The sequence below is a fragment of the Notamacropus eugenii genome, chromosome 6, assembly GCF_028372415.1.
Source record: "Notamacropus eugenii isolate mMacEug1 chromosome 6, mMacEug1.pri_v2, whole genome shotgun sequence".
NCBI classification, from domain to species: domain Eukaryota; kingdom Metazoa; phylum Chordata; class Mammalia; order Diprotodontia; family Macropodidae; genus Notamacropus; species Notamacropus eugenii.
Window position 1 is genome coordinate 269776522 of NC_092877.1, and position 72089 is coordinate 269848610.

Consider the following 72089-nt stretch of genomic DNA (forward strand, 5'->3'; position numbering starts at 1 on the left):
TTATATTGCCTACAGTTATTTTAAATGGAATTTCTCTTCCTACCTCTTGCTGTTGGGCTTTGTTGGTTGTAATGGTAAGGGAATTTGAAGATCTTCCCTGCCCCTTAATAGGCCCATGTGACCTGCTTTGAGCTCTGATCCAGTCCACAGCTTGAGCCACAAGGAGCCTGAGTCACATGGCATGGTGGGAGGAGCTTGCTTAATGCACAAAGCAGGAAGGAAGGAGCAGGAAGAGTGAGATGGAATTGAGAGAGGAGGTAGAGAGCAGTCAGGCAGAGCACAGCAGAACAGCTAGCATGAGTAACAGAGGAAGTGACTTTGCCTAAGGGAGCTTGTTTGTGGGGAGGCCTGACAGAGGGAAGGCTTGGGAATGGTCATGCTCCCTTTATTGGTCATGTTTGCAAACTTTGTTGTTAGCCTGGTAGAACTGGCTTTCTTGTATCTGAATAAATATCTTGGTTTTGTCTTTCAGGGAGAGTCTATATTTTGTGAATTCACCCTGGAAATACACTTGCATATCAATAGCAGCTGCTTTGGGTATCACATTGATACTACATTGATAATACAAAGAAATTATTTATGTGGATTTATTTTATAATCCTGCAACTTTGCTAAAGTTTTTTAGCTACTATATTAAGTGATTTTTTTCCCCTTTCTATCCAGCCACTTTTATTTTTAAGTGGTTTTCTTCAGTCACTTTTTTGTGCTTCTTTTTTTCAAGCTTTTTTCATGATTCTCCCATATAACTTATTTCTTTTCCCAGCTTTTCTTCTACTTCTCGTATTTGATTTTAAAGATCCTTTTTTGAGATCTACCTAGACGACTTTTTGGGCTTGAGACCAATTCATATTCTTTGAGCCTTTATATATTGGGATATTGACAATGTTTTATTCTTCTGAGTTTGTGTTTTAATCTTCCCTATAATCATAGCAGTTTTCTGTGGTGAGGGGACTCATCTGTTTCTTACTCATTTTTCAACCTATTTCATGACTTTTAAATTTCAGCTCTGCTCCTAGAGCACAGGGGGAGGTATCCCAAGTTTCTTATGCTGGGGTCAAGGGCCTTGTCACTAGCTTTCCACAGTGGGGCCTCAGGTGCTTGTGGTTGGCCCACTGTGCTGAGGGTGACCTGGACTAGAAACACCTGTTGTGTTCAACAACCTCTGGGGCTCAAAATTTGCCTTCTGCACTGAGGCTGGAGGCCTCCCTGCTGGCTTGCTGAGCCTGGACCAACGGGGCTCTGTTGCTGATCTGTGTTTTGTTGAAGAGCCTCTTGCTGGCTTGCCCAGACACCATCTGCACTGGGCTGTACCCACCTTTTACCTAAAAGAGACAGGACTTTCCTGAAATCCTTCTAAGATATGTCAAGTTGGAAAAAAAAATTTCACTCCATCTTTTTTGAATTCTTTGGGAATCTGTTTAGAGGGCTGATTTAATGTTGTTTCCTAGAGAATCTCAGGAAAAGTCAGACAACTTCCTGTTTTCTTTAGACCATCTTGGCTCCACCCCCCTACAATTATTTTAAATGTAATTTCTCCTTCTCTCTCTTGTTGGTGGACTTTGTTGGCCATATATATAGAAATGCAGATGATTTCCATGGACTTATTTTATATCCTGCAACTTTGCTAAAGTTCTTAATAACTTCAAGTAGTTTTTTTAACTGGTTCTCTAGTATTTTCTAAATATAACATTGTATCATATGCAAGGAGAGATCATTTTGTTTCCTTATTACCTGTTTTGGTTGCTTAAATTTATTCTTCTTCTCTTATTGCCTTAACTAAAATTTCTAGCATAATAATAAATAATAGGGCTGATAATGGGCATCTTTGCTTCACCCCTGTTTGAAGTCACCCACTAATATAGTTTTATTATCTACTTTCTCCTGTAACTCACTCAGTTTCCCCTTCAAAAATTTAGATTCTATACCACTTGGTGCATATATATTTATATTGATATGGCCTCATTGTCTATAATACCTTTCAGCAAGATATAGTTTCCTTCTTTGTCTCTTCCTGACATCATGATTGTGACCTCTGCTTTCCTTACTTTAGCTGAAACATGATAGATTGTGTATTATTAGCCCCTTCTCTTTTCCCTGTATGTATCTACTTCAAATGTGTTTCTTGTAAACAAGATATTGTAGGATTCTGTTTTTCAATCCATTCTGTTGTCTGTTTCCATTTTATGGGTGAGTTCATCTCATTCACAATTATAGCTATAACTAACAGTATATATCCCTCTATCCTATTTTCCCCTTCTTTACCCCTCTGATTCTCAAACCCCACCCTCGACCTACTCACAAGATTTTTACTTCTGACCACTTTCTTTCTCAAAATACCCTCCCCTTTATCAGCCTCCCTGTTCTCTCTATTATCCCTATTCTTTTTTACTTCCTTGTTATATATCCAGATTTCTGTATCCAATTGAGTATGTATGTTATTTTCTCTTTGAGTGAATTTTGATCAGAGTAAGTTTTAAGCTTTGCTCACCCCATACCCATATTCCCCTATACTATATTATTAAAATAGCTCTTTTTTGCCTTTATTATGTGGGATAATTTATCCCATAATATCTTTCCCCTTCTTCCTGAAGTGCAATTTTCTTTCTCATCCCTTTATTTTAGAGGATATTGCCCCATCAAAATCATCTTATATCCACATCCTCTTTCTACATACAATTCTTCCAACTATTCTTATGTTAATAAAATTAGAGTTACAAATATTATCTTGCCATATAGAAATATGAACAATTTACTGTTATTGAATTTCTTATGCTTTCTCTAGTCTGCTTTTTACCTTGTTGTACTTCCCTTGAGTCTTGTATCTGGATGTCAAATTTTATTTTTTTTCAGCTCTTGTATTTTCATTAGAAATGCATGAAAGTCCTCTATTTCATTAAATATTCCTTTTTTTCTCCTGAAAAGTGATATTCAATTTTTCAGGGTACATGACTTTTGGTTGCAATCCTAATTCCTTTGCCTTCCAACATATCATATGGCAAGCCCTCCAGGATTTTGAATGTGAAAGTTGCCAAATCATATGTAATTCTGACTGTAATTCTACAATATGTGAATGGTTTCTTTTTGGTTGTTTGCAATACTTTCTGTGACCTCCGGAATTTGGCTGTGATTTTTCCTGGGAACTTTCATATCCAGATCTCTTTCAGGATGTGACTGGTGGATTCTTTCAATTTCTATTTTGCCCTATGGTTCTAATATATCAGGGCAGTTTTCTTTGATAATTTCATGAAAGACATCCAGGCTGTTTTTGTTGTTGTTGCTGGTCATGGCTTTCAAGTAGTAGAATAATTCTTATATTATCTCTCCTGGTTCTATTTTCTAGGTCAATTGTTCTTTCCACTGAGGAATTTACCATTTTCATATACATACATACATATATACATATAGTTTTATCATATCTTGACTTCTCATAGAATCATTAGTTTCCACTTGTTGAATTCTAATTTTTAAGGAATTATTTTTTCAGTGATCTTTTGTATTTCCTTTTCTTTTTGGCCTATTCTACCTTTTAGAGAATTATTTTCCTCAGTATATTTTTATGTATCTTTTCTCATGCTAGTGACTTTTTTATGATTCTCTTGGATTATTCTCATTTCTTTTCCCAATTTTTCTTTTTCCTCTTTAATTTGCTTTTTAAAGTCTTTTTAAACTCTTCCAGGAATTCTTTTTTTGAGCCTAAGACAAAATTGCATTTTTCTGAGGTTTCACATGAAGCCATTTTTGCACTATTATCCCCTTCCAACTTTAAGCCTTCATTCCCCCTATCACCATAGTAACTTTCTGTAGTTTAGCTCTTTCTTTGTTTGTTTATTTTGCTCATTTATTTTGTGCCTTTTTTGAGACTTAGCTTTCAGATGATTTCTTCTTCACTACAACATCTTGGCACAGGAAGTATATTTCTTCAGCTTAAAAACATGAATTACAATACCTGTACTACTTACCTCACAGAGGTGTAAGGATATGGTAATGTCATGTGTGTTAAAAACGCTCAAAATCTTAATGTATAAATATTAGTTTTGGTTGTTAGTAATTGATGGAATCTCACCACAACTCGTGGTCTTCTGAATTCTAGTCTACTGTTCTTTTTATTATAATTCCATAATCTGTGCAGATATGATATGTGTCTATGTGGATAATATACAAATATAATTTTAGTATCTATCTATAGATAGATGTATACATAGATATCTGTTTGTAAGTATATGTAGCTATCTATTATCTAATCTATCTAAAATTGACATAAAAACTTTACAACTAAAAAAGTTGGATTAGGAATACCTAAAAAAATAAAAATTTTGAATCAAAATGCAAATGACTTGGCCAATCTGAAGATGATGACAGCATGATAAACAGGTGACACAGAGGGAGATATTAGATTTGTAGGCAGGTAATTTGGGTTTGAATCTTGGCTTTACCACTTTTCCTCTTTATGACTTTGAGCAAATTGCTTGATCTATCCTGATCTCAATCTGTAAAACTGGAGAACTGAATCAATCTGGATTTTCTGTCTATGATCTCAGATACTTTTCAGGAAAATATAAGAAGTTATAATTTTTTTTCACTCATTCATTTCCTTCATTTAATCATAGAATAAAAATAGAGAAATTAAAATTTAATTAAGAAATTAAACTTTAGGAGATAAGAAATAAATTGTAAAGGTAGACTCATTCTGTATTTACAGAACAGACTATTGGAAAGAGATTATCTTTAATCAACTCGATGAGCTAATCAGTTTGTTTAATTGACAGACAAACCTTCTAGTACACATTACAGGAAAAAATAACAGGAAGCATCTAAAAGTAAAGAAGAAAGAAGGCAGCAAAGAACCCTAAAATTATATCTCACAAGTACAGAGTACATGTAGTTACCGTAGTAACACAGAGCCAATTTGTGACCAAGTTGTAGGGGATAAGGTTAGGAAATAAATATAGGTAAAAAAGATAAATGAGAAGGGAAATGAGAGTTGGATAAAAAGAAGAGAGAGAAAACATAATGGGAAAAACCTCTCCATATTACCAGTAATTCATGAAAATTGACCTGTAACTGGGTTTAATGATTCAGGTCTGGAACTGATTGTCAAATGTGCCTATTGTTGTAGAATTGTTTTTTCCATAGAGACCCAGCTGCAGTGGCCTCAGACAACTGCCACACAGAAACTAAGAACTCAGACTTGGATTTTAAATATATTACGTTCTTTTCCTACTTTTATGATGATCAATTTTGAACAAAGTTAGGGTAAAGGTGAGAAAATATGTGTTAAAGACTGATGAAAAAGAGCTGCTTCTTTTTCTCCATGTATATGCATGTGTGCATAGTTACTAAGTAATAACTGCAGTAACATTGTAACTTTACAGGTAGACTCGCCCTTTCATTTCATACCTCTTTTTGTTTTACAAAGTCTGAGACTCAGAAACTTTAATGGCTTTTCTAAAATCATGCACCAGGTCAGTGGTGGAGCAATAGCTAGACTCTGCTTTTTAAATTGTGGGGTTGAGAAAATCCCGGCAATAGTAAAGGGTTTCTGAACACGCAATGACCAAAGTTGATTCCACATCAAACATGTCAATGAATCCAAGGTGTTTCTGGCAGCACTTGCACATGTTGCATCTCACAAATTCACTGTAGCCTTGGTTCTTAACACAATGTCAGGAACTCTGCTAAAATGGCAAAAAGGGATGATGAGTGGAAAAAGTTTAAGAAGTGCTCAGCTGGAACACAGCTGGTCCTGTTCAAGAACGAAGGACAACCACCAACCAAGCCTGGAAAGGTGGTTTGGAATAAGAATGTCAGAGGTTTCCAGTGCCAAACAATGAAATATGTATTTTATCATAGAGATAATAAAGAGTCACTAAAACTTTTTGAACGGTGAAATAAGATGTAAAATTTCTGCTGTATGAATGAATACATCGAAATTTCTTAGAGGATGGACTCTAAAGTGAAAAAAATGGATGTAAGGTCAATTCCAACTACTCGGATTACTACAGTTATTGAATTGTAAGTTATACTTGCATTACTTGTAATATTACAGTACTTTCTGATTCCCTAGCCTAGCCTTTAATTCACTCCCTTTCTAAACTGCTTAGTTCCATATATGTGTTTGAGTGCATACACACATAGATAGATACATAGAAATCATTTCCTCACTAGAATGGAAACTTCTTGAGCACAGATGTTATTTTACTTGTGATTTTTTTAACCTGGCAGTTAGAATAGTGTCTGGCACATGGTAAAGACATTTATCAATACTTGTTGAATGTTGGAAAAATCTGCCATATTTGTATGTCATATCAAAGAGGTGAAGCAGTACTGAATAAAGGTGATGGATAGAAGGGAAAACCTTTAAGAGAAAAGTGGAGAAAAGGGAAAGCAGTGTGCAATTTGGTGGAGATAGATTAATATAACTTATCAATTGATTGAATATGGAGAGAAAGCCAGTGAGAGCAAAAAATCAAGGATGATTTCAAGAATGTGAACCAAGTGTACTGGAAGGACAATGGTGGCCTTGATACAAATACAGAGTGTAGGCAAGAGAGAGGTTTTGAGGGGGACATCACAGTATCATAGACTTAGAACTGGCAAGGACCTTAGACGCCATCTAATTTAACATCTTTACCTAGCTCATCCTCTCCCTTCTGTCCCACTCTCCCCTTCCTTTGAAATCTACTGGCTAAATGTCCTTCCTTCCTTCCTTCCTTCCTTCCTTCCTTCCTTCCTTCCTTCCTTCCTTCCTTCCTTCCTTCCTTCCTTTCTTCTTTCTTTCTTTCCATTCCTGCTGTTCCCAAAACCTTAAACATAGTGTACTCTGAAGGTCATAGGTTGAACAACAATGTCCCCTGCCCAAGCTCCACTTAATGGCTGACTTAGAGTGAATTATCAATAGTAACAGTTTCTCTTTTCCTTCCAGAGTGATTTAGTTTTCTTTTTCATTTGCTCATTAAAAGGGCCATGCCCTGACAACTTCTTAAAGCAACCTATTCACTCAATGGATGTTACCTTCCTCTAAGTGAGTATCTGAAAAGGTCAAGGTTTCCCATTGAACCCTAGGCCAAATCCAGTCATCCTGATGAATATCTGGTCACTGGATACAGATGGCTCAGGAGGAGTATGTGAGGCTGGTGACCTTGCATATACCTCCCTCACTCAAACCAAGTCAAGTGCAAGTCTTATTATCATTTCTCTGATATCATGGTCTTCTTTGGAAATGAAGGATGAACGTAACAGATAAGAAAATTGAATAATGAAGAGATTGAGTCAGTTGCCTAAGTTGTACAAGTAAGGAATTCTAATTTCTATATATTGAGTTTCAGGTGCCTCTGGGACATCTGGGTAGATATGTATACTGGCACTTGGCAGTAAGGTAAAGAGATCATAGAATTAGAGCATTTAGAAATGGAAGGGACTAACTAATATAACCTAGAACTGAAGGAATCCCTTTTTTTATCATATCCAAGATGAGATTGGAAATGTAGGTTTGAGAGTCACCTGCAGAAATGTTAATAAAACCCGTGAGAGCTGAGAACATCACCAGGAGAGGAAGAAGAAGAAGAAAAAAGAGGCCCTGGTATACACTCATTAATAGAGGGTCAACGTGCATGAGGAACTGGCAAGGGAGACACAGAAAAAAATATCTGACAGGAGGACAGCAAGGGCAAAAACTAGGCCAGAAAAAACAACATAAAAGAGTATCTGAGAGGAAGGTGAAAGCAGTAGTCTCAAACCTCTGTAGAGATGTTAATCAACTAATGAAGTTTAATTGTCTAAAATTTCACCTTTATCCTGGATTGTCCAACAAGATTTTAATTATATATTTCATCATCAAGGCATGTTAGATGAAAGGATGTAAGCCTCAAAGCTGAAATTTGAAATAAGAGAACCTAACTCACTGGGTTTACAAAATAAGTTATCATGCTAAGCACTTTTCAAACTTTAAAAATGCTTTATCAATTTAGATATTGGTAGCTATATATTATAATAAGACAAGTTACTCTAAAACCAAAATTTATACTGATGCTGATCCTACACTACTATTAACATGATTCTCCACCTTCACCACTGTGCTGTTTTCTCTTTCTTTCTAATTGGAGATATTTATACAGTTAATTATGGTACATTATCTTATTTTATCCAGACTATATCCCCCTGAAGCATTTAGTACAAATAAAAACTAAATTTAATTATCCTACCCCTTATTTTTTAAAGATGAAGAGATTGGATCTTCTAACTGCCAAGTGACTTGCTCAAGGTTACATAATGACACAAATCTGACTAGAATATACATCTTCTGAAACTAAATCCAAAGATCTTCTCTCTTTGCCATAGCTAATTCTAATGGAAAGTCCATCTTTTACTTTGGAAACAGCCTTGATTTCTTTTTTGTCCTACCTCCAACCATGGTTACCATGGCAACTCTTGGAGAGTCTGTCTAGAATGGAATCCACATTCAGGGCACTTGAAGTACCTTACTCTTCTGCACATATGTCCCATGTTCTCTCCATGAATTTCTGAGAATATCAAACCTGAGCATGAACCAGAGTGTCATTCTGGCTTCCTATTTTATATCCCACTTCTAGGCTGCTGAGGGTAGAAGCAGGGGTTGAGTTTGTAGTTTGTACTCGGTCCTGTTTTAACTTTTCTTTTCCTACTAGTCAAATTGTTATGTCCATGAATTTGCCGTAGATGCCCCTACAGACTTCAGTTGTACTGGAGTACTTTCATACTACATAGTTTTCCTTTCCACCCCTAATTATCTGACTTTTAGAATACTTTTTTTTTTCTGTGATATAGATTTAAGATGCCTTTATTTATTTATTTTCAGATATGTAGTTGCAGTCTCCCATCACAGAACAATTGTTTCTTGAGGGCAGAACAGTTTAATTTTTGTATCTCAAGTGTGTAGCCACAGTAGATACTTGTAAGTGGTTGTTGATTGGTACTGGAATGGTCTCTGTAATCTGATATAACATATATTTAAACCAATACAATAAATTAAAACTCAGGGCAATTCATGGAAATTGAATTATATTATTAAAATGAGAATTTAAAAATTGTATGCTTTTGAAAAAATTAGAATATATATATATATATATAGCATATTCATGCGCATATGTATGTGTATGTCTGTATATATAGGTGTGTGTCTTTAATATTTAAGTGTATACATGGTGTAGTGAAGTATGGGCCATCTCCAGTCATCCTGAGGAGTATCAGGTCACTGGATACAGATAGCTCAGGGGGAGAAAGTGAGGTGGGTGGTGACTTTGCCCAGCCCTCCCTCACTCAAATCAAAGTCAACAGCAAGTCATGTCATCATTTCCCTGATGTCATGGTCCTCTTCAAGAACAAAGGAAAACCACACCACCAGCACCAGCAATAATGGTGTATTGAAGTTCACATTGAATTCAAATGAGGCAGACATGACTTCAAATCCTTTCTCAAACATTTAACAACTGTGTAACCCTAGGAAGTTACTTAACTGAGCTCAGTATGTTTCCTCATTTGTAAGAAATGGTTATTAAGAGCACCTAACTGTTTCACAGATAATACACAGGAGGCACTGGAGTTTCAGTACCACAGTCTCTAACAGGTTCACTGTTGATCTGGTCAGACAGGCAGACAGCTTCAGAGGGGTTAATAATCAGCTTTATTCTACTCTAGTTTTCTCAGAAGAGTTTGTTGATAATGGGAGCAGAACTCCTACAGCATACTAACCACCCTTCTCACAGGGGCTGGCAAGGAGCGGGGGGGTAACTACCCCAACATCTAAGGGTCAATTGATACAGGCATAGCTTGTGCACTCCCCTAAATTCCCTCAAGCCTCAATGGGGGCCAGTTGAGGCATTACCTATATTACTCTATGCATTACCTGTGGTTTCCCCATTAGATTCCCCTATAGATTCCCCATGGTCCCTCACTTACTGCCGAGTAACCACTTGCTTTAAAAGTCAACAGAGAAAGAAGGTGTCTTGCCAACATAAAGCTCACAAGGTTAAGTTTAGCAGTATTGTCATTCTGCATAAGCATAGCAAACATCGCATTATGTCACCCTCATCTCATGGAGCAGCCTCAGTAGGAGTGTCTGTCACTATGGTTCTGGAAATTGTAATCTAGAATCCTTGGAATTATTCTGCGAGTTACTATCTAACACTTGGAAAATAGACATTGCCATGGCCATGCATCCTGAGAAATGAAACTCTAAAAGGATAGCAAAATCCTTCATATATACATTAACTCACTGGGTCTATGAAGTAATCTATCAGCCTAAGCACTTTTAAAGTTTAAAATGTTTTCTCATTTTAGATATTGCTAACTATGCATTACAATAAGATGGGTTGCTCTACAGCCATAATTTGTACTGATATTTATCTCACACCACTAGTAACATGATCCCCTACCTCAGCTCCTGTGCTGTTTTCTCTTCCTTTCTAATCTATTTTCAGGCTGGTCCAAATAGCCTGAGTAAGAGATCATAATGAACAGAGTAGCACTAAGATATTGGGGGAATACAAATCCCTGCTGAAATCTCTCTGCTAGCCTTCAGCTCTCTTTGCTTCTCATGGAGATATGGCATTAAAAGAAACATACAAGAAGGCAAACAACAATAGTAAAGACTTCTGAGGTGGGTGACATGATTTTTTGCAGCAAAACTATGTTTTCTCACTCTCAAATTTTGTTGAGAGAGGCCTAGCAAGATTTGAAAGCTGCAGTAAGACTTACTTATGTGAGTCTACATCTCACTCTTTCCTTGCTGGTCCTAGTGCATTCAACTATTTTCTAGAGTTATTATTTTTTTAATGACTGCCTGAGTATTTGAATACTTTAATGATTGGTCATTTTAGTATAGTAGGTACACTATCCACCAACAGAGGTCATAATTTCCTGCTCTGATTTAAAAACAAAATTAAAAAAAAAAAAAGCAAACAGTACACAAACACACTCAGAGACACATCACCAGGCGAGCTTTTCTCTGTAATCACTGCCAACTTCGGCTGAGTACTATATAACAAATATGCAATTACATTGCCAGAACCACACTGGAAGCAACTACAGCTTCTGCAACTTCTACAAATAAAATTTGTCTTTGTCAGGGAGAACAGCACTTTTGTTGTCTAATCTTCCTTTGGAAGTTCAAGACTACCAGTGCTATGAGGCATCAGAGGAGAACCTCAGAGGAGTTCATTGCATCTGGCACTAAATGTATTAAATTTAGTAATTATTATATTAACCTGAATAGTGGCTGGACTCAAAAGAGAGAATTTAGCAAATATATTATAGAGACATATTCCTGTCTAGAAGATAGTAAAGACTTTAAGTTATTATTATCATTTTTTCTACCCTGGGTGCAAGGGAAAAGAATAAGATTCCCCCAAAAAGAGCTGAACTCATATTAATCCAATGTATAATTTGGGCCTGGAAGATCATGTGATAAAAGACCTCTCAGATGGAGGACAATGGGGACCGTCATACTTGGTTGTTCTGTTGATTGATTTTTATTTGTTACAAGGAAATTTTAATGAAATACGGGGAAATCTGAAAATAAGTACTACATAAACAAAAGAAAATGCATCTATAAAACACTGAAGAACAAGAGAATAAAAGGAAAACATGTCAGGAGGGTAGCGCCAAGATGGCATGACAAAAAAAGCAGAGACTTGCTTGAGCTCTCCCCCAAATCCCAGCCAAATACCTACAAAAATGACTCTAACCAAATTCTGGAGCTGCAGAACCCAAAGAATAGCCAAGTGAGGCACATCTCCAGCCCAAGACATCTTGAAATGTCAACAAGAAGAGTTTGTCATACCAGCATGGGAGCAGAGAGCAGACCAGTGTGGGCTGTGCCAACACAGATGGGGACAGAACAGGCCTCAGGGGACTGAATCACTGGCAGCTATGGTGGTTTCCAGATTTTTCAAACCCAAAATGCCAAGGACAAGTTGAAAAGTCAGTGGGAAAGGTCTGCTGGACCTGTGTGAGAGAGTAGTATGGTCTGGTCCCAACCCTGGGGCCATTGAAAGGGTGGCAGAGCCCACAGTAGTTTCAGCAACTACTGTTTCTGGAGTTCTAGGCCCACAGACAATGGGGTATCAAGTGGCTGATCAAGGAGGATAGCCGGGATCAATTTGGCAGCATTGAGGCAGGATTCTCTTGCTTTGCCCTGCTTGGATCTGGGTTGTAGCCCTGGGTGGTGGTTCTAGGGTGAGGAGGAGCACTTGTGTGGTAGAGCTTGTGGCAGTGGTGGTGAGAGAATACTTCTTATGGTTCTAAGGCAGAAAAGAGTGCTTGATGTCACTCACAGACCAGAGTACAGATCAGGAGAGGAGTAAACAGCTCTCCTTTGATCATACAACCTTGGTAGAGCTGAAAATTTGCAGGTCCCTATAAGTATTTCTGAAAAAACCTGCACAAAACTCTTGAAGCTTGGGACAGAACACTCCCTCCCTCCCCCCCACACATATACACAACTCAAAGCAGTGAACTACCTTGACAAACAGCTCAAAAGTCAAGTCACTGGCTGGGGAAATGGGCAAAAACAGGAAAAAATAAATCAGACTATAGGATCTTACTTTGGTGACAAGGAAGATCAAAAACATAACAACCTGAAGAAGACGATAAAGCTCTGACATCCGAAGCCTCTAATAAAAAACATGAATTGGTCTCAGGCCATGGAAGAGCTCAAAAAAGATTTTGAAAATCAAGTGAAAGAAGTAGAGGAAAAATTGGGGAAAAAATGAGAGTGATGCAAGAAAATCATGAAAAATGAGTCAATGGCTTCCTAAGGGGATCCAAAAAATGCTGAAGACAATAATACCTTAAAAACAGACTTACCCAAATAGCAAAAGAGGTCCAAAAAGCCAATGAGAAGGAGAATGCCTTTTAAAAAAATAATCAACTTGTTTTCAGTTTTCTACAATCACTTCCATAAATCTTAGATTTTCTCCCCCTCCCACCTGCTTCCTTACCCCCTTCTTCCCCCCTCCCTCCCTGAGATGGTGTGCAATCTTACATGGGTTCTACACATACATTCTTACTAAATATATTAGAAGAATGCCTTAAAAAGCAGAATGGGCCAAATGGAAAAAGAGGTCCAAAAGCTCACTGTAGAAAACAATTCCTTAAAGATTAGAATGGAGCGAAGGACTTATATGACCTGATGCTGAGTGAAAGGAGCAGAACCAGGAGAACTTTATGCACAGCAACAACCACAGTGTGTGAGAGTTTTTTCTGGTAGACTTAGATTTTTGTAATAACACAAGAACTTCTGAAAAAAAAAAAAATCCCAATGGTGGACCTCAAGGCAAAATGCCTTCCACACTCAGAGAGAGAAATATGGAAGTCACTCACATATTGTAGCAGATCATGTTTGTGTATGTGTATCTGTTTGTGTATCATGTTCTGATTTGTTATACGGATTCTTTCATTTATCTTAGTCTGACTACGTAGCATGACTATAGTGAAAATATACTCAATAGGAAAGTATATGTAGAATCTATACAGAATTGTATGCAGTTGTGGGGAGGGAGGGAGGTAGTGGGGGGTGGGTGGGGAGGGATAAAATCGCAATTGTATGGCAATGATTGTTAAACATTAAAAAAATAAAAAAAATTAATATAAAAAAAAAAAACTGGCTCTCAGGAAAGATGCCTTAGTCTGAATTTAAGTTTGCATGTTAGTTTCCCTAGCCTATTTTTGTTTTGTCATCCCTAAATGTGCATTAAAAAAAAGAAAAGAAAAGAAAAAAAAAAAAGATTAGAATGGAGCAAATGGAAGTTAATGACTTTATGAGAAATCACGAAATCATAAAACAAAACAAAACAAAAGAGTGAAAATATCAAAGATGATGTGAAATATCTAATTGGAAAAGAAAAACTGATCTGGAAAATAGATCCAGGAGAGACAATTTAAAATTATTGGACTCACTGAAAGCCATGATCAACAAAAGAGTCTAGACATCATCTTTGAAGAAATGATAAAGGAAAACTGCCCTGATGTTCTAGAACCAGAGTGTAAAACAGATATTGATAGAATTTTCTGATTGCTTCCTGAAAGGGATTCCAAAAGGAAAACTCCTAGGAATATTGTAGCCAACTTCCAGAGTTCCCAGGTCAAGAAGAAAATATTGCAAGCAGCCAGACAGAAACAATTGGAGTATTGTGGAAACACAATCAGAATAACATAAGATCTAGCAGCTTCTACAGTAAGGGATCACAGAGCTTGGAATAGGATATTCCAAAGGTCAAATGAGATAGGATGAAAACCAAGAATCACCTATCCAGCAAAACTGAGTATAATCTTTCAGGAGAAAAGTTGGACATTCAATGAAATAGATACCTTTCAAGCATTCTTGATGAAAAGACCAGAGTTGAAGATACAAGAATCAAGAGAAGTGTGAAAAAGTAAACAGGAAAGAGGGTCATACAGAATTTACTACAATTGAACTATTTACAGTCCTATATGGAAAGATTTATATCCCTTGATAATTTTCTCAGTATTAGGATAGTTGGAGAAAATATATGTAGACAGAGGGCACAGGGTTAGTTGAATATGAAGGGATGATAATTAAAAAATAACATTTAGGACTGAGAGAGGAATATATTGGGAGAAGGAGAAAGGGAGAAATGGAATGGGGTATATTATCTCACTTAAGAGAGGCAAGAAAAAGCATCTACAATGGGAGGGGATGTGAGGAAGTGAGAGAGAATGAGTGAACCTTACTCTCATCAGATTTGACTTAGGGAGAGAATAGCATGCACACTCAATTGTGTATGAAAATCTATCTTACCCTACAGGAAAGTAGGGGGGAAGAGGATAAGAGGGGGACATGATCAAAGGGAGGGCAAATGGGAGGAGGGGAAATCAGAAGTAAACACTTTTGAGGAGGGACAGGATAAAAAGAGAGAAGAGAATATATGAAGGACAGGATAGAATGGAGATAAATATAATTAGTCTTTCCCAACATGACTGTTATGAAGGTGTTTTGCATGACTACAAATGTATAACCTATATCAAATTGCTTGCCTTCTCAATGAGGGTAGGTCAGGAGGGAGGAAGGGAGAGAATTTAGAACTCAAAAGTTTTAAAAATGTATCGTAAAAATTATTTTTACATGCAACTGGGAAATGACATAGGTAATGGGTTATAGAAATCTATCTTGCTCTACAAGAAAATAGAAGGGAAAGGGATGAGAGAAAGGGGGGTGTGATAGAAGGGAGGGAAGTGGGAGAAGGGGTAATCACAATGCATTCTGTCTTTGGGTGGGAGAGGGGAGAGATAGGGAGAAAATTTGGAACTCAAAGTCTTGTGGAAGTGAATGTTGAAAACTAAAAGTTAATTTTAAAATTAAAAAAAAAGAATTAGAAAAAGAAAAAGAAAGGAAAACAAGTCATATGTTATGCCTCTCTGTGGATGGTTCTCTAAGATTCCAAGTTATAGAAAAAATGCTGATCCAAGTTGTTTCAGTAAGCTTCTTCATTATGATTTCTCTACCCTGGTAAAATCATATTTCTGTATGTATATGTATAATACACTAGCATGTATAAATGTATATCCATGTGTGTGCATATTATATTTATATATATATATACACTCAAACACATACACTTTGATATCTATCTGTCTATCTGTCTATCTATCTATCTATCTATCTATCTATCTATCTATCTATCTTGGTGATAGCAGAATGAAATTGTGAGGAGGTTAAAAGAATGCTTATGGGACTGGTTTAAAAAAACATATATTGTTAAGACAAATGTCCAGAAAAAGACCACAACTTTTAACAGGCAAGCATGAATGGCCAGTCACTCATTTTATTAGATAATGATATCTATTATCACCCACACACTCCAGATTAATTAAAAGTCTAAATGCACAAAAATGAAATGTCAGAGGGAAAATAGATTTATAGTTAACATGACAAAGTTTATCAAGTACAATGAACTTGTAGAAAATGAAAAGACTGTTACATATTGCCAAGAGACTAAGGCTAAAGTTTAAAGCTACTACCTATTCTGTTTGCATTGGCAGAATAACATTTCAGAACCATCCAGTATGAGATATCCAATAATGTGAAAGGTTATGCATAGCAAACGTAATCAGGAAAGGCCCAAACAAATATTTGTTCATGAATGGGTTTTAAAAAAAGCAATCATATTTTTACTCCTAACTTAACCAAGTGGAATAAACGATTCCAGGTTTGGTATGATAAAAATGTCTAGGACCCTAAACACTTTAATCTTAAAACACTAAATTTTGGTTTCGAATTTATGTTATTGGCACAAATCTCAGGACCTACCCCTACCCTACATTGGTAAACTGTAATGACCTCAAGGAAATTTTTGCTGTCTTATAGGCAAACAATTTTTATATTCATCATGAAATTCATCAAAGTGTATATTGTTGTATAACTAATACAGTCTTCTAAAAGTCATCAAATTAAGGTTTTGTTTCTGTTATTTCTCTGACAGTGAAAACAAATGTAACCTCTACATTCTTCTAGTCTATCTTCTCCTAGTAACACCCTAAAGGGAAAAATCCCAACTATCTAAAAATAAATTTCACCTTTTCTACGGTCAATGTATCGTGTCCTTTTTAAAAAATGTTGTTTCTGGGGTAGAATTAAGTAGTATATTCACACTTTTTATGAACAACGTATGTTCAAATTCCTGCAACATAATTCCTCTTTAATTCCTTAATATTTTGTAGTAATAGTTACACAGAAGTCTATTGCAAAATTTTGACCAATAGAATTCATTCTTTATTCACAATGAGAACCTGGCATAGGTAGACTTAGCTTATACATCTAATCCCTACAGATAACATTCAATTACATTTTTTCCTTTCTTTACACCTGGAAATTAGCCCTCCAGTAAATCCAATAAATCTGGGAGACTTTAGTTAGCTTGCAGATTCAATATTTCCAAATCATTAGTGTTTTGCCTATTTTTTTTAATAAATGAAAGTCTACAACATAGTAATTTTTTTTAAAAAAATACCATTAATTTAGTCATTTCTTATTGATCATGCTATTCTGTAAGGTGCGTGGTTATGTGCTGATTAATTGCCAAGTTCTCATAGATGTTTCAGAGAGCAAAACCATTTCATCCCAAGGACATACAGGCACTATGCATAGCAATCCATCAATCCTCCTGCTGGAGTTGTGGTGGATAAAATAACCCCTAAAGGCTGAACTGTGAAAAAAAAAGTTCAGTAAATAGTTATCCATAACAATTTGGTCCAATTCATAACCTCCTCTATTTTTCAACTCCCTGGACAGAGATTTGTTACACAATCATAGCAGTTCTACTTGGGTACAACAAAGTAAGGTGGGGAAAGAGGTAGAAGGGAGAGAAAAATACAATACAGTTTCCATAAAGATAGACTAAATTTCCAGTCTTAAAAAGTCACTGCTGCAGGTCCTCACTTCAGATACAGGGAATTTGTTTTCTCATAATTATTTATAAAGAGTTTTGCAAAAAATGAAACATTATGCATGTGTGTGATATATAACTACATACTTGTCATCTTATTTTTCCTAATCTTTTACAATAGAATTCACATGCCAATCTTTAGGTCCTTTCCTCCAATGTTTTAAAGACAAATCATAGCAAAAGTGTAACATCTGTTTGATTTTGAAATGTTTTCATTTTCCCTGTCAAGAATTCAAGAATAATATATTCACTCGTAATGTTTGCAAAATTGTCAACAAGCATGTATTAATTGTTTGCTATGTGCTAGACGCTGTGTTAAGAACTGGTAGTACAATCAGAAATCCATTCCCTTCCTAATCCAATTTAATCCAATAAATATTTATCAGGTACTTACTCTTGTGTCAGACACTGTGGTAAGCACGGGGTATACAGTGGATTAAAAAAAAAAAGACAGATAAAAAGAAATACATTCCCTGCCCTCAAGGAGCTTACAATCTAACGGGAGAAAACAGGTAAAATGATTAGGATGGAATGAAGGCACACAGAACCAAGCTAAGATAGATAATGTGATGGAAAGACAGTAGGAAATATAGGAAGCAGAGAAATGAAGACACACTTTTCCAGCTTCTCTCCTTAAAATACAGGTTACTCTCTGAAGTCTAGGGCTAACATGAGCTTTGGGAAGCATCACAAAGAAGTGTAATGTAAGAGTGAAGATCAAAGTCTGCAAAGAATGACTATGCGGCAGATATGGACTGTCTCCTTAAAAAGAGAAGTTCTGGGAAGAATTAGCCAATGACATTGGTGCCATAAAATTCAAAAAGTTTTTTTAATTCCATTGTATTACTACTTCCTTTCAAAAATAATGCAAGGAAGTGGGGGGTGGGTAGAGCCACGACCACAGAAGAGAAAGACAAGGATTTACCTGAGCTCTCCCAAATTCCCTTCCAGACAACTTAAAAAAAAATCTCAAAACAAATTCTGGAGTAGTAGACTCCACAAAAGGACAGGGTGAAACAAATTTGCAGCCCAATATAGCTTAGAAGGTTGAGGAATTATCTATCACATTGGTGAAGAAAGTAGAGCACATTCCAGCATGGGCTGAACATGAGAAATCAGCAGCAGGCCTTGGGGGTGACTGAATCAATGGCTGCTTCCAGAGCTCTCAGTCCACAGATGATAAGGGTGTCAGATAAGTGTTCAGAAGGAGATTATAGGGGCCCTTTGCTGGCACTGGGTGCAGGTCTCTGCTGCATTACCCATTCTCAGATCTGGGTTGCAAACCCAGAGCAAAGAGGAGCACTAGCACATTAGGGCTTGTGGCTGCAGAAGAGCAGAGACACAGTTCCAGGGCAGAAAAGAGTGTTTGTGGTCACTGACAGACCAGAGCACAGGCCAAAAGAGTAATAAACATCCTTTGATCTACCACCTTACACAGCTCCAGAACTAGCTCTGAAAACAGTTGCACAAAACCTCTGAAGTTTCTAATGGTCCCCAGGAGTTAAAATCAATAAATAAAGCTAAAATCAAGAAATAGACTGAAAAAATAAACAAACAATGAGCACAACTTAACCATAGAAAGTTACTCTGGTGACAGGGAAGATGAAAACACAAACTCAGCGCACAATAATATCTTCTCCCTCTTTACTACTTTGGGAAAGTGGGAAAGAGAGGAGGGTATCACTTTATTCTCTACCTTGTTTCAGTGTCTTCTGCTTTGGACAAATATGCCTTTTCTACTTGGCTTAATGAAAGCAAACATCAGTGGGACCCCATGAGCTTGGATTGGATGCTGCTCACAGAGTATTTGAGAGAAGCTTTCTGAGAATTCAAACATAAATTGTTAAAAAAATGCCTTTATATATGAGCACCAGGGTTTAGCAAATTCAGTATCCCCTACAAACTAAAAATGGGAGTTATGGGGATATTCCCCTCAATCCTGAAGCTGAAGTATATAATCTTCTTTTGCATCCCTAGAACTTTAGACCTATCAAATGGATCAGCCCAGAAAAAAAAAAAAAGATTGAATATCTTTCCAATTTTCAGATGAACTGGACTACAAAGTAAGATAGTAAAGAAAAATGCAAACTAAAGAAAACACCTAAATATATGGAATATATCCTCAAGGAGTCTAAATTCTATTTGGAGAGAATGATAGATGCATGGAAACAGATGACTAGCAATGCAAAGCAGAATAGAAGTGGGAAATGAGTACTAAGACAATGCGTTATAATAGTTTAGAAGAGGGAACTATATATCCATGGTCAAGGGTGAGGAAAGAGAATTCATGAAAGAAAGAGACTTCAACTAGGTTTTGAAGGATGGTTAGGCTTTACTTAAACAGAATATAAAAGATTATAAATAATGAAAACGATATGCTCAAAGGTATAGAGGTGAAAACAAGGAAAGTTACAATAATTATAATGGTAATAACTACTCATATTTTTGACAAACTGCTTCCATCATAACAATCTTATGAAGATGCTCATTTTGTCAATCATAAAACTGAGACCTGGAAAAACTGAATGTTGTGATTCCAGTTGATACAGTTAAAAAGTGGTTGAGCAAAGATTCAAACATGGGTTGTCTGACCATGTCACTTATGTTTCACTATAATATACTTCTTCTAAACTAACCTGACTGGAACAGAGTCATCATCTAAGAATAGAATCAAAGGACATTAAGGTGTAGCACTAAGCAGGACTTTAGAAAGTACCTAGTTCAACCTTTTAATTTTACTGGTAGAAAAAAAAGACTGCAAATGTAAGCTGAAGAAATATGGTAGTCTGGAATAGTTTAATTAATTCAAATTTAGCAATAGGGGACATTCGGCTCTTTCCTACTTTGGCCTCATTTCAATTTTTATTTAACAGAAATAGGGACCACTGTGTCTTTCATGAGAAATGACAGAGAGACAGACAGACAGAGAGACAGACAGACAGATAGATAGATAGACAGACAGATAGAAAGATGATATCTGTTCCTTACAGATCCCAGTAGTTCTCTTTTTTTAGTGAATTTTGGTGCACATTCAATAAAGAGTAGAAATATCTCCAGATCTATATGGATCAAATTACCAAAACTATTGAAGAAAAAATAGTTTTTACATTAGTGGGTAACATTTTTTAAGGAAAATCAGTCACACAGATGGCATTGGTGATCTTTAAAATACTAGGTTTTAAAAATAATTGCTTCTTTAAGTCAGAAGTTTGTACACAATATTGTTACTTATTGCCGAATGGCTGTGCCTTTCATTTCCCTACAGAGACATGAGCTAATCATCAGAAGTTTCCATTACTTTACTGTCACGGAAAAAGATGGGCAAAATACAAAAAGATCTCTAGTTTTCTTCATAAACCTTTCCATGGCCTGATTTCAAGAACCTCTTTCAGATATCTGCACAGTAGACACATGAGCACAACTCTAGACATGCTTTAAATACATAATGAGCCATATCAACAATTGGCCATTCAGAGACATTCCAACTCCATTAGAGGCATTATTATCAAAGGTGCAGTCTGCCAGAAATTTTATTGCTACTCTATTTTTCACACAGGGGAAATAATTGTACAGCCATAACTTTAACACCAACACTACTGCCTCCACACCGAATTGTATTATATGGATATCATTTGGCTTGATGCCCATGCAGGCCTCCTTTAATTCTGATAGGAAATGTCATGGCTCATTTTATCTCTAAGATGTGAGGAAATATCGATTCCTGTATATTTCAAATATAGTAAAATTTTCAAATTTCCAAATAAAAAGGCTGCCCCTGCAGTGTAAGAGGGAAGTAACAGGTTGAAATGTTTTTGGGAGGGCCATAAGGGGAGAAAATGAACAAACTATTATGTTAAAGAAGAAGCAGATAATAAGAATAACCACTTACTCTTACATAGGTTTTCATGGCTTACAAACTTCTAAAAATTTTCATTGAAGTAAATAGCACAGTTATTGATATTTACATTTTCGTGAACAGAGAAGTTCTATTCTTGATTTAACAGGTTTATTGGCTGAAGTGAATCTTCATGGGTATAGCTGCCAGTGCTACTTTGATGGCATCCTAAGTGATCTTTCTAGCTCAAGCAGGTCATAGGTCTCTTCTCTAATCCATTCTTTAAAGAGATGTCAAAATTATTTTTTTTCTAAGGCAGTTCTGGGTATCTCACTGCCCTTCTAAATAATCCTTAGTGGCTCCTTATTTATTTCCAGTATCAAATATAAACTCCTCTGTTTGCATTTAGAATCATTCAGAAACAGGTCTCAACTTTTATCTATGGGCTTATTATATATCATTCCCTCTTCTGTGTCCTGTGGTCGAGCCAGATGGGCCTTCTTGCTATTTGTAACCGAGGGCCCTCCATCTATAGTTACTAGCTCTTTGAACAGGTTGCTCCTAATTCCTGGATTGCACTTTTTCTTCAACTCTCCCTTGCAGAATCCCTCATTTCTTCTGAAACTATGATCAAGTACTACCTTTCACACACAAGGTGTTTGTCTGATCCTTACAGCTATTAGTGCCCTTCCTCTCTACTTTTCTCTTTCTCTCTTTCTTCTTCTTCCTCTTCTTCTTCCTTCCTTCCTTCTTCCTGTCTCCCTTGCTCTCTACTTCTATCTCTTCATACATGCATAGGTTTTGATGGTTTACAAAGTTCTAAAATATTTTCATTGAATCACCATTACATTGAATTAATTGCCACAGTTAATGATATTTACACTTTAGTGAACAGTGAATTCCTTTTCCTGATTTGCCATGCCTGTGTGCATGTAGTTGCATGTACATGGTATATATTCTGTATATGCATGTGTAAATACTATCTCAAAGACTGTTATTTTTCCATTAGTGTCACTAGGGCCCAGTTTAGATCTTAGCATATTATAGGCATTTAACGCAAGCTTCTTGATTGTGCATGTACGGTAAGTCACCATAACTGTTTTCTCTATGTTTCTTTTGCAAATACATTATATTCATCCATTTACCATTGAAAACATTTTCAGCCATATTTTCAAAACAAATAACTTTTATTAGAAATGTTCTATTTCTAGTTAACTTCTCACCATTCCTGTTTTTTGAAGAAGTGATTCAGAAATTCAAAATCCATTCTCAGATATCAGTTTCCATTTTCTTAATCATTTGTTCACTGGCCCAGTCAGTTTTTTTTTCTTTTTTATCTTTATTAATTTCACAAAATTTTGGGTTCCAAATTTTCTCCCCATTTGTTCCCTCGCCCCACCCCAAAACACTGAACATTCTAATTGTCCCATCACCAATCTGCCCTCTCTTCTATCATCCCTCCCTTCCCTTGTCCCCATCTTCTCTTTTGTACTGTAGGGCCAGATAACTTTCTAGACCCCTTTACCTGTATTTCTTATTTCCTAGTAGCAAGAACAGTACTCAACAGTTGTTCCTAATACTTTGAGTTCCAACTTCTCTTCCTCCCTCCCTCCCCACCCATTACCTTTGGAAGGCAAGCAATTCAATACAGGCCATATTTGTGTAGTTTTGCAAATGACTTCTAATAATAGTTGTGTTGTGTAAGACTAACTATATTTCCCTCAATCCTATCCTAACCCCCATTGCTTCTATTCTCCCTTTTGATCCTGTCCCTCCCCAAGAGTGTTGACTTCAAATTGGTCCCTCCTCCCATTGCCTTCCCTTCCATCCTCCCCCCCACCCTGCTTATCCCCTTCTCCCCCACTTTCCTGTACTGTAAGATAGGTTTTCATACCAAAATGAGTGTGCACTTTATTCCTTCCTTTAGTCAATGTGATGAGAGGAAACTTCATGTTTTTCTCTCACCTCCCTTCTATTTCCCTCCACTAAAAAGTCTTTTGCTTGCTTCTTTTATGAGAGATAATTTGCCTCATTCCATTTCTCCCTTTCTCTTCCCAATATATTTCTCTCTCACTGCTTAATTTCATTTTTTTAAGATATGATCCCATCCTATTCAATTCACTCTGTGCTCTCTGTCTGTGTGTGTGTGTGTGCATGTGTGTGTGTGTGTCTAATCCCACCCACTACCCAGATACTGAAAAGTTTCAAGAGTTACAAATATCATCTTTCCATGTAGGAATGTAAACAGTTCAACTTTAGCAAGTCCCTTATGACTTGTCTTTGCTGTTTACCTTTTCATGCTTCTCTTCATTCTTGTGTTTGAGAGTCAAATTTTCTTTTCAGCTCTGGTCTTTTCCTCAAGAATGCTTGAAAGTCCCCAATTTCATTGAAAGACCATTTTTTCCCCTGAAGTATTATACTAAGTTTTGCTGGGTAGGTGATTCTTGGTTTTAGTTCTAGTTCCTTTGACTTCTGGAATATCGTATTCCACGCCCTTCTATCCCTTAATGTAGAAGCTGCTAGATCTTGTATTATCCTGGTTGTATTTCCACAATACTTGAATTGTTTCTTTCTAGCTGCTTGCATTCTTGTGGAAAAGATCAGAGCCAAATAGAAAATTTGGCTTTCAAATACAAGAATCAAGAGAAGCATGAAAAGGTAAACAAGAAAGAAAAACCGTAAGAGACTTATTAAAGTAGAATTGTTTACATTCCTATATGGAAATATGATATTTGTAGTTCATGAGACATTTTTCAGTATTAAGATAGTTGAAGAGAATATTTAGGTATATACATGGAGAGAGACAGAGAGAAAGGGCACAGGGGACCTAAATGTGAAAGGGTAATATCTAAGAAAGAAAATTAAGTTTTGAGAGGAATGTACTAGGAGAAAGAGAAAAGGAGAGGTATAATGTAATCAGCCATCTCACATGAAAGAGCCAAGAAAGAGCTTTTACAATGGAGAGGAAGAAGGGGAAAGTGAGAGGGAATAAGTGAGCCTTCCTTAAATCAGATTTGTCTTCAGGAGGGAACAACATATACATTCAATTGGGTATGGAAGTTTATCTTACCCTATAGGAAAGCAGCAGAGAGGGGATGAGAGAGGAGGCAAGAAATAGAAGGGACGGCAATCAGAAGTAAACACTTTGGCAGAGTGACAGGTCAAAGGAGATAATAGAATAAATGGAGGGCAGGACAGGATATAGGGAAATATAGTTAGTCTTTCACAACATGACTGTTATGGAAGTGTTTTCCATGGTCTCACATGCATATTGAATTACTTGCCTTCTCCATGAGGATGAGTAGGGAGGGGGTAAGTGAGAGAATGTTGAGCTCAAAGCTTTGAAAATTAATGTTAAAAAAATGTTGTTACATGCAACTAGGAAATAATATATATAGGCAATGGGCTATAGAAATCTATCTTGCCTTAAAGGAAACTAGAAGGGAAGAGGATGGGGTGGGTCAGGGCTGATAGAATGTAGGTCAGAATGGAAGAAAGGTTAATCAGAAAGCTGCTATCCTCAGGTGGGGGGAGGAGGGAAAAGGGGAGAAAATTTGAAATTAAAAATTTTGTGGAAGTGAATGTTGAAAAATGAAAATAAATTAATTTTAAAAAATAAAAATGAAGAAACTGTTTTGCAAGTAAGGAGAATGGGGTTCAGAGAGGCTCAGTGACTTGCCTAGGGTCACTTCCAAGAGAAAAACTAAAGTGGTTTGGGTACAGTGTAGGGCTCAGCAATTAATGAGCCAGAATCTTTCTTAAACATAAAGAAAGCTCAGAGTACAGTCTGACCCAGGGGCTTCAGCCCAGTGCATACATCTGCTCTGGATCTGACCAGTCATTAGATATATAGACTGAAGGGTATTTGAATAATTTTGATCCCAACATGCCAAATCATAAATCACCTTCTGTCAAAAAAGAACTTGTACCCCTCAGAATTCCCCTAGTGTACTGGGCTCATGAGTAGGGAGGGAGGGCCTCATGAGTATTCCTGCTTTTTCTCATTCTTGGATAATGGGAAAATGAAACTTTTTGTTTGCGAATCAGTTCTGTGTGTAGTGTTAGGTTTGAAGTCAGGAGGACTTAGCTTCACATCTCACCTCAGACACTTACTAGCTATTTGACCCGGGGGCAGTCATTTGGCCTCTCTGTACTTTGGTTTCTTTATTTGTAAAATAGGAAGATTGGGCATGATGTTTTCTCAGGGCCCTTCTAGATCTAAATTTATGCCTGTGATAGATCTCAAACCATATATCAGAAGGTAATACAATCAAAAGCCCCTCTCTACAAAAAAAAAAAAAAAAAAAAAACATCTGCTGGAAAAGCAAAAATCCATTCCATATGAAGAAGTCTTTGTTGACAGAATAGAGGAATATTTTAATCTTTGGAGCAGGAAACTACAAAGGGCCTTTACATCTTGAGTCTGACATTTTTCTTACTTCTCAATCCCATTTGACATTTATTAAATGCCTACAAAAAATGTCATACAGAAGGAGGAGAGAAAAAGCAATCACTCTATACTTGGAGTTAAAAAACAAACATGTTCTCTCTTTAAAATAAAATGTTGGATGACTTCACGAAAAATCACCTGCTACCTCATTTAATCCTTTCACATGCTTGTATTACCTTTTAACTGATTTGAGATACATTCAACTCCTACAGCATTTCCTAATCATCCTTCTTGCATCATTCAAAACAGTTTCCAAGCTGTGAGTGAGATATGGGGGTAACATAATGTGATTTTTACTATGTTTGTGCTGAATGTTGACATCGCCGAAGTTGACCTGGCAAGATGACTTCTTTGTCTGTGTCCCTATCAAGCAAGTAGGCTATGGCCAGTAAGTGGGGAATCTGTGTGTGTTCTTTGATTGATGCCTTCAAGTCTTAGGGGGAATCTGTGTTTGCCTCAATCAGCCCCCATTGAGGGTTAGGGGATTGTGTAGGAGTTGTAGCATGCCTAGAGCTTTGAAGCAAAGTCTTCTGACTTGAGTCCAATCTGCTTCTGTAAAGTATACAAACTTCATTACCAAGAGATATATTCAGATTCATTATAAATATTGGTCAAATTCACTTAGTGTTTGCTTTGTTTTGTGGTTCTGTTAGACAAAATTGTTGTACTGGGTTAAGTTATGTCTAAAAATTAAGGCATATGCAAATCATTCAATAGTTGACAAAAGATCTATTAGACATAAAAAAAGAAGCATATACAATAAGGAAACTAACTTGATTCAGTGTAGCAAAGAACCAGGGAAAGTTAAGAGTTCTTCCTGTAATTATTTAAATACTCAAATGACTTGCTGTAAGCAACTCAAGCCTTTAGTCAAATGGTGCAGTATGATCTCTAGGATAGTTTCAGTAACTTTTAGAGAAAAATTAACTTAACTTTCATTGGGGATAACAGGGTTTAGGATAGTGCTACACTGCTGTTTAAGAAGATTAAATATTGACAGTTTTTCATGTCAGTGACAAATGTTTTTGCCTAATCAAGCAATTTTTCTAATCAAAACCCAAATAAAATGATCTGACAGAAATTGTCCTAGTATTAAAAAGAGGAATTAAAGAACAATGTTAGAGACATTGAATTAATTAAATTAACATTTTGAATAATGTAAATTTGCATAATGTAAATCGAATCATAATCTGGAAAATATAATTATGCACACTTGTGCAATACCATAACTTGCCTTTCTACAACTTTCTAGCTGTATTTTAAAAACTAAATTCTTAACTCTTTACTTCTCCAGTATAATGCCAATGGTGTCAGAGGAAGAAAAATAATATTTCTATATTCACTTAAGTATAGCACTATGTTCACTTAAATACAGAGAAATTTTAAAAAATCATAAAATTTGACTATTAAGATATGAGATGGCTTAAACAATTTGCCATCCTTCTTTATAGTCTTATTGTCTCAATTACATAATTAATTGCTGCATTCAACAATGATTATCTGATTAAGAAAGAGGCATTTAGATATGCATTCCATATTTTACTCCTTTCCTTAGAATATAACCTAAGAAATTGCACAACTTTATAATCTACTTATATGTCAGGAACTTCATATGTATGCAATTTCTATTTCAGTCAACTTCATCTAAGCCTAAGCCAGATATGAATAGTATGCAAACCAGTGCCAATTGTAATTAGTTTAGAAAATTTTCTTAATTCCAATGATCTTGTGAGTGATAAGGAGACAACCCACTGCTCACTGACTGATTGATCCCAAGGTCCATTCTAACTTGGTCCCTATGAATCTTCCCAGCAATAGAAATCAGATATAAGAACTGAGATCCAGAGTTCTTGTTTCTGACTGAGATATGCATTTCACCACACACCTGAGCAACAGCAAGTACTTGATCATGGTGTGAAAGGCCTGGGAAGCTACATGCTTATGAATAATAATCTTTCTTGACATATGACTCTTATATCCTTGTGTTCTTTCTCAGTACCTCACCCACAATTTCTACACACTATGTAATTAGGATTGTATTATTGACAAGCTAAAATGAATTAATGTTAATGTGTTAATTACCCAAAGAGTAAGAAACACAGTATATCTAAATCCCTTGATCTGTTTCTCATTTCTCAAAACTATTAATCTCCCCAAAGAACTCTTATTTGGAACATCATGAGGCAGCCTTTTTTTTTAATCTGAGGAGCAAAATACCTTATTTCTAAAGAAGTCTCTATTAATTTTCCTCTAAAACACATTTATGCACCTGAATTATGGAACCATTTAATACTAGAACATTGCTATCTTCCTCTAGCTTTATTGTTTAATATCCATAGACTATCTGAATAGAGAGATGTCTGTTGATAGATGAATGATTCTGCACCTGACTTACTAAAGCATCCAAACTATTTTGAACCATAGTCAATAATGGGCCAAATATATTTAACCATTTCTTACAAATGATTGAAAGTCAAACAGAAGCATTCCTTTTTATAGCAAACTTTTCTATAAACAATATCCTGGTCTTATATTTAAGTTATTGAAGTCATAAATAAGCATGTTCATATCATCAAAATGAAAGAAAATTGCATGTTATATGTACACAGAGGCTTTTATATAAAAGCATAAAGGTAAAATACTTGAAAGAAATAAAAAAAATTAAAGCATAAGATTAAAGCTAATTTAATTGATATCTGCTTTTTTTAATCATGGTAATTCTAGAAATACCTTACCACCTATCTTTTCATCCCTATTTACCTTGCATTTGTAAAAAGGGAAAACAAGTAAAAATATATGATACTGCATGTCAATCTAACAAAGTAAACAACATTCTGTGATACTAAGCCCTGCCATCTTCACTGAGAAAAGAGAGGAGATGTGTTTCATTTCCTGTTCTTTGAGAGGAGAGAGGGAGATGTATTGCATTTTCTGTTCTTCAGGATTATTATTAGTTTTTTTAACTGCACAAAATTAGTCTTTTATAAAGCAATCTTCCATATGCTTATATTTATTTCATTCTAAATCAGTTTATAAAAATTTTCCTACGTTTCTCTGAATCCCCCATATTTGTCATTTCTTGTAAGACAAGAAGTTTTTGTCATGAACAGATGAATATAATAAAGGACTAGTGTTGCTATCTTTTGCATAAAAAATGTTACTTATTATTCATAACCCCTCAAACTCTAACACAGTGCCTTGCATATAGGAAGTTATTGATGAATGTATTGTGGATTGGACTAGATGACTATCTACCGCTTTGTCTCCATGTTAAGGACAGTTGGATAGAAGACTGAAGGCAAAAGTGATCCTTCAGCACCTCTGTCAATGCCTGGATTCCTTTATGGATTTCATGAACTAAATAGTTTTTGAAGGATAGGTACTAGATTTATGATTTTATTTATTTAAAGGACTCCCAAGTACAGAAACTCTGCCTCCCAATGCCAAGTGTCATCTTCTCTACAATTTATAGTCCAGAAGAATTGCATTTGAATATAGAAAAGTTAAGTGGCTTGATCAAAGTTTTACACCCAATATCATTCTGAGATCAAATTTGAATTCAAGTCTTTCTGATTCTAAAACTAGCATTCTATCCCCTTCACCATGACTGTTCTTAAGGGATCCATAAAATAGATGCTATCAGAATACTTAACCTGAATTATCAAAAATTCACACTTTCGTTTTGGTTAATCTAATTTTAGTAGGCAAGATCAACTTAATTGGTCAGTATCTTTGTGATAGAGCTCACTCAATTAAGGCTGTGATGAAGTAACAGCACTGAACAAGTACTGGCCAGCTAACGACCTTTATTTATTTGCCTACCTAGACAACTAAAAATGACAGCTATCTCACACCCCCAATATGTGCTGGTTCCAGCAGTTTTTATAAAGCAAATGGTCAAAACAGTTTATTCTCTTGGTTATTGTGTTTATCCTTTGTTCTGGAAGAGAACCATGACATCAAGATGATGACATGACTTCCAGGTGACTTGGATTTGAGTATTTCACTTGCTGTTGTTCGATATAGATCCTAATCCTGCTCTGCTTGTCTTGATAACTGTCACGAGTTGTTGGATGTAAAACCATTATCTGGTGATCAGTTTTGTTTTGTTTTTCCAGTGATGAAAATCTAAACTTAGCAAAGCTTGTTCTGGGGTGATAATCTCCTGCTGAACTCCTCTTTAAATCCATTACACCCAAATAAAACTTAATTCTTGTGGATGAGGTTGTAATGAATGCAAGACCAACTCCACATAGACACTGGACTTTAGCAGAGGATTTAAAGATCAAAGGGTTTCTATGGACTAATCAATTTCACATTGACATACTTGGAGTCCTAAATAATACTATACAGATTCAATGTTTCAGTTTTTAGAAGTGTTAGAACCCTCCCTCTACAGTGGGATAGGGCAGTCTTGTGCTCTGCAAGGGCAGTGGATTTTAGTGGAGCTAATTCAAAGAAGAGATGTTACTTTGTAGACTGGAAAAATATCCACAGCTATATGGCAGTATTAAATTTGTCCTTACTTTAAACATTGGGTTATAATTTACTATGTACAATGTATGTACACACACATATGCTCAAATAGATGTGTGTATAGATAGATAGATAGATATTTGTGACCTATATACATATGTATATATGCATATGTATATCTGCCTCTATCCCTCTCGCTACATATTTGACCTATCTCTTCATTATGGAGTAATGCCTCATGTTTTTCTTGCCTTGACTATAAATAATCAGGTCTACTGATGGGGGAAAAGTTTGGTGATATATTTTTATTTATTTTTATATGTGTGTCAAATGAAATTAAAACATTTTTAAAACAACTATCAACTTGCGTTTTCAAAGTGACATAGCTGCTGTTGTGTTCTGGGAAACTGCCATAAAATCATGTTAGGCTGTTTCAGGTTCTCTGACAGTGATGTTGACATCACTGACGGCAGCTATAAAGATGAGCAAACTCTTCTCAAATTCCATTCTCTCTCTCTCTCTCTCTCTCTCTCTCTCTCTCTCTCTCTCTCTCTCTCTCTCTCTCTCTCTCTCTCAGTTTCAAGAAAAATGTCACTTTTCTTAGGTCAGCTAAAAGCATCACTATTATTTCACAATGTACTTCATTAATTTTCCCTTGACTTTCATTCATATGATGTATCTTCCTTACTCATTATACACATTTGCTCCTACTTTCCACTGAACAAAAGGAACACTCTACAACAAAATATGATAGAATATTCTGAATAGTTCAATGTACAACTAAATAAACTTGAAAGACAAAAGATATAACCAATTCCACATTATCTGTTCTGATTGGCAAACTCTTATCCAATACATCCTTAAGTTTCTTAATATGTTTTTAATAAAAGATAAAGATATACTTTAAAAGATCTATTTAAAGACTGAAATATTTAGAAATAAAAATGCCTTAATGTGGGAGCAGTCTTTGGGGATAATATTCATCTAAAACAACCACAGAAAAAGATAAGTTCTTTACAATACCAAATATTAGTTCAGCAGTTATAATGTTAACTAAAATATAACCACTTTAACCCCAGCATAGAGCATATGCCTGGATCTTAGTAAATGAATTAAATTGCTATGTCATTAAGTAATTTAATATTGACTATGCTTCCCTTCACTGTCATACTCAAAATGCTAGGCATTTAATGTTTAGTGCTTTGTACTATCCCTCCTCTTCTCCCAAGCAAAACTGATAATACTATATGAATCAACATCACCATTCACTTTCCAAGAAAGAATATTGACATTTATACAAACCAGCTCTTTTCCACTGATGATTTTTAGAGAACTTAGATATACATTCAGCATTTTCATTCTACCTTTCTACAAGTGATATTTCATACTCTTCTATCACTCAGACACTATACAGCCTGATATCCCTTAATGCCAGGGATTAAATTGGATAGAATTTAAAAGGCAAATCAAGATTCTTAGCAGTATGGTCTTGGAATAAACCTTAGGAATAAAATGATCCAAGCTCCTATTGAAAGAAGGAGACAAACATGGTTATCTAGGTCTCTGATAGAGTCCTTTCAGAGAAAACAAGCTCTAGTTGAGCTTATAATCAACTAAAATTATGAAATCTTGCTTTCACGACCTATTGTCAACAACAACTAAGACATTTATTAAATTTATAATAGAGGGGATGGAGCCAAGGTAGTGAAGTCTAGAATTAGGAATCTGCCTGAGCATTCCCCTTTAATTCCTCAAAATATCTGTAAAAATGACTAAACAAATTCTAGAAGAGTAGAAACTACAAAATGACAGAATGAAACATTTCCAACCCAAGATAATCAGGAAAACCAAAAGGAAGGGTCTATTGCACCAGGCTTTTAATGAAACATTCCCCAGCGTGGATCATGCCAGCATAGAAGGAATTGGATACCTCGGGGGCTGAATAAGTGGCAGAGGTAGCTGTCTTCAAACTTTACCCACAAAAGCCAAAGACAGCTTCAAAGATAAGTGGGAAAGCTCGCTCATCTGGAGAGAGAGGAACGTGGTATAGCCCCACTGCCAGCCCCAATCACAGAGCAGCAGCAGCCATTGCCTGATTGGTGGCTGCTTCTGAAGTTCTCTGGTTGATCTGGGTCTCAGTCTTGAGTGACAGTCCTGGGACGAGGAGGAGGGTTGGTGCAGCAGAGCTGGTGGCAATTGTAAATTCTATTCGCTGTTCCAGGGAAGAAAAGAGTGCTTGTTGTTGCTCATAGATAGGAGTGCAGGCAAGAAGAGGAATAAAGACCTCTCCTTTGATCATAGCATTTTAGAGGAATGGAGAATGTACAGGTCCCTAGAGATATCTCTGAAAACAGCTGCACAAAAACCGTGAAACTTGGGGCAGTACACCCTCCACTTAACAAAGAGCTCAAAAGCCAAGTAATTAATTGGGAAAATGATCAAAGAGGGAGGAACATAAGACGATAGAAGGTTACTTTCTTGGTGAGAAGGTATTTTCTTACAACGAGGAAGATCAAAGCATACAAGTGGAAGAAGATAGCAAGGTAAACGTTCCTACATACAAGGACTCCAAGAAAAATATAAAATGATCTCAGACCATGGAAGAGCTCAAAAAGAATTTTGAAAATCAAGTAAGAGAAGGAGAAGAGAAACTAGAAAGAGAAATGAGAATGGTGCAATAAAATCATGAAAAATGAGTACAATAGCTTGCTAAAGGAGACCCCAAAAACGCTGAAGAAAAAAACATCTTCAAAAATATACTAACCCAAACATCAAAGAGGTCTAAAAAGTCAATGAGGAGAAAAATGCCTTAAAAATCAGAATGGGCCAAATAGAAACGGAGGCCCAAAAACCCACTGAAGAAAATAATTCCTTAAAAATTGGAATGGAGCACATGGAAGCTATTGATTTTATAAAAAATCAAGAAATTATAAAACAAAACTAAACAAATGAAAAAATAGAAGGCAATGTGAAATATCACATTAAAAAAAAAACTGACCTAGAAAATGGCCCTGGGGGAAATAATTTAAAATGTATTGGTCAACCTGAAAACCATGACCAACAAACAATCTCACAAGAAGTTATCAAGGAAAATTACCCTGATATTCTAGAACCAGAAGGGAAAATAGTAATAGAAAGAATCTACTGATCACCTCCTGAGAAAGGAAAACTCCTAGGAATATTGTAGCCAAATTCCAGAGTTCCTAGGTCAAGGAGAGAATATTAAAAGTAGTCATAAAGAAACAATTCAAGTAGTGTGGAAACACAATCAGGATAACACAAAATTTAGCAGCTTCTGCACAAAGAGATCAGTTTAGAATATAATATTACAGAGATCTAGACCTGGGATGAAAACCAAGAATCACCCATCCAGCAAAACTGAGTATAATACTTCAGAGAAAAACATGGAATTTCAATGACATAGAGGACTTACAAATATTCTTGTTGAAATGACCAGAGCTGAATAGAAAATCTGACTTTCAAACACAAGAATCAAAAACAGCATGAAAAGATAAACAGGTCCATAAGGTACTCTAAATTAAAGTTGAAATGTTTATATTCCTGCATGGAAAGATAATATTTGTAACTCATGAAATTTTTCTCAGCATTAGGGTAGTTAGAGGGAATATGTAAGTGTGCATGTATATACACACACAAATATACATATACACACACATATACATGCACACATGTGTATATGTATGTGTGTACACAGGTGCATATACACATTGTGTGAGTGGGTCCATGCATGTATGCATATATGTATATGTACATATACATACAGACAGAGAGGTAGAGACAGAGTGCACAGAGTGAACTGAGTATGAAGGGAGGATACCTAAAAATAAAAATAAGTGTTGATAGGAATGTACTGGGAGAAAGAGAAAAGGAGAGCTACAATGTAGCAAATCATTTCACATAAAAGAGAAAAGAAAGAGTTTTTATACAGTATCTGGGCCAGATTGAACACACCCTCCAGCCTGGCTGCAATAAGGACAGCATGGGCACAGGCACTGTGTCCATATTCGAATTGCAAGCCTGCTACAACCTCTGAGATGCGTTTCCTTTGCTGAGAACCAAGTGTGTGTTCTGGAAGGGTGTGCTGGAGGAACTACTCTGGTTTATTAAGGATTTCACAAATACTAAGATCTGTGCCAAAAGACTGAAAATATAGCATGTCAATGGATCCCAAGACTTTTGGTACAAGCAGGGGTTCACGATCTGGAAGGAAGGAGATTTGGAACCAGTATATAGCTTCCAATGGAGACATTTTGGGGCAGAATACAAAGAGATGAACATAGATTATTCCCAGGCAAGGAGTGGATCAACTACAGAAAGCCATTGACACAATTAAAACCTGCCCTGATGACAAAGATTATTATGTGTTCTTGGAATCCTAAAGATCTTCCTCTGATGGCTCTACCTCCATGCCACACTCTCTGCCAATTCTATGTATGGAATGGTGAGCTTTCTTGTCAGTTATACCAGCAATCTGGAGATATGTGACCTCAGAGTGATGTTCAACATTGCCAGTTATTCCCTGCTCACCTACATGATCACTCACATTACAGTCCTGAAGCCAGGTGATTTTGTTCACACACTGGGAGATGCTCATCTATATTTGAATCATATTGATCCATTGAAAATTCAGATTCAGTGAGAACCAAGACCTTTCCCTAAGCTCAAAATTCTTTAAAAAGCTGAAATCATTGATGATTTCAAGACAGAAGACTTCCTGACTGAAGACTCTCACCCAGCTTTTAAAATAGAGATGGCCATCTAAAATAGCCTGATGCCCAGCTGAAAATGCTGAATACATGTTGCAAAGCATCCTTGTTTTGGCAAACAGAATGTAGTTTTTATCATAAAGAAGACAAGAGAAAGGGTTAAGGGTGGAGAAAATGTAATTCACCTTATGACATAAACAAAGGTCCTCACAGATCAGATTATTATCTTCTATACACACATGGATGTGTGTGTGCATGTATACAAAATAATCTTATCTGAAATAAGTCCACAAACTTCATCTGACAACTTCAGTAGAAGTGACAGCCAATTCCAAATGTATGGGATATTTATTAGTAATGATACTTTTGGTCTTATGCAATTATTAAAATAAAGTAATTCTTGCATTGTAAAGCATATTATTTTCTTATTTTCTAATGCAGGACAGCTGTGTCTCACTGCGCATGAATTCTCTAGTCGTCAATGGGAGATCTCATTGTACTATCTGAAGCTATCTCCATCAACACATGCTTTGTGGAGAGTTTACTAAGTGCAAAGCATTGAGACAGGTAAGGTACAAGACAACTAAAATGTCACTCTGACTTTTTCCCATTTAAAAAATTGCTAGTATGCAAATTGTTTGTCACAAAGAAAGATGGGAAATATACTTGTTGCTACGTAATGAATATAGATAGATTGCAATGCTAATAATCCATGGAAATCACTTCAGATATAATTTTATACTTCCTGAAATGTTTCTGTATCACCTTTTACAAATGAGTTTCACTACTTGTTGGCATTGCTTGTTACACAATCTGAGTCAAATGAACCATATGGCCATCAAATTCTATTGGCTTCAGGAAAATAATGCCTTCTCCAATAATCCTTTTTGAATTTCGAAGATTTTTTTTTCTTTTTTCTTTTTACTTTTTGCCTCCTGGGGAATGGATATAAGAAATAAGAGTTTCAAATACATGGAGGCATGAAATCTGCTGGTTCCAGAAATGCCTTTGGGCCAGGCTTTGCCATAAGGAGGCTTGTTACTATGGTGTATATACCCAAGGCTTAGCTCAGAGTTGTGATGAGAGAAGAGTTGTGATGGGAGCTTTTTTGAATGGGGGGGGGGGGTAAGGGAAGGATTTCATGTGGCCTAACCTTGACCCCCCAAATATCCTGTTTTATCTGAATTGTATTTATCTTCTCAAAACAACAAATGGGTCACGAAGGTACCTGTGTTCTATAGCAATATAACTTTCATTCCAATGGTATAATTCTTGGGTATGCTTGAGGCTAATTTTTTCTTAGGAAGGGAGAGCTTATAAGGAGCTTTTGAAAATAAGGAAGCTGATGCCTTCTTGGAACATGATAATTTTCCTTGATGACTCTCAGTGGTCTCCATTTGCTGCACAGGAGGATCCCTGCCATCAAGGAGATTCCAAATGGTACTCCTACAAGAGGCATATTCTGATCTCCCCATTCCAGTGAGTTGTGCTGACCTCTTTGAAGGTAAATGTTTTATGTTGACTTCTCAAAAAAAGGAGCTTGTATAGTGGAGGGGAAGAGAAAAGAGGTGAGAAGGAATAAGTGAGTCTTACTCTCATGGAATTTGGCTTAAGGAGGAAATAACACACACTCAATTGGGTATGGAAATCTATTTAACCCTGCAGAAAGGCAGAAGGGAAGGGGATAGGAGGGGAAGGATAAGAGAAGGGATGACAGATTGGGGGAAGAGTTGATCAGAAGCAAACACTACTGTGGGGGGACAGGTCAAGGGAGAGAATAGAATACATGGAGGACAGGAGATAAGAAAATATGGTTAGTCTTTAGTAATATGACTGTTATGGAAGTTTATTGCATAGATACACATTTATGATGTCTATTGAATTGCTTTCTTTTTCAATGAGGGTGAGTAGGAAGGGAGGAAAGGAGAAAATGTGGAACTCAAAGTTGTAAAAATGAATGTTAAAAAATTGTTTTTGTGTGCAACTTGGAAATAACATGTACATGCAATGGGGTATAGAAATCTCTCTTGCCCTACAGGAAAATAGAGGGGAGGAGGACTGGAGAAGGGAGGGTGGTGATAGAAGGGAGGGGCAATTTTTGGAAGGGGTGTTTGCAGTGTATGCTGTCTTGGAATGGGGGGAGGGGAGAGGGGAGAGAAAATTTGGAATTCAGAATGTAGTAGAAGTAAACGTCGAAAACTGAAAATAAAATAAATACATAATGAAAATAGGACAAAAAAGTATTGAAGAAAATATCTCCTTTAACAAAAGCAGCAATAGAATTAGCCACATAGCAAAAAAAGGTACAAAACATCACTGAAGAGAAGACCTCCACCAAAAGCAGAAATGACCAAACGGTAAAAGAGGAACAAAGTTCAATAAAGAAAATAACTTCTTAAAAAGAAGAATTGGCCAAATGGTAAAAAGAGATACAAAATCTCATTAAAGAAAGTCATACAATATAACTGATTAAATGGAAGTTAATGACATTACGCTTTTTTTTAGTTAATTAATTTATTTTAATTTTTAACATTCATTTTCACAAAATTGTAAGTTCCATATTTTCTCCCCAACTCTCCCCTCCCCCACTCAAAAACTTCTTACGTTCTGATTGTCCCTTCTAGCAATTTGCCCTCACTACTAACACCCCTCCCTTCCCTTATCCCCATCTTCTCTCTTGTCCTGTAGGGCAAGATAAATTTCTTTACCCCATTACCTGTATTTCTTATTTCCCAGTTGTACACAAAAACAATTCTCAACATTTGTTCCTAAAACTTTTGAGTTCCAACTTCTCTTCCTTCCTCCCTTCTCACCCATCCCCACTGAGAAGGCAAGGAATTCAATATAGGCTATGTGTGGTTTTGCAAATGACTTTCATAATAGTCATGTTGTGTAAGACTAACTACATTTCCCTCCATCCTATCCTGGTCCCCATTTCTTCTATTCTCTCTTTTGACCTTGTCCCTCCTCAAAAGTGTTTACTTCTAATTTCTTCCTCCTCCCATTTGTCCTCCCTTCCATAATCCCTCCCACCCTACTTATCTCCTTCTCCCCTACTTTCCTGCAGTGTAGTTTTCATACCAAATTGAGTGTGCAAGTTATTCTTTCCTTGAGCCAAATGTGATGAAAGTAAACTTTGCTTTTTCTCTCTGACCTTCCCCCTTTTCCCCTCTATTGGAAAAGCTTTCTCTTGCCTCTTCTATGAGAGATAATTTACCCCACTTCATTTCTCCCTTTCCCCTCCCAATATATTCCTCTCTCCCTTTAATTTTATTTTTTTAGATATGATCCCTTACTATTCAATTTACCCTGTTCTCTCTACCCCCCTCCCTCTCTCCCTCCCTCTCTCTCTCTCTCTCTCTCTCTCTCTCTCTCTCTCTCTCTCTCTCTGCCTGTGTGTGTGTATATATGAGTGTGTGATCCCTTCAACTACCCAGATACTGAGAAAAGTTTCAAGAGTTACAAATAATATCTTTCCATGTAGGAATGTAGAGAGATCAACTTTAGTAAGTCCCTTGTGATTTCTCTTTCCTTTTTACCTTTTCATGCTTCTCTTGATTCTTGTGTTTGAAAGTCAAATTTTCTTTTCATCTCTGGTCTTTTTATCAAGAATGCTTGAAAGTCCTCTATTTCATTGAATGACCATTTTTCCCCCTGAAGTATTATACTCAGTTTTCCTGGATAGGTGATTCTTGATTTTAGTCATACTTCCTTTGACTTCTGGAACATTATATTCCAAGCCCTTCAATTCCTTAAAGTAGAAACAGCTAGATCTTGTTATCTTGATTGTATTTCCACAATACTCAAATTGTTTCTTTTTGGCTGCTTGCAATATTTTCTTCTTGACCTGGGAACTCTGGAATTTGGCTACAATATTCCTAGGAGTTTCTCTTTTTGGATCTCTTTCAGGAGGTGATGTGTGAAGTCTTTCAATATTTATTTTGCCCTCTGATTCTAGAATATCAGGGCAGTTTTCCTTGATAATTTCATGAAAGATGATGTCTTTTTGATCATGACTTCAGGTAGTCCAATAATTTTTAAACTATCTCTCCTGGATCTATTTTCCAAGTCAGTTGTTTTCCCAATAAGATACTTCACATTATCTTCCACCTCTTCATTCTTTTGGTTTTGTTTCATAATTTCTTGGTTTCTCATAAATTCATTAGCTTCAAAGATGGTGGAATGAGAGCAACGACTCACCTAAGCTGTTAGACAAACTTCTTCAGACACCTCTAAAAAGAGAATCTGACCAAATTTTCAAGGTGAAGAATCCAGTAAGAGACAGACTGTGGCAGATTCAAAACCCAGGGTAGACTGAAAGGTCCAAGGGAAGAATCTGTTCCACAGCGGTGAGCCCACAGTGCACAATGCAGCACATCCAGTGCAGCACAGTGGGAGGGCCCTGGGGAAACCTGAGACAGCAGCAGGCAGAACCAGCAGAGTGGTAGCCCAGCATGAGAGACCAGCAGAGCCGAGCAAGCAACAGCTGCTGAGCAACAGATATCAGCTGCAGCAGCTCCCCGAGACTTTCAGCCCACAGATTAAGCATCTCTAAGTCACCTGCTTGAACTTCCAGGAGCCAGGATGGTGGAGTGATTAATAAATGCTCTCTCCTCCTCCCTTGATGACCTCAAAAGAACCATAAAATATTTCCCCAGAAAAATCCTGGATCATCAGCAACATCAGAGGGGGAAAATAGTCTCACAACATCTGAGGATAGGAAAACAGCTAAGAGTGATTCCTCCTACTGTGGTGGAGGCAAACTGGAAGGTGAGGGGACCCAAGGCAAAGGAAACTAGCATTAGGACCCAGGCAAGCCTCAGCACCAGGAGAGGAGCCCCAGGAAGGGTGGAAACTCACACTAGGATCTAGGCATGCTTCAACACTCCAGGGGAAACTGGAAGACAATAGGGCAGCTGGGATGACCATCCCCTGAGCTTGTCTTTGCCTCAGTTCAGCTGAGGAGATCTCCTGTGACCAGACCACCCCTACTCCACACTTAACAAGCTAACCCCAGGGCAGATAGCGAAACACAAAATAAAAAGATAAAAAGAAATGTGCTCTTAGTTTTTTTTTTTTCACACAAGTCAACTCAACACTAAGTTTTGCAACTTCTAATTGAAAGAATCAGAAGCCACAACACACAATCACCCTCATGAACAAGAAAAAGCAAAGTAAAGTCATTAGCTTCTATGTGTTCCATTCTAATTTTTAAAGAACTATTTTCTTCAGTGAGATTCCTTTTCCATTTGGCTAATTCTGCTTTTCAAAGCATTCTCCTTATCAGCTTTTTGGACCTCTTTTGCCAATTGAGTTAGCCTGTTTTTAAAGGTGTTATTTTCTTCAGCATTTTTTTAGTTCTCCTTTAGCAAGCTGTTGACTTGCTTTTCATGATTTTCTTGCATCATTCTCATTTCTCGTCCCAATTTTTAATCCACCTCTCTTATTTGATTTTAAATGTGCTTTTTGAGCTCTTCTATGGCCTGACACCATTGCATATTTATTTTGGAGGTTTTAGATGCAGAAACCTTGAGTTTTATGTTTTCCCCTGATGGTAAATATTGATCTTCCTCATCCAAAAGGATGGAAGAGAATGCCTGTTCACCAAGAAAGTAACCTTCTATACTCATCTTTTTCCCTTTTTGGGGGCATTTTCCCAACCAGTTACATGACTTTTGGGTCCTTTGTCAAGAGTAAGGTATACCCTGGAAACCTGTAAGTTCTCACTGCTTCCAAGGTGGCAAAATCAAGGAAGAGGAGTTTACTCCCTGGTCTGGCTCACAGAAGAGATTTAGATCAGCTGCTCAATTCCCCCAGGGCTTTATGCAGAGGCAACCACCATGCAGGGCTAAGGTTCAGATCGGCTACTCACTTTCCCCAGGGTTTTAAGCTGAGTTCTCAAAAAATGGAACAATGGATGCTGGCTGTTGCCTACCTGCCCAGGCCACCACAGGCACCCTTGTCTGCTGCTGCTGCTGCCTACTACACTACCTGGGGCCGGGATTAAGGGAAGACACTGTTCCCTTGTCATGGAGGTGAAAAAGACCTCTCATTTCCCTTCAAAACTGCCTCTGGCATTTGTGGGTTGAGGGATCTGAGAATCTCTGCTGTTGCTGCTGGCAAGGATTCTGCTCCCTAGGACTGCTTCAGCTGGGCTGTGCTATGTTCCATGTCTGGTGTGACAGACCTTTCCCATAAGCTTTCCAGGTCTGCCTGGGCTGGAAATCTCCACCACTCCGTTGTTCTGTGACTTCTACTGCCCTAGAATTTGTTGATAGTCTTTCCTTATAGGTATTTTATTGGCTGTGAGAGAAGAGCTAAAGTATGTGCATCTTTCTACTCCACCATCTTGGCTCCACCCCAGGTAGTTACTTTATGAAAAATCAAGGAACAATAAAACAAAGTGAAAAGAATGAAATAATAGAAGAAAATGTGAAATATCTCATCAATGAAAGGACTGGCCTGAGAGAATAGATCAATGAGAGATAATTTAAGAATTATTGAACTACTTAATTGAAAGTTAACACCAAGGAAAGAGTCTATGCATTATATGAATATGCATGCATATGTATACATATATATATGTATATATATACATACATATGTATATATAACTATAAAAGAAAGCTACCTATATATCTTAGAAAAATAGCAAAACAGAAATGTTATGAATACACTGATCACCTCCTGGAAAATGTCCCCAAATGAAAACTCCAAGAAATATAATGGTCAAATTTTAGAGTTTCCATGTCAATGAGAAAACAACATATGCAGCTAGAAAGAAACTATTAAATTTCACGGAGTCACAGTTAGATTTACACAATATTTAGTAAGTTCCAAAATAAAGTAATTGGACACTTGTAACATGATATTCTGGAAGGTAAGGAAGCTTGGATCAGAACCAATACAACCTACCAATCAAAACTGAACATAATCTTTTGGAGAAATACATGCATATATATGTATATGAATGTATATATTTTTGTGTGTATATGTATGTGCATACACACATGTATTTCTGTGTATATATACATATATATATATATATTTGTCAAGCATTCTTGATGAAAAAACTAGAGTTGAATAGAAACTTTGATATTTAAACACAAGACTCAAGAAAATCATAAAAAAAAGTTAACAGAAAAGAAAATTTTAAGTAATTTAATAAGACTCAACTGTCTACATTTAAATATGTGATAATGGCAAAAGTAATTACTAAGAATTTTATTATTATTAGGGTAGTTAAGAGATGTTTAAACAGAGAGCAAAGATGTGAGTCAATTAGGTTGGGATCACCTAAAAAGAGATTTCAAGAAAGAAGGATGTACTGAAAGAAGTGGCAAGAGAAAGAAAGAATGAGAAAACTATTTCACATAAAAGAGGAGTGGAAGGAAGTGGTTTTACAGTTTAATGGAAATTTCAGGGGAGTGAGTAAGTTCTGATGAGAAAGAAGATCAAGCATTGAACATGTTTATGGGTATATGTCTCTGCACACACACACACACACACACACACACACACACACACATACACACACAGAGTCAGTTGTTACAGAGAACTTAATTTTACCCACCTAAGGAAAACAGATTTTTGAAGAGAGACAGAATAAAGAGGAAGAGGGAGAGAGGAGAGAGACTGAGACAGAGAAAGATAAACAGAAGAAAATAGTATGGAGAGTAATAAACAGTTAATAGTCATAACTCTGAATGTGAGTGGGATAAACTCACATTTAAAATGAAAATAGTAGAATAATTTAGAAACCTGAACACATGGATACATTATTTGCAAAAAATATCACTTGGAACAAAAAGACACAGAGAAAAAATAAGGAAAAAAGCAGGATAACAGAATCTTCATGGACTTTAGCTAAAGTGAAAAAACACAACAGTAGTAATCATGATCTCAGACAAAGCAAAATTAAAAAACTAAAGGCCTAAAAAGAAATAATCAGGCAGACTACATTTGACTAAAAGGAACCATAGATAATGATGTATGATACGAAACATCAAAGTACCAAATGGCAGATAATCCAAATTCTTAAAGGAAAATTTAAGTAAGTTATAGGAATAAATTGACAATAAAACTATACTAGTGGGGGTATTTTAATTTACCATTCTTAGAACTAGATGAATATAAGATAAATAAGAAAGAAATTAAGGAGATGAATAGAACTTTAGGAAAGCTAGATATGATAAACTTCTGAGAAAAAAAAATCAACATAGAAAGAAGCATACCCTTTACTCAGCTATACATGGCACCTTCACAAAAACTCATTATATATTAGATCATAAAACACTCAAAAATAAATGCAGAAAAGCAGAAATATTCGATGCACCCATTTAAGACCATAATGCAATAAACACTATATTCAAAAAAGGACCTTGGAAGTAAAGTTTAAAAACTAATTGCAGATTAAACAATCTAAACTTAAAGAATATGTAGGTTAAACAGCATCATGAAACTAATCAATAATTTTGCGAAAAATAATGAAACCAATAAGACAACAGTGCAAAATCTGTGGAATTTAAACAGCATTTAGAGGAAAATTTTTTTCTCTAAATACATCAATAAAAAAAGAGAAGGAAATCAATGACTGGGGCATGGAATTTAAAAAAGAAACCTAAGCAAAGAACAAATTAAAACCTTCCCAATTAAATGACAAAATGAAAATTCTGAATAAAAAGGAGAAATAAATGAAGTGGAAAATAAAAAAAATAAATAAACTGGACCAAACCATTAAAATAAAATAAGGAGTTGTTTCTGGAGGAGCGGGGAGGATAGACAAATCATTGGTTAAATTGAAAAACAAAAAATAAATATTAAAACCCAATATTAAATATCAGAAATGGAATTGGTTAATATACTACCAATGGAGATGAAAGTAAAGTACTTAGTAGTCATTTTGCATGAACATTATAAAATAAAACTCATTATACAAGTAAAATGAATGAATATTGGCAAATATACATACATATATGTATGTATTTGTATATATGATGTGTGTACATGTATGTATACACACAAACACTGCCCAGATTAACAGAAGAGGATTCAAAATATTTACATAAAATTCTCTTAGAAAAAAGTAGATGAATGAGGCATAAATGAGCTCCCTAGGGAAACAGCCTCAAGAGTAGATGGATTTATGAGCAAATTCTGCCAAATATTTAAAGAAAAATTAAATCCAATACATATAAAATATTTGAAAAATAAGTGAACAGGGAGTCCTTACAAATTATTTCCTTGACACAAATATGGTTTTAATGCTAAACCAGAAAGCAAAATCAGAGAAAGAAAACTATAGATAAATTTCTCTAATGAATATTGATGTGTAATTTTTCAAATAAAATACAAGCTAGGAAAATATAGAAATATTTCACATGGGTAGTACACTATGACCAGGAGGAATTTATACCAGGAATACAGGGTTGGTTCAATATTTAGAAAAAACATAAGTATAAGGAACCATATTAATAAAGAAACAATCAAAAACGTATGATTTTATCAATAAAAGCAGAAAAGTGTTTTGATAAAATACAATATCCATTGCTCTTAAAAACATTAGTAAGCATAGAAATCAATCAGACCTTCTTGAAATGATAAGTAGTATCTATCTAAATCCAATTATTTATCTGTAATCAAAAGCATAAACTTTTAAGGGGATGAACTAGAAGTCTATTCAGTAAGATTGGGAATGAAGTAAGGATGTTGATGATCCCCATTTTTATTCAGAATTTTAGTATAAATTCTAATTATAACAATAAGACAAAAAAATTTGAAAGAATATAAACCGAGAAAGAGGAAATAAAACTACCACTCTTTTGCAGATGATATGTTATACTTATAGAAACTTAGAAAATCAGCTAAAAAACTAGATGAAGTAATTAACAACTTTGGCAAAGTTAAAGGACATATAATAAACACACATATCCGTAGTATCTCTATATATTACCAACAAAACACAGTACTGATAGAATGAAAATATTAATTTAAAATAACTGCAGAAATAAATCTAATTCTGCCTTCCGCCTTTTTCCAGTGGATCACTCTTTCTCACCCCTTCATTTTTTTTTGGACATCATTTCAGCACAATCAATTCACACACATACCCTCTGTCTATGTAAACTCCTTTTAACTGCCCTAGTAATGATAACATTTTTAGGAGTTGCATGTATCATCTTTCCATATAGAAAGGTCAACAATTTTGCTTTAACTGAATCCCTCTTTCATGTTTACCATTTTCAAGATTCTCTTAAGTCTTCTTTTTGAATATCAAATTTTCTACTCAACTCTAATCTTTACATCAGGAATTCTTGAAAATAATATTTTGTTAAATATTCATTTTTCCCTTGAAGAATTATACTCCTTTCTGCTGCATAGTGGATTATTAATTGTAATCCTACTTCCCTGGCATTCTGGAATATCATATTCTAAGCCCTCTGCTTCTTTAATGTGGAAGATGCTAAATGTTTTGTGATCCTGACTGTGGCTCCAAAATATCTGAATGATTTCTTTCTGGCTGCTTGAAGTATTTTCTCTTTGACTTGACTGCTGTAGAATTGGGCTATAATATTCCTGAAAGCTATCATTTTGGGATCTCTTTCAGGAAGCGATTGGTGAATTTTTTTTTTCATTTTCTATTTTACCCTGTTGTTCTAAGATACATAGACATTTACCTTTATAACTTAAAAATATGGTATAAAAGCTCTTTCTTTGATCATGACTTTCTGGTAGTCTAATAATTCTTAAATTATCTCTCCTTGTTCTAATTTCCAGGTCAGTTGTTTTTTTCTGATGAGAAGGTTCATACTTCTATTTTTTTTTCATTTTTTAAAATTTGTTTTATTATTTCTCAATGTCTCATGAAGTCATTTGCTTCCATTTCCAAATATAATTTTTAAGGAATTATTTTCTTCAATGAAATTTTGTAACTTTTTTCTTCATTTGGCTAATTCTGCTTGTTAAGGAATTCTTTTCTTCAGTGATTTGTTTTATCTCCCGTACTTTGGGCTTTTTCTGCTTTTTATTAGTTGATTTTTGTGCCTCTTTTACAATCATGCCATTCTGTTTTTCAAGGTTTTATTTTCTTCACTTTTTTATGATTCATTTAGGAAGCACTAATTATTTTTTTCCATAATTTTCCTGCATTGCTCTCATTTTTTCTCATCTTTTCTTCTATCAATTTCATCTGTTTCTTTAACTCTTAGAATTCTTGTTAATCTTTTGTCTGATTAGCATTTTTCTTGAGACTTTAGTTAGAATTGTTATCACATTATTGTCTTCTTCTGAGTTTTTATCTTGGTCTTCCCTGCTGCCAATTTTATGGTCAAATTGTTGTTGTTGCTTACTCATTTCCCCAGCTTATTCTTGGCTTTGAACTTTATGTTAGAGTTGCATTCTACTTACCTGGGAGGGCAGAGGCACTGTTCCAAGTTTCAGTGTTTTTTCCACTGCTGTTTCCAAAGCTAGTTCTGATGCTGTGCAAGTTTTAGGGGTTTGCAAACTATTGTGATTTAAGGAAAAGAATGTTCACTGCCCTCCTAGTCTGCACTCTTGTCTTTAGCCAGGAAGAGGCCCTCGTAGGTTGTAAGTGCTAGCTTTGGTATTATAATCAGGGGCTCCTGCTTCTTCTTCTCTCCATCAAAGAACTATGACCTAGAACTTTGTGTGGAAAATAGAGTTGCCAGTTGGTGCCAGCTGGTACCTAATATTGCCAGCAAAGGGCACCTGCAATTTCTTTTTTATCAGTTGCCTGATCCCTTTACCATCTCTGACCTATGAGCTTCTAAAAGATGCTGCTATTGCTACCACCTCATGTGTGGGCTCCAGACAAGCCTCCATCCTCCAATCACAAACTTCTCCTACTGAACTTCGAAGTTTTCTTAGGCTGCAAAAATGTCACACATTGACCTTTTTTTTATCTCTGCTGCTTCAGAATTTCATTTGAGGCATAATTTTAAAATTGTTTGGAAGAGAATGTTAGGCTAGGTCGCTTCTAATCTGCCAGTTCATATTACTCTCTTTCACACATTTTATAATCTACCTTTTTTTTTCTCTCAAAGAAAACAGTCAGGCAACAACAAATAACATCATAGAAGATGAAATAGCTTATATTTTAAGAAAAAAGAAATGACTACTTACTTGTGTTGGAACTATGTTTGAAATAGCCCTCTAAAAACAGATCACAACTTGTTTAAAGAAATGATAAAAACCAGAACAAAGACCTTAAGGAAATTAAAATTAAAAAGATGACCACCAATACAGTCACCTTCAGCCTGACTTATTTATGCTAGCTATTGATATCTAAACATGACAAGTGGACAACAAAAGACAAAACAACACAGATTATTCACTTTTCCTATGGAAATCTGACTAATATAAATGGACTATCACCAAGGAAATAAAAAAGGTGAAGAAAGCTCAGAAAAAAAAAAAAAGACGTCACCTCTGTGCCACGATCAAAGAAATGACAGACACTCAAGTGTGGCAAGAGTTTAGAACATAAATGCATTTGTGAATTCTTAGGAAAGCAGTTGTTGGAATGTTATACAATGTAGAGCAGTAGTAGATAGCAAAATAAGATTTTAAAGTGCTTGGCATGAGATCCTTTTAAGTCACATCATACCAACAGAATTTTCAAAAGGAGATAAAAATGGAAAATAAATGTTAATATTTATATGACAAACTTTTTTCTTCACCAATGATTGCAGAACCAACATGTTTGTATTTTGACTTTACAATTCTCAGCATTCACTGTATGAAGTATTGGAAATGACACTAAATAAATTGACAGGAAAGCAGATAGATCAGCCCACGTATACACAGAAGTATGTACTGGAGTCAATTAAGTCTTGAGGACATTGAGAGACTGATCCTTAAGAGATCTGAAGAGAAAAAAATACAAAATGTCTGGGGAGGAGGGAACATGGATAGTACTATAACAAAAAAAATAAGATGGCAAAACTTCATGAGAATTATCTACATTAATAATATTTATGCTAATAGTATAAGTGATTAAAATATGATGAGGCCAAGCTGACTTTCACCCATGAAACCGTATATTTAATAATTTCTTGACAGACACCGAAATTGACCTTAATTTGAAAAACAAGATGTCACTGTTTACTTTTTTAATGATTATGGGAAAAAAAAAACCATTGTTTTAAGTTGATTAAAAAGTCATCTATATGTACTTCTTCAACAAGGTGTCCTCCTTCCCACGTATTAAGATTGTAGAAAATTCCATAACCAAAATAGCTTTTTTCTTTAATAATCCTTTATTAGTATCAAATACATCATAATGTGAGATCATGATTTTACCAAAAAGTATTTGTCATTTTCATGGAGGGGGTCCAGAAGAGAATCCAAATAGAAGCTGTTATGTCCTATATATAGTAAAGTCCTCCAATTTTTCCTGTGTATGGATAATAGTGCAAGCTTTCTCATTAAGCACAATCACTGAAAAGAGTTTAGTTTTATCCATTCTAGAAAACCTAACTAGATGACACAGAGACTCTGGAGCTGGCAATACTCATCTTCCTGACTTAAAATCTGACCCCCCCACTCTTACTAGTTGTGTAACCCTGAGTAAGTCATTTATAGTGCTTAACACCAGATCTGGCACATAGTAAACACTTAATAAGTACTTGTTGATTTTTTTAAACAATCTAAGGTGGTAGCTATGTGATTAAAGAAACGTGATTAATAAAAATAAAGACTAGCACTTAGGTATCAATTCAAGATTTGCAAAGAGCTTCACACTTTGCCTTTTATTTTTTTCTCACTATAACCCTGAAAAATAGGTGCTACTATTATGCTCATTTTAAAGATGTGGCAACTGAGAGTAAGACAGAGTAAGTGACTTGCCATGGGTCTGTAGTGCCAATGCAATATTCACAGTGCCTATGGTGACCATGAATATGCAGATAACACTTTCCACATGGAAGATGAACCAAAACATTTATTTCAACACCAGAAAGCTGAATCTCAACACCAGAAAGTCAAATCCATCATAGCAGCAAGGAAATTCATACACACTAACAATGCTGGGGGCACTACCATCCCCCAGCCTTCCCCCTGCTAGGGCCTTCCCACAAATGAACACTCGGAGCTTGCCACCTGCTTCCTCTCTCCCCCTCAGCTCTAAGTGCAGTATCCAAATTCCTCTCTGTTTGGCTCCATCCTTCCTGCTCCATCCCTTCCTGCTCTACCTGTTCAGCAAGCTCCTCCTAGCACAAACTCATGTGACTCAAAAAGGTTACATGGGCCTATTAAGGGATGGGAAAGATCTTCCCATTATGCAAAAAATACATTAACAATACAGAAACGCAGTTATTAAGTATTTCAGGCAGGACTTAAATTCAGATCATGCTGACTCCAAGTTCAGCACTCAAATCACTGTACCACCTCATAGAAAAGATTCAATATGGACACTGATGGTAAGTGGGGGTTAGAATAGAGGATATTACTATGTCTAAGAACCTGAAAGCCTAAAAGAATGGTGGTGTTTTTGAGAGAATTAAGGATGTTTGGAAGCTTAGTGCCATAAACACATAACAGAAATGTACAAGCGTAAAAGGGATATAGGTATGCTATGCTATACTTCAACAACCTAGAAATTACTAGACAAATTCTTGGAACGTTCTGTCACATTGTCAGCTAAGTTATTAAAAGTAGAACACATATAGAATGAGTTGCAGAACTTAGAGTGATTATACAACACGGATTTCAATACAAGAAAATAATGAATGGGACTTTTGAACAGATAAAAGGGTAATTAAACTACGTGACCACAGTTTGATAAGACAATTATTAGGGGAAAAAGGTATCCTTATACTTCCTCTAGGAATAAAAATGAGAAGTATATGCGCAGAGTAAGGCCTCCCTCCTTCATTTGGAAAACATTTTGATAGCTTGAATAAGAACTTCTCTGTCCTTAAGTAATAGTTCCCTTTTACTATTATCTGCTTTTGTTGTGATCCTTTTTTCAATGCTTTTTGGAATTTTTCCTTAGCTATCTCTTTGTATGTATGTATATATGTGTGTATACACACATACAGACACACACACATATACACCTTAGATTTCTTTGTAACATATCTAGCTTCAGAAATGAAAAAAATGCATAATGTATAAAGAGATGTACATTGAATAACAAATACTGCACCTTAAATGAGAAACTATTTCTCTGGTAGTTCAATAGTTTGATCAACACACTATGTTTTAAAATGCAGCTTATAACCTACCCTACTGAAACTGGTATGAGATTGAGTTTTAAAAAAATGTTGTTTAAGAAAACTCATCCTATGGTTATATGTCTCAGAAAGTTGGATTTTTCCCTTTAATAAATATTTCAATCTAAAGAGCGACATCTCAGCAAAATGAAAACAAATGACAGTGCTATCTCCAAAGAGACAATGTATTATTTCCAAATGAATGAAATGGCCCATGCTCTGCCCTATGACAGCTAAATGCTCAAAGGGAGACAGCCAAAAAATAGACTTAACTCATTCCAGGAGACATGAAAAGTGAGTCTCCTTTTTGGGTCTAATGGGGAATGTGGAAGAAAAGGAGAAAGATCAAAATATATAAATGTCTGTTCTTACAGTGTATGTAGTGGAGACACTGGAAAAAGCAAAAATTAAAAATTACTTTGATGCTGTATGGGGAAAAAAACTATTGATTCTAAATCGCATGTCCTTCATTAGATATGTTCACTGAAAACAAAAATGAATTCAATCAGAATAGCAGTTATTAGACATTTGAGAATTAAAATTGGAAATAATGGGTTTTGAATAAATATTGCTTTTCTTTAAATGATTTTGAATTTGAAGTTTGTATTACATTACTAATTGGGAGTTAGAGGGAAAAAAAAAAAAGCTTAAATAGTGTTTGCCTAGCGTACATTGTTGAAAGCATGTCGATCTTACTAAGCAATTACCAAAATACTTGTAATGAACCTTACTGGGTAAACAAAACTTAGAAGAATGAATAGAATTTTTCAGCTTCTAGAGTGTATCCAGGTTCTTGTGATTTGAAAATTGGGTGAGAAAAAAATAGCATGAAAGGAAAATCCACATGTGGCAGTTATTTTTATCAATTATTTATTTATATGGAGTGTCATTTAAATCACTTTTTCAGAGATGTAGTGAAAGTCTTATTTCCTGTTGACTCATCTGGCTGTTCATTTTTCAAGATGATGTTTCAGAACTGTATTAAACTGGTAAAATCACATTATAGTCACCTTTATGTAAAGATATCTCAGAGGAAAATAGCCAGTTTAATTGATTCATTAGAACCTCCTTAAAAGGACATAATTTTCTTATGGACTGAATGTACCTTTTGTTTTTCTATGTATGTCTTTTGAAAAGTAAGCTGTGTGAGTTGAGAGATAATAGTCACAACACAGGGTAATAGATAACATAATTTTAACAATTCTGTCAAAATTAAGAAATGCAATTTTCTGATGATCTAGCTCTGCAAATAATTTCCCTCCCTCTCCCACTCCTTTTCGTTTCTAGACTCTAGCCTGGACTTTGTTCAATATATTTTAATGTGGAATGACTAATTTGATTTGTACCACAAGTTAAGTACAGAAGCATGTATTAAACTCTTTTTTAGGTAGTGCCAGGGAGTTTGAATCAAGATGATCAAAACAAGGCTGATCATAGAAGCTCAGTCTGTAAGTAGGGTTCAGTGGAAAGACAACTGGAATGGAAGGCAAGAAGAGATCTCAGGTCTGGTCCCAGTTCTCTCAAATATCCTTAGTCTGTCTCCTAATCTATAAAATGGGAATAATGAAATCTGGCTGAACTATCTCACAGAACTGTCTTGAGAATGACAACCTCATTTTCCTACACACAGCATAAAATCACCACTATTAGAGTCATTCCTTTTTGAGACAGCATTTTCTTCAGGTTCTTTTAATTTCAAGGATAATGAAAATAACATCTGGGAGAAGATGTGATCCAAATAGATTCCATGATTTTTATTGTCTGGGTTTTATTGTCTAAGGTATAACCTTAGAAATTTCAGAGCAGGACCTTAATATACAATATCATATACAGAACAGAACAGGTTAAGTTTTGAGGAAGATGGAATATAGAGGACAGGGAACACTGAACCCTTTCTAAAAACATTCAGAGCCACCTCTAGGGATACAAGAAAGTGCTTCTTAAATTTAATTACATACAGTTATTAAATATCTACGTGTGTACCTTGGCCTGTGCTAGGCAATGAGGGTAGAAAGATGAAAACAAAATATTTTCTGTGCTCAAGAACCTGGAATTCTATTGTGAAATACATATGTTCAAGTAACTAAATACAGCGAATATACAAAATAATTTTGAGACAGAGTGCTGATAACTTAGGGGAGGGGAGACTAGGAAAGGCCTCTTGTAAGTGATAGCAGTTAAGCTACGCTTTGAATAGAGCTATCGAATGTTGTTTGCTTGTTTGTTATAACATGAATAACATAAAGATAAGGGAAACTGATTATTCCAGGTAAAATGCATAAGAAATGGAATAGAATTGTACATTCTGAATTATATTACATCTTTTCATGATGCAGAGTGACATGAGAAAAGGTAAACATCTATTGTCTTGAAATGAAGACCTGTTACCACAATTGGAAAGAATAGCGAAAAGAAATCTAGCCATGTGTGCATGGATCCTGGTTTCTCAATTTGTAGATTATGGTCAAAAATGTATTGTTTTTATTTTTTTATTAGATTCCTGGAGATTTTATACCTATTTGACAAGTTTATAGGAATTTCTTATGAACAAAGGATTATTACTTAACATAACCAAGTCTAATACTTCTTGAAGATAGTTCTAAAAGTAAGTATCTTATCCCTAGGAAGAAACATAATTATTGTCCTTAGATTCCACAAAGACTAAAAGTGAACAACTATATGGAATCCAAGTAATATATATGATAACAGAGTATCAAAAGTTAGATAATAATTACAAGATGAACATTGCAATCCAAAATTCCTCTTAGAGTGACTTGAATATTATAAATCCATAATTGCCATAGGGAAAGCAAAGATGTTTTTTGCATTTACTTTTGCAGACATGACAATCAATCAACTCACTTTAATGATGGGGAGAGATAGGAAAACTATTGAGATACACTTTTTCAGTGAATCAGAAGTAATATTTTTGTTGCCATTAATTTTTTTGAAATACACTAGAATTTTCAGAAATATTTGGGTTTATAATAGTATTATTTCATGATGCAAATAAATACAAATATTCAGGAATATTTTTTCATTTTTTATTTTTTTAAATTTATTTTTTAATTATTTTATTTTTTCTCAGTGTTCTACAATCACTTCCTTATAACTTGGATGTTTTTCCCTCCCTCTCCCTCCTTCCCCACTCCCTCTCTGAGAAGGCATACAATTCTATACAGGTTCAACATGTGCATTCCTATTAAATACATTTTCACCTTGGTCATGTTGCGCAGAAGAATTAACATGAATGGGAGAAATCATAAAATAAAACAAAACTTACTACAAAAGAAAATGGTCTGCTTCATTCTTCAATAAAATTTCATAGTTCTTTCTCAGGATGCGGAAGGCATCCTCAAGAGTCCATTGGGAACTTTTTAAATCCTTGCATTGCAGTGAAGTACTAAGTCTACCACAAAAATTCCTCGCACTCTGTGGTTGTTGGTGTGTATGAAGTTCTCCTGGTTCTGCTCCTTTCACTTAGCATCAGTTCATATAAGATTTTCCAAGCCTTTCTGAAGTCTTCCTGTTCATCATTTCTCATAGCACAACAGTATTTCATTACATTCATATACCCCAATTGATGGGCATTCTGTTGATATCCAGTTTTGGGTCACCACGAAGAGAACTGCTAAAAATACTTTTGTACATGTGGGACCCTTTCTCATTTTTATGATCTCTTTGGGATACAGTTCTAGAAGTGGTATTACTGGGTCAAAGGGTATACAGATATTTGTAGCCCTTTGGGCATAGTTCCAAATTGCTCCCCAGAATGGTTGGATCAGCTGACAACTCCACCAACAATGAATTAGTGTTCTAACTTTTTTAAATCCTCTCCAACATTTATCATCTTCCTCTTCTATCATGTTAGTGAATCTGATAGGTGTGATATGGTACCTCAGAGTTTTGATTTGTATCTCTCTAATCAATAGGGATTTAGAGTATTTTTTCATATGACTATAGATAGCTTTAATGTCTTCCTCTGAAAACTGACTGTTCATATCCTTTGACTATTTATCAATTGGGAAATGACTTGTATTCTTGTACATTTGACTCAGCTCTCTATATATTTTATAAATAAGGCCTTTATCACAGACACTAGCTGCAAAAATTCTTTCCCAGTTTTCTGCTTCCCTCTTTTTTTAAATTTATTTTTAACACAGTTTATAACAGATAAAGCAATTCCAACTTTTGGTCAGGTGATACTTCTTTTTAAAGCATTTACAATATGAACCACAAAAGAATTTTTTTTAAACATTAACCGAGACACAAATAATATTTATGCTGTTAACTTCACAAGTTTTTGACCTAATTGTCTCCACAGTATTACTAAGAATTAAAGGACCCTAACTTATCGTTGTTGGTCTAAAGTCCTATGCCTAATAGCTTAATTTTAGACAACCTCAGGTGTTCCCTTACCCATAATCTGTAATTGAATAGATCTAGTATTAAGCTTACAAACCTTTAGACTACAGGAAATTGCCACCAAGACTAGGGGCATTGCAGGGATACGATATCTCCCTAACTTCATGTCAGTTCCAGGCAGGGTTAGATTATCCACTTGCATTCAGTCACGCTTAAAGTCTGCCAGGTGTCAGTGGGGAAATTGAGTCAGGAGAATCCCACCTCAGCCCATGCTGAACAGCTGCTTTCCCACCCTTCCCTTGAGGTCACCTTTGTAGTTCATACCAGCATCTCATCAGCTTACTGGCATCATGGATTGGAGGCTCAGATCGCCTTTCTTGCTACCCATGCCTGGAGTTAGACTCAGAAGAACAGTCACTTAAAGGTCCCATAGCATCTAAAAATGGCAAGTTCCAATAACCAGGTTTCAAATATCATTATAGTTTCACTTTGGCTAGGGAACATCTTTTGAGGCAAGTCTTAAGTGGCTTACATGCCTTTTTCTACATGTTCTAGTTCCTGATTAAATGGCAATCATAAAATCAAATTTACCATTAAAACCTTGACTTTTCCATCAATGCCAAATTTTACCCGAGGTTACCTTCCTCTAGGAAATTTAGACTGAAATTCTTTTCTCCAAACTAAAGATGGCATTGATTTATTCTCAGTTATTAATTCACTCTATTATTTTAATGCTAATTGCTTTCACCTCACTTTGTAACATGTCCAATTTTTCTCCCCACCACTCCCCACCCCCTGCTTCCTAATACCTTGCATTTTGATTACTCCTTCCCTCAATATACCCTCCCCTCCATTCCACCCCACCTTTCTCCTATCCCCATCTTCCCTCTTTTCTTGCAGCGCAGGATAAATTTCCATACCCCTATCCTTGTAGTTCTTATTTCCTGATTATATGCAATAAAAAATTCTCAACATTTGTTTCTAATACTTTGAATTCCAACTTCTCTCCCTCCCCCCCCCCCCCCCCCGGCCCTACTGAGAAGGCAAGCAATTCAATACAGGCTAAATATGTGTTGTTTTGCAAAAGACTTCCATAGTAATCATGTTGTGTAATACTAATTATATTGCCCTCCAACGTACCCTATCCACCCTTATTTTTCCCCCTACAATTGCCCTTGTCCCTTCTTGAACGTGTTTATTTCTAGTGACTCCCTTCTCCCATTTGCCCTCCCTTCTAACATTCCCCTCGCTCCACTTGTTGCCTCCTCTCCTACTTTCCTGTGGTGTATATAATTTTCATATCAAATTTAGTGAACATGTTATTCCCTCCTTCAGCCACATGTGGGGAGAGTAGCTTTATTTTCCCCCTCTCTCCTTCTCCCTTATCTCCTCCACTGAATAAGGTTTTTCTTATCTCTTTTATGAGTTATAGATAGCCTGTCCCATTCCATTACTCCCTTTCTCTTCTTGGAATTTTCCTCCACCCTTTAATTTTTATTTTGTTTTATTTGTGTGTGTCTGTGTGGATATCATCTCTTCTGATGTAACACACCCTGTACTCTCTATCTATGTGTGTGTGTGTGTGTGTTTGTGTGTGTATGTATGTACAATCTCTCCAACTACCCAAATACTGAGAAAAGATTCAAGAGTTAAAATATTTTCTTTCCATGTAGTAATGTAAACAGTTCAGCTTTAGAGAGTCGTTTATGATTTTTCTTTTCCATTTACCTTTTCATGCTTCTCTTGATTCTAGTCTTGGGAAGTCAAATTTTTAAATATAGATCTGGTTTTTTCCTCAACATGAAGTCTTGAAAGTCATCTATATCACTGAATGACCATTTTTTTCCTCTGAAGTGTTATATTCAGATTTGCTGGGTAGGTGATTCTTGGTTTCAATCCCAGTTCCTTTGACTTCTGAAATATCCCACTCCAGGCTCTTTGATCATACAATGTTGAAGCTGCCAGATCCTGTGTTATCCTGATTGTATTTCCACAGTACTCAAATTATTTCTTTCTAGCTGCTTGCAGTATTTTCTCCTTGATCCGGGAACTCTGAAATTTGGCCACAATATTTCTAGGAGTTTCTCTGTTCAGGTTTCTTTCAGGAGGTGATCGATGAATTCTTTCAATATCCATTTTGCCCTCTGATCCTATAACATCAGGGCAGTTTTCCTTGATAATTTCTTGCAAGATAATGTCTAGGATCTTTTTTTGATCATGGCTTTCAGGTAGACTTATAATTTTTAAATTATTTCTCCTGGATCTATTTTCCAGGTCAATTGTTTTTCCAATGAGTTGTTGCACCTTTTCTTCTATTTTTTCAAATTTTTGGTTTTGTTTACTAACTTCTTGGTTTAACTCATAGTCATTCATTTCCCTGGACTCAATTCTCTCTTTCAACAAATTATTTTGTTCAGTGAGCTTTTGAGTCTCCTCCTCCATTTGGCTAATTCTACTTTTTAAAACCCCCTTCTTCTCGTTGGCTTTTTGGACCTCTTTTTCCAATTAAATTAGCCTCTTTTTAAAGCTATTATTTTCTTCAGCATTTTTTGGTTCTCCTTTAGTAAATTGCTAACTTGTTTTTTAAGGTCTTCTATGTCTGAGCCCATTTTTAAGTTCCCTTTGGAGGCAGAGGCCTTGACTTCCTCTGACAGTATACCTTGTTCTTCCTCATCTGAAAGGATGGGGGAGACACCTGTTCCCCAGGAAAGTAACCTTCTATGGTCTGATTTTTTTCCCTCTTTTGGTCATTTTCCCAGCTTTTTCTTGACTTCAGAGTTTCTTCTCCACACCCACCTAGCCTCCAGTTCTGCCAAGCCAGCGCTTGGAGGCTGAGATTCAAATACTGCTCCCAAGCCTCTTGGGCTTTTGGTGGGGGCAGGTCTGCTATTCAGTATGAGATTAAGTTCAACTGCTTAAGTGGGGGCAGGGCCACCACACAGGGTTCAGTTCCTTCAGTGAGTTTACAAGGAGACCTTCAACAATGGATGAGAGTCACTGCCTTCTTTGGAAGCCCCCATCCACCACCGCCACCGCCTCTGCTGCTGTGTCCTGAGGGGGCCTGAGTTATGGGGACACCCTGCTCCCCTCTTGGTCAGCCAAAAAGACCCTCTCACTGACCTTTGATGCCTGTGCATTGAGGGATCTATGCTGCTGCTGGAGATTCTCTCCCTGAAGCCTGCTCGGATCTGTTCCTCTTGGTGCCAGGTGGCCAAGGCAGGGCTGGGCTCTACTCCACGTCTGGTGAATTGTTGAATTTATAGCCATAGAGTTGGACAAAATAATTTCTAATTATTGTACAATTTCTTCTTCACTGGTGGTGAGTTCACCCTTTTTCAGTTTTGATATTAGTTATTTGATTTTCTTCTTTCTTTTTTTAAATCAAATTGACCACATATATATCCATTTTATTGACTTTTTCATAAAATCATCTCCTAGTTTTATTTATTAGTTCAATAGTTTTCTTAATTTCAGTTTTATTAATCTTTCCTTTGGTTTTCAATATTTCTAATTTGGTTTTTACTTGGGGGTTTTCAATTTGCTCTTTTTCTAGCTTTTCTAGTTGCATGCTCAATTCATTGATCTCCTCTTTCTCTATTTTATTCATGTAGGCATTCAAAGATATAAAACTTTCCCTAAGAATTGCTTTTGCAGTATGTCATAAGATTTGGTAGGTTGTATCATTACTGTCATTTTCTTGAATGAAGTTACTGATTGTTTCTATGATTTGTTGTTTAACCCACTCATTCTTTTGGATTAGATTATTTACTTTTCAATTAATTTTTGGTCTATCTTTCCATGACCGTTTATTACATACAATTTTTATTTCATTATGATTTGAGAAGGCTGTGTTCACTGTCTCTCCCTTTCTGCAATCAGCTGTGGGGTTTTTATGCCCTAGTACACGGTCATTTTTGTATATGTGCCATGTGCTGATGAGAAAAAAAGACATATTCCTTTCTATCCTCATTCATTTTTCTCCAGAGATCTATCATATCTACCTTATCCAGAGTACTATTCATTTCCTTAACATTTTCCTTGTTTATTTTAATGTTAAATTTATCAAGTTCAGAGGTGGGGGGAGTTTTAGATCCTCCACTATTATAGTTTCACTGTTTATTTCTTCCTTCAATTTCATTAACTTCTTCTCTAATAATTTGGGTGCCATACCACATGTAGCATATAAGCTTATTAATGATATTGTTTCATTGTCCATGGTGCCTTTTAGCAGGATATTGTTTCCTTCCATATCTATTTTGATTAGATTTATTTTTGCTTTTGCTTTGTCTGAGATTAGGATTGCTACTTCTGCTTTTATTACATTAGATAAAACATAACATATTCTACTCCAACCTTTTACTTTTACCCTGTGCATATCCCCTTGTTTCAAAAGTGTTTCTTGTAAACAATATATTGTTGGATTATGGTTTTTAATCCATTCTGCTATCCATCTCCATTTTATGGATGAGTTCATCCCATTCCCATTTACAGTTATGATTATTATCTGTATCTTTCCCTCCATCCTCTTTCTCATTTTTTGTGTTTTTAATTCTCCCTTCTCCTTTTCCTTCCACAACAGAGTTTTAATTATTGACCACTGCTTCCCTCAATCTTCCCTTCCTTCTTTCAGTCCTCCTTCCTTTTTCTCTGCTTTACCTTTACTACTTCTTCTCTGCATTTTATCCTCCCCTCTGTTTTCTTTCCCCGTTCCCCTCCTATTGCCTATAGAGGTAGTTAGATTTATATACTTGACTTTGTTGTTCCATCCTTGAACCAAATCTGATGAGAGTAAATATCAAACAATGCTCATCTCCCTCCCCTATGTCCTACTGTAATATAATTTTGTGCCTCTTCCTGTTACGTAATTTACCATTTTCTGCCTCCTCATTTTCACATCTCCTGTTGCACACCCTTCAAATCCTTAAATCACATTTTTATCATCACATCATTTACTTTATACTCACTCTCTCTATGTGAGTGCATCCCTTTTAAATATCATGATAAATGTACAATTTTCAAGATTAACAAGAATCATCTTCCCTTATAGGTATATACATATTATGCCTATATTGAATAATTTTTCCCCTATTTATCTTTTTATGTCTCTCTTGAGACTTGTGTTTGAAGATCGAATATTCTATTGAGCTCTAACCTTTTCATCAGGAAGTCTGGAAATCCCTTATTTCATTTAATGCCCATCTCCTTACGTGAAGTATTATGCTCAACTTTTCTGGGTAATTGATCCTTGATTATCTTTCCAACTCCTTTGCCTTACAGAATATCATATTCCAATTCCTTCTATCTTTTAATGTAGAGTCTGTAAGATACTGTGTGATCCTGACTATAGCTCCTCGATATTTGCATGCTTTCTTTCTGGCTACCTGTAGTGTTTTCTCATTCACTTGACAGTTCTGGAATTTGGCAACGATATTGCTTGGTCATTTTAGTTTGGGATCCATTTCAGGAGTTGAATGGTGGATTCTTTCAATGACTATTCTGCCTTCTAGATCTAGGATTTCTAGGCAGTTTTCCTTGATGATTTCTTGGAAGTTATAGTCCAGGCTCTTTTTTTCTTCATCTCTTTCTGGTAGACCAATAATTCTTTGGTCTGGTGGACCAAATAAACCTGCAACTATTTCCCAGGTCAGTTTTTCCAGTTATATATTTTACATTTTCTTTTATCTTTTAAGTCTTTAGATTGACTGATTCTTGATGTCTCATAGAGTCATTAGCTTCTCCTTGCCCAGTTCTAATTTTTATCAAATTGTTTTCTTCAATTAATTTGTGTGTCTCCTTTATCATCTGTCCAATTGTTCCTTTTAAGGAGTTATTTTCTCCAGTTAGTTTTTGCACTTCCTTTTCCATTTGTCAAGTTTTCCCAGTTAGATTTTGTGCTTCCTTTTCCATTTGCTTAATTTTCCTTTTAAATTCTTTTGTGAATTTTTTTTTCATATTTTTAAAATCATTGACCAGCTTTTCTTCTATTTTTCCAATCTGGCATTTAAAATCCTTCTTCAGGTCTTCCAAAAATTCTCTTTGTGCTTCCGAGCAGTTCATATTCCCTTCTTAAGTTTCAGGTGGGAGTACTGTCTTAATGCTGAGTTCTATAATATTCATGCTTTGGTCTCTGTCCCCATAGAAAGATTGTATGATCTCTTTTCTACTCTGCTTCTTACTCATAATGATGATGATGATCACCCTTTTCCTGACTTTTAAAGCAGATCTCTGCTTCTAGGGCACAAGGGGCTTTGCCCCACAGTTCTTCTGCCTTGAACTTGAGGCTTTGTGTGTTGTGGCCTCTGATTCTTTCAGCTAGAAGCTAAAATGCTGCAGCTTACATGATGCTGAGCTAGCTGGTGTGAGAAAGTAGAGGCCAGGTAAAGTCTTATTGGGTTTCCCTGGAGTTACCCTGGAGCTAGCACATTAAGTGTGGGGAGGAGCATTCTGGCCACAAGAGGACACCTCTGCTGAGGTAGCATAGGAAAGCTCAGCAATTGGTGATTCTGCCTGTCCTAGTGTCTTCCTGATTCCCCTGGGGTGCTGAGACACGCTTGGGTTCCTGATTTTGGTGTTTGTGGCCTTCAACCCCCTGGAGCTCAGAATCTTCTCCTGGTTTGCTGAGGTGGGGCTTGGGACAGCTCTGAGCCTGCACTGCTTCCCTTCAGTCACAGAAAGAGGGAGAGTGCTTAGCAATTTTCTTAGTCTCACTGGCTAAGAGACAGTTTACCCTTCTGATCTACTACTGGCCTTACAAGGTTGTTGGGAAGAGAGACTTTTGTTGATCTTAAAGTACTATAGGAATCCACTTTCATAACTAAAACCTGTTCCCCTGACTTCTAGTCAAGGGAGGTTTCAATTGCCCTGCAGAGTTATTCCCCCCAATCCCCATCTAAATTTTTGACTAGGCATACCTTGTTCTCTTAAACTTTTCTGTGATTAAAACAGCAAACACCAATGACAACAACAACTAACTGATTGAAATTTGGTGCCCAGTGTTTCTGTACCAGGATGATCCCACTGTTCCAGCATTTTCTGGGGAAACATTTTATGGATTTTTCAAGGCCAACAAGGGGAAGGGGAGAGCATTTACTGATCACTCTGCCATCTTGGCTCCTGAACATTCAAGTAGGTGACTTACAAACATTCAGTCTGTGGGATTATAATCTCAGGAGCAGCTGCTGCAGATACCTGGGGCTCTGAGGTTCTCATTCTCACGATTCCACTGGAATTCTGTACTGGGCTGATGTGCCCAAGATTCTGCAGTGAGATTCCTTCCTCAGAGAACCCGGGGCTTCCTGCTTCACCCTGCCATGGTGGGGACCAATATTCAGGAATATGTTGCATAATAAGTAATAGGCTTCCATTATACTACATACAAACATCCATTTGCTGATAGCTTGTTAATACAAATACAAATGTTGCTATTTGTTTAGACCTGATTTCCATATTCTCCCTGATTTATAAAGAATGCTAACCTATTTATTTAATTTATGGATTCAAGTTCACTAACACTTAAAGTCATTTGTTACAAAACTGTGATTATTCATCATTCCTGATTTACAAATGTTGTAAAATATTGTAGTGCATATGAATGTAGATTTAACAATTAGATAAATTCATTAATATGAGCTCATTCAACTGATCAAAGAGACTACTTAATGGAATATATATTTAATTAATATGTTATAAATCATTTGATAATCCTATTATTTATTTGTGTTATTTAAACTTTTCCAAAGGAAATGAATATGCCAAGACTTATTTCTCGGGCACATTTTAGTAAATTAGCTAAAGTGACTTATTGAAAACAGTATACATGTTTTAATATCAACAACCAGTCATTTAAGAACCTAACTAGATTTCACCCTTACATGAATTACGAGGAAGGTGAGGCATCTCTGACATTAGCATTTATCTTACTTTGCAAAGAGTGAAAGTCTGGAGAAGTTGTTTACAGTGTGTGGAATGTATGTGACAGAGTTCATGGATGTGTATCTTTCTAAGACCTGAGTGGCAGGCATGAAAAATGGCTCTCTATACTAGTGACTGTGACTCTTGCCTAGGTGAAAGCACTATAAGCATTTCCCAGAGGAGAAATTTAATATTAAAACTTAAAGTGAAACTACATCAAATTTTTGAAAGAAAGGACTAATGTATCCATGCCCATATATGCTCTTTCTGAATATAGACTAAACCCTAAGAGGTCTTTCTTTTTATTTTTCCTTCTCTCTTACTACTTTTATAATTTGCTTTCTTAAAACACGATTTACATTTTATGTTTTCATTTTCCTAACATCAATGTAGTCGTGTAATATCATCCCCCCTCCATACTAAGGTAAGTGAAGTCAACTTTACTTCACTACATTAATAGACATTAGTTGTAATTAATATGAAATTAGATAATAGGTGAAGGTAAAGTTTTTCAAAGTACTGTTTGCATTCAAATTTACTAGTTACCCATAAATTTGAGTCTTCTATGGATAGTATAACTATGTTTACTCAATTAATTTATTTACCTCTTTATTCAAAAAGCTAGTGTTAAATACTCTGTGCATATTATTGCAGAGAGGGCTACTCTCACAATAAACATCAGTTTATAAGTTGCACATTTGACACTTATGGGTTATCTGACTAATCTGATCCTAAGATCAGTGGAAACATAGATCTAGTCAAATAGACAGAAAATAAAAAGACCTAGAGGATATCCTTCACTAAATAAATTTATGTCTGCCTGTCTGTCTCACTCCCTACCTATCTACCTATCTGTGTATCTGCAGATTTGTTTAAAAGCTTTTGAACCTAATTTCTTCAATGTAGGAATGTTAATGCTTTCTATTTCCAAGTCTGTCTAGATTTCATTAAAAACAATGGACTTTAATTTATTGCAAGAATCACAATATATCAAATTATTTTTGTTTGTTTTTAAAATCTGGCCAGAAGAAACACTGGGCACCGAATTTCAACCAGTTGGTTGTTGTTGTCATTGGTGTTTGCTGTTTTAATCACAAAAAAGTTTAAGGGAACAAGGCATGCCTAGTCAAAAATTGAAATGGGGGATGGGGGGAATAGCTCTGCAGGGCAATTGAAACCTCTCTTGACTAGAAGCCAGGGGACCAGGTTTTAGTTATTAAAGTGGATTCATATAGTACCTTAAGTCTCTCTTCACAACAACCTTGTAAGGCCAGTAGTAAACAAGCATTGTTACCTCCATTTTACTGATAAAGTAACTGATGAATAAACAAGTAACATGTCCAGCTACATTTAACTAACAAATCTGAGAGCCAAAACTCAAACCCAAGTCTTCTGATTCTTAAGAGCCAGGTCTTCCCTCTATATCATGTGACTTTTATTTCCAGGATTGTGATTTTTTCACTATAGGACATAATATAACACTCTTCTTTGTTCTTTAGTTTCATTATATATAAAGTCAGGATAGTAATTTATACTAAGCCTATGGGGTAGTGTAACATCAAATCATATAATATATAATAAAATTATTTAAACCATTATGGAAGGATCATTTAAATTGTAATATTTGGAAAAAATACGATATTGATTTAAGAGATAGGAACAATAGATATAGTCTCTGTGAATATGTGTGTGAAAAAGCCAAATATTTCAAGGAACATTCTTCAATCTAAACATGTGCTCCTTTATACAGAAAGAAAAGTCTTTCCATGTGAATAATATTTGATGCTTGAGATTAACCTAGCACATTTTTATACTTATTTAATTGCTTATTCTTGATCATTGTTATGTTAACTATTTCACAAAAGCTGTAATTCAAATATATACATATGTGCATATATACCTACCACAGAAAAGTGGCACAGACATACGGGATGCTTCTTTCCTATCCAGAAGAGCTAACAGTACCAGGAAAGGGGAAAAGAGTGAACCAGAACAAGTAGAATGTCGTATTTCTACTGTTGATTTTTCTATTTATCCTTACAATAGTTTGGAAACACTGATGCCAGTTCTGCTGACAAAATCAAGAGATAACAATCATGCACAAACGTAAAATATCACTTAGAGATTCTCCAGTAAAATGTTCCCTTCTGTCCTTCACCTTAACACTCTGACAGAAAGAACTATACTCACAGGGCTGCATTCTCCAGCAAACCTGCATTATCATCTGCTTTTACCAAGCCCTCTTCTTCAAATCAACATACAAGAATTCTTTTTATATCACCTTGACAGGAGGCAGGTCTTTAAAAATAAAAGTAACTTCAGTAACAGATAAAAACCCAAGCAAACAAACAAACAAAAAATCTTCCTAGTATCTAAATATGTTCAAAATAACTCTGCATTGTGAGTAAGGAAGATATGATTTTGAGTCCTAAACACATGACTTTCAAATCTGTGATGCTGTTTGAGTGTCAGTTTCCTTATTGGTACATTCAGGATTTTATTAATTGTACCCTCAGATTCACATGGTTACTTTGAGTACAAAATGAAATGTTGTCAGTACCAAGTGTTTAATTACAAATCCTTGCTAAAATGATTTTTAAATGAAGATAATATAGCAATAAAAATTACAATTTTGGGAGTAAGTTTTATACAGTTTATGTTATGTTTTGCCTACTTAAAGTGATGACAGCTTCATGAATGAATGAATGCATGAATAGGTATTTATTAGGCACTTATTTTGTGCAAAGCACCATATGAACCAGCAACGATAAAAACTGAAAAACCAGACAGTCCTTATTCAAGAGAAAGTCATGCTCTAATAGGAAGAGATAAGACATGTAAGTGGTTATGGCTACAAATTATATGGAAAGGCCAAATGATCACTGTGATACAGCAAGAAAGCAGATGGGAATGCATATTCTGCTGTGTCATTTCCAATGATAAAACTTATCTATCCTGGTGAACCATGTGAGGCTACTAAGGACTTGGGTGGTTGAAAGTGTTTTCTGGGTCTTGGGTCTTCAGTATCTGAGGCTTTTATGAAATTTGTTCAAGAATTCAATTCCATATACTACACACGTAAACTCAGATTACTGTATACAGAACTGTATACAGATATACTGTATACAGAACACTGTGCTAGGTCATGAGAGAGATAAGTTTAAACAGAAATACAGTTCCTGATATCAAGATTACAGTATAGTATAACAATAAGGCACAGATCTCTTTGGAAATACACATTTTAAAGAGACTAATTGAAAATCACAATCAAATCAAACTTATTGCTCCTAGTTCAGTGAACCAAGAAGTTTCTTATTGTTTAAATACATATATTAATGTTTATTCTTAATGGGAAAGTTTCAGTTATGCAGTACAATGTGCAGTGTGAACATTTCCATGCTTGCTAGTGACTTGTGACCAAATAATCGTCATGGAGAGAAATTTAAAGAATTCACATTTTTTTGTTGAATGTCAGAAAATCACAAATACAGTTACATTTTCTGTACTTTCTTTTTAGAGATTCAGTGTCACTGATGAAAGTTGCCAAACTGTAATAACAACACATTTGTTTTCATCTGGGAGCCTTAAGATTTTGGTCAGTCATTTCTGGAACTAGGCTGTTTTGCAGACCTAATCTTTACTTAGTGTATTAAAAGTGCATTAAAGTTTAAAGAATGCCATCACATTTTTATTAAAATATCGAAGACCTTAAAAGTTACAAACGCAGCTGAAATTCTTTCCTAAATGCTTCATATGAAGATCACAAAAATAGACAAAGTATCAGGAATACTGGTGAATGTCAATAACAATGAAATCTGCTTGACATTTAAACAATTGGTGGCTTCTATTGGACAAACAAGAAATATGAAACTTGCTTTTTACTCAGGTAATTAATTAAATTTCCTGGCTTATGCATTGTGGGAGTTTTTTTTTTTTTCTCCAAAAACATACTGTAGTGAATAACCAGAGGAGCTTGTAGTTCCTCTCTGCTAGGCCTATCACCTATTACCCAACTCTAGTAGGCTTCAGGATTAAACTGCACCAATTTCTTGTTAGAGTTGGCTTATGAAAAGCTCCAGCAAACTGACTATGGTGGCATAGTCCCAATTCTACCTTCCTCTTCCTGAGTTAGTCTTCCAAGTTAATGTTTAAGAGAGCACCCTTCCCCCTGCCATGGATCCTTGTTCCCTAACTCCATTCCCTCACCAGCATGTGACAGTGGCCATAGGGCAGACCTCATGTCTTAAACCCCTTTGTAATGATGGAAAATGCCATCCACATCCAGAAAAAGAGCTATGGAATCTGAATGCAGATTGAAGTATTCTATTTGCTTTCTCCCCACTTTTTTTTGTTTCTTCTTTCTTGTGATTCCGTCCGTTAGTTCTAATTCTTCTTTAAAACATAACTAATGTGAAAATATGTCTAATATGAATATACTTGTAGTGCTGACATTAGATTGCACATCATCTTGGGGTGAGGGAAGGAGAGGGAAAGGGAGATAACTTAGAACTCAAAATCTTATGGAACTGAATGTTGAGAATTAAAAAATAAATAACAGAAAAACAAAACAAAACATATGTTAAGTTCAAGCCTCCAGTTACTCTGTGTACCTGCAGGGCAAATTTAGATTACTGCCAGTGCTACCACCCACATACTACTCTATGGGGTCAGTTGGAGTGCAAAAATCTGACGCAAGTTTATCCCTGATTGAACTGCTGTTCATCTCTCAATACCATCCTATGTTGGGCTTGGCTGTGAGTATCAATAAACCATTTTAACTCATCCTAGTGCTGCTATGTGCAATTCCATCAAATTTTGACCTAAATTTTTGTGATATATATTCAGAAGTCATAGTAGGTCCTTAAGCTTACTTTTTATGATTTGCTCCCATTACAAATGATTTCAAAATATCCCATGCAATTTTCAGCAAAATACATACCCTTTATAATAATTACCAGAATAGGAAGTTGTGTATTGAAATAGGAGAATACTGACTGAAGTCAGAAGACCTTGTTTCCTATTCCTCTTTAGATGCTTAATTTCTGTGTGACCCTTAGCAAGTCACTTAAAATACCTGAGCCTCAATTTCTGCAACCATAAAATAAAGAGGTTGAACTAGTTGGTCTCTGAAACCCTTTCCAGCTATAGCTCTAAGATCCTATGATTGATGATCAATGATAGGGTTTTTTATTTTTTAAGGGGGAAGAGACAGAAGGGAAGACACCTAACATTTCTCTTCTCATTCTTTTAGTCAATACACACACACACATATATGCATATATGTATACAGACACATATAACATAAATACACTACTCAGCGGGATGAATTTAAACAATAAAATAATAATCATAATGATCAATCATCCTAACACAATTCAACGTTCTTCTTAGAAAGGAGGGAGCTAGGCCCTTTAAGGAGGAAGTAGATGCTTGCTCTCAAGCTGTCAGGTGAGAAAACATTCCGTAAGCATCAAAGACAGAAAAAAAATAGTGATGGTTGATGACTGACTCCCTGCTTAGGGTTCCTGAGGCAGCTATTTGTTGACTTGACAACAATGCCAAAGTCTTTTCCCTTGCCATGGCATATACCCAAGACATAATAGCGAACCTTCCAAGCCCTGTCAAGATTGATGACTAGTACTATCACTTTTGGTGATTTATTGAGACAGAAATGATACTGCCAAAAGAAACATAACAATCACTGCAAAAACTTACAGTCTTGGGCAAGATGCTAAAAACCAAAGTGGGCCAGCCTGTTCTTGTCTCACTGATGTCTGTTGAAGGAGTAGGAGAACAGAGAATATAAACATAAGGGAACAGCTGACTTACAAGTGTCAAAATAATATTGGGATTTCTGAACCAGGTGGAAAACACAGGGACACCAAATTCCTGTTCAGCCAAGGAACCATTAATAAAACACATGGCTTCAGAGTTCTATTTATAAATGCCAAGAGTTCAGGCAACCATCGAGAAGAAACAGAAGTTCTGACTTAAAGAGGCAAATTTGATTTCATCTTTGAGACTTACTGGGATGAAAGCCATGATTTGAATAGGGTTCTGATGGATATGATTTATTTATAAGGAATATTCTACGTAAAGTTAGAGAAGGGGAAGAAGAATGCAGTATGAATGTTGTAGAATGTAACATTCTACATGTAACAAGATATATTGAGGAAAAAGAAGAGGAAATCATGAAGGAGAGAACAGTTAAGTGAATATAAAGAGGAGAAAGAAAAATGATTTTATGATTTTTGGACATCAAAGTACATGCCATTCATCTGGATAGAAAGGAAAAAAATTAGATGAATTTTGAAAACAATCAATAACAAGCATTTAAGTGCCTCTTCTATGTCAGACAGCAAGCCAGGAATTGGGGATTAAAAGACCCAGATGAAAGTGTTTTTGTTTTCCCTTTTCCCCTTTAGGGACCTTATATTCTATCAGAGAAGAAAATATATGAACAAAGAAGAATATAAAATATGTAAGCATACAAAACATATAAAATGTATATAACTATAAGCGTGATACAGAAATCTAATATAGTAGAGATGGGACATTTCCTTCTTATCCAGACATTTACTTAACTTTTAAAAATATGTTTTATTGATTGTTTCCTTTTTCAAGTCACATAAATTTTCCCCACCTGTCAATTACCTTCCCATATCTCACACAGCCATTTCATATATTTTTTTTTCCAGAGAAAAAGAAAAAGAGGAAAAAGAAAGAATTCAACTCAATAGGCTGGTACATCAAAAAAACAACAACCTGACAATAAATCAACAGTAGTGGAGCCCTCATGTCTGCAAAGAGTACATGGAGGGTGTCTTCTCATATGATTTCAGCTCTTGCAATTCTACGGCATTCATTTTTTATCGTTTTGTGGTTATTGCTGTTTCTTTTTCCATCACTGTACTAATGTGGGTGTCATTACAACAGTTGTTATGTTGGCTTTTAAAAAATGGAACAACAACATAGAGGATGTCTTAGTAGGTCAACAAACATTTATTAAAGCACACTTACCATGTGATAAGCACTGTACTAAGCTCTGAGGAAACAAAGAAATGAAGAAAAAAAAAACAGTCTCTGCTCTTGAGAACCTGGCTGAACTCAGGTTGGTGTCCAGAACTGAAATACTGGGAAAAGTTATAGCTACTTTTGGGGAGTTCAATGTTTGAACTAAGAGATGAACAATAATTTCTAAGGGCTCTTGATAATATCAGGGATAGAATGAATTACTGCCAAATCATAGATCATATAATAACCAGTGAAGATTCTGAGGTCATCTCTCAATAACAGAACCCACAGCTCCTTAGTAGAATCCTGGCACTAGCCATTCATAGCTAACTTTGTCCTCTAGCAATCCATGGGGAACATATTGCCTAAAATAGAGAAGCTCTCAGTCAGGGAGAGGCAGAAGGAGGTACAACTCTGCTGAGAGTGTGGCTCAACTGATCTCTCCAAAAATCACAAGAAGTATATCTTACTGACCTGCTGTCAGCTTCTTTTTTAAAGCCAAATGACCCTAGCAGAATAGTTTAAGCAGAGGAAGAACTATTTCCATTGCAACAATCATTATAGCCAAAAGTAGGGATGAAAGTTGGGGAGACTCTCTGACTTTAGAGTTTCCTTCTGCTATGGAGATGGCACATGGGCTTAGACATCTTTCCTATCAAGGAGACATGAGGTAAAAAGTCTGCTTGTGAATAATGTGGAGGTGATAATCACAGGCAGATAAGATGGGAGGAGGAAGGACAAGGGAGCGAATTTTTTAAAGTAATTTAAAAGTCTAGAGAATATTGAAATAGCAAGCTACAACAAAGTTTCCAAGTATAACAAACCAAAGAGGATGCACTGAGGACCTGGCTTAAGTCTACTAAATTCTGAAAAACAGAAGACAGGATTGCTTAGTGTATAGTGATCAGAAATGAGGTGATTCATCTTGACAGTACTCTCAAAATCTCTAACTGGATCTTACAGATGTGGGGGAAATCCATTGAAGCAGCATAGAGAATATATGCAGTTATGCAAACTGAAGGACATAGCTTGGTCACAAACCTTTTTTTTTTCCTTCTGCCACAAGAAAACATATTTTTGAGCCACTCTGAGAAACAAGCAAAGAGTGGTATAAAACACATTCGATTACAACACCAAAGGGTTAGGTTCTAGTACCAGCTCTGCCACTATCTCCCTATATGATCTTAGCAAACATTCTGAGTTTTCATTTCTTTGTAGACAAAACAAGTAAGTTGGACTAGAAGAGGTCTCTTTCAGCTCTAAATTCTATGTTCAAAGACATACAGGGGGTCTTTATTACCTATCAGATCAAAACTAAACTCTTCAGTCCTCCAATTCTGTAAGTATTTTGATATTCTAGCCATCAAAGGGCTGACTTCTTTCTACCTATTTTATCAACAAACCTTATCTTAGCCCATTTATTCTAAAAAAGCAATTCTCCTTAATTATCCTGTTCATTCTTTGGTTTTGTTTTTTTGTTTGTTTTTTTTTTTATTTTTTTGCTCTTGTCATTTACTCCATAAGCAATTGCCTTCCACCTACTTTTTAACAGTCTATGTCTCATAGCCAAGTAGAAAGTCTCTGGTACCTTGCATTTATTAGGTACTTAGCATATGTTTGCTGAATTAAATTGAACTAGCCTAAAATCTAGTTCTAACCTGAAGTCAAGTGCTTGTTTTATTACACCATGCCGCCTTCCTGAGTTGTTTGTTTATAATCAGTGAGTTTATCTTTAAGCACAATTAGCATTGCCACACTGCCTATTTTAAAATTTTCTTTTCAGTTGATAATTGTATACATTTTATCACTGAGTGAAACAGGCTTTGTTTTAAATATCAAACTCATGCACCTTTTTTAAAGGAGAACATGTTCCATCATTAGGCAACATCACTATACAAAGCTTTAATAACCCTTCTTGCTTCTCTCCTTTGCCTTGATTCAGCTTCTTTAGGAAGAGGCCTTCTTATCTTGCCTTCCCTAAGGCAATCTCATAACAGATTCTGGCAGAAAGTCAATAATTGCTATGAGGTGCCTGATTCTCTCAATCTGATTGTCACCGAAAAACAATTGAACATCATTTCCGTGAGTATGTTAGTACTCCCAACTAGCCCCTTGCTTGCAACAACTCAGTTCCAAATCAGTGACTTTTTCAATTATTTTCCCTTCAATTTTTAATTCGTTTTTGCTTGAGAGGATTTCAGTTGGTATTTCAAAAGGTGCTTTCAAGAAAGAGATATGTTGCCATATTTCAGGTGTCCTAATTTTGAAATGTCTGAGAAAAGAAAGGTCTTGTCTCTTTAATGAACACAACTCATAAATAAGTTGCTTCCTTTACATATGTTATTCTTATGTTGTTTTATTTTTTAGACATAAGATAGTAAACATATGGATAGATGGGTATCATTATCTTTTAATCACTAATTTTGGGCATCATAATAATATTTTTCATATTTTCTCTATTACTTTATATATTTCCTTTTTCAGATATGTAAGGAATGATTTCTTCTGTGACAGAAAAATTGTGGCATTTCTCACACAAACCCCTTCTTTGTCTCAACTAAGTTTGTCCATCTGTTCTACCCTAACTTTGATTTCTTTAGTACTGTTTATAATATCCCAAATAGAAAAACAGGGACTCTG

At 35.8% G+C, this 72089-nt stretch overlaps 1 pseudogene; it reads left to right on the forward strand.

Moving 5' to 3' along the window:
• Positions 1–5680: 5680 nt before the first annotated feature.
• On the forward strand, positions 5681–34982 carry LOC140512341 (thymidylate synthase pseudogene; annotated as a pseudogene).
• The last annotated feature ends 37107 nt before the right edge of the window (positions 34983–72089 follow it).